At 30.8% G+C, this 72,089-nt stretch overlaps 3 protein-coding genes and 2 long non-coding RNA genes across 5 annotated transcripts; all 5 read left to right on the top strand.

The window, feature by feature from the left end:
• Window positions 1-14,910: 14,910 nt before the first annotated feature.
• LOC104877850 (uncharacterized) lies at window positions 14,911-15,689 on the top strand. Its single transcript, XR_784803.3, has 3 exons — window positions 14,911-15,109; window positions 15,295-15,417; window positions 15,557-15,689. It is a non-coding gene; the product is annotated as an uncharacterized LOC104877850 (long non-coding RNA).
• Window positions 15,690-19,331: 3,642 nt separating this feature from the next.
• LOC132254283 (uncharacterized) lies at window positions 19,332-22,417 on the top strand. Its single transcript, XM_059739582.1, has 3 exons — window positions 19,332-19,974; window positions 20,086-21,416; window positions 21,770-22,417. Exons 1-3 carry the CDS (start codon window positions 19,332-19,334, stop codon window positions 22,415-22,417), a joined length of 2,622 nt encoding a protein of 873 aa, XP_059595565.1.
• A 1,448-nt stretch (window positions 22,418-23,865) lies between these two features.
• On the top strand, window positions 23,866-24,878 carry LOC104878693 (uncharacterized). The gene is made up of 2 exons (XM_010649298.3): window positions 23,866-24,246; window positions 24,645-24,878. The coding sequence occupies exons 1-2, from the start codon at window positions 23,881-23,883 to the stop codon at window positions 24,876-24,878; spliced, it is 600 nt and encodes a 199-aa protein (XP_010647600.2). The 5' UTR covers window positions 23,866-23,880.
• A 1,022-nt stretch (window positions 24,879-25,900) lies between these two features.
• Window positions 25,901-26,820, top strand: LOC132252660 (uncharacterized). The gene is made up of 4 exons (XR_009466647.1): window positions 25,901-26,117; window positions 26,208-26,375; window positions 26,538-26,621; window positions 26,746-26,820. It is a non-coding gene; the product is annotated as an uncharacterized LOC132252660 (long non-coding RNA).
• A 12,352-nt stretch (window positions 26,821-39,172) lies between these two features.
• On the top strand, window positions 39,173-42,257 carry LOC132254319 (probable disease resistance protein At1g61300). Its single transcript, XM_059739664.1, has 2 exons — window positions 39,173-42,053; window positions 42,142-42,257. Exon 1 carries the CDS (start codon window positions 39,345-39,347, stop codon window positions 42,036-42,038), a length of 2,694 nt encoding a protein of 897 aa, XP_059595647.1. The 5' UTR covers window positions 39,173-39,344; the 3' UTR covers window positions 42,039-42,053; window positions 42,142-42,257.
• The last annotated feature ends 29,832 nt before the right edge of the window (window positions 42,258-72,089 follow it).

The following is a 72,089-nucleotide window of genomic DNA, read 5'->3' on the forward strand; positions in this document are numbered from 1 at the left end:
CTAAGAAAATAGTCTTTGAAAGTTTTGGGAATGAAAAAGAAAACTAGGTTTTCTCAATATTCACATAAAAAATTCAAAATTATTTGAGGCTGAGCATTTATAGGCCAAAGAATTTGGTAGATCATATCTAGACTTTCCCAAAATAAATCTCTTTGAAATTGGAAAAAACAAAGTCTCCAAAATTTTAGAGAATTTTGCCATAGACACTTGAGCACCCTCAGAGTGCTTGAGCGCTCTCTTTGGTGCTTGAGCACTTGTAGAGATTTTGAAAACCATTTTAAAAATCTTTTAGCTCAATTATAAAATCATTGGTCCATACCATGCCTTAATTATATCACATTTGCCTTTTTCGAACCTTTCTATACTTAATTATAAAATAGTGTGTGGGGAAAAATAACTCATAAATTGCACCTAGTCAGGGTAAAGAGAATGGATATGAATGTATGCAATTGATATCCAAAAAATTCAATAAAATATCTCCCCTCTTTTTGTAGCAAAAAAGATAAAGACAAATAAGATAAAGCCCTAAAAGAACGTCAAGGACAAACAATCAATATAAGCAATGATTTTGGATACAGTAGATAAAGAAATAAGCATACATCCAAACAAAATAAATAAACTAAATTAGGTCGGCTTTAACAAACAAAACAATAAGAAATAGATCCACGAACCTAGGAATCTAAAGCTCTGGATCAAATGATCAAAAGGGTGGAGCAGAGTTGGAACCACCATGAGAAATCATTCAAGCAGTAAGGGACGAGAGTTGCACCTCAAGACTCTAAAAGCGGGTATCCATATGCTTTGTGAGCTTGGGGTGGCGTGCGTCCATACGAGTCTCAAACTAGCAATGACAAGAATCCAACATATCCATCTGGATGTGAAGCTGATAAAGAGAACCAACCATTAGTTGGATCCCAAAACCATCAATGGGTGTAGGAGGGGTCGTGAGGCAAGATATAGATCGGGAGGAACTAACACCCCTATGGCAAACTGACAATGACAAGATAAACGTATTTTTCATTAAAAAAATATATTTCCTTTACAAAAATTGTATTAATTTCCTTTATCCCAAAAAAGCACTGGAAATTAATCCCGAAGAATCTACTTCTCACCTAACATAACAAAAGAATATCACCATTGATTATTTATCTAAAATTTATAAATTAGACAGTCTTCATAATTCCCTATGCTGATATGATTACCACTAATATTATTTTCAACTTCTTAACCAATAAAAATTGAATTAGTGAATTTCCAAATCTCTTATTAAAGTTGTGCTCCTTTCCAGAACCTATTCCTAAGAATTTACTTCTTTTATCTATTTAAAAATAAATTAAATCTTTTATAAAAAAAATGATATTATTATTTATTAATATTATTATTATTATTATTTTTACTTTTAAGTACTATTCAAGAGCATTACACAAATATAATTAAATTGTTATTATTATTTTATTTTCTATGTCAACTTATATTTCGTTTTCTTCCATGTGTCATTTTAATCCACCTATGAATATATTTAGGGTTGCTCTTGCACCATCGCTTCCACACATTGCATGATATCCAAAGCCCCCACACCATACATGATACAACCATCCATTATTATTGTTATTATTTTCAATTCCCTATAGCACCCTAACCTATTACTCCAAGCCATGTACTGTATAATACTCCACCACTCTAACTACTCTTCCTGCAAGATAGCCTTTGGGCTTTTTTTTTTATATTTTATTTCCCTCCAAATTGCCGTTCCACCCACAGACATATATATTCACACTTATAGAAATCACGCAACTTTTATTTATTATTATTTTTACATCCTATAATATGTACATTTTTCCCTCTTATTTAAGATCTATGGTTTATTTTTTATTTCTTTCATTTATTTTTAATTTCATTGTTGAGATTTATTCATTTGAATATTTAGAATTTCACTACTTCCATCAATAATTCAAACTACTTCCATCAATAATATTATACAAAAGTGAAACTGAGATAAACAAAAGTTATAGCACAAGGTTTTCTGAGCATACCTCACATCAATTCCAGTAATGATTCAATCACATAATTGATAATTCCCAAAGGATTTGATGTATACTTTATGATATTGTGACAATATATTTTCATAAATATGTTAAAATCCTTGAATGATTTAAAAATGCATGAAGTAACCAATTCCTTGAAGAGTTAAAATGTTTGAATCAAATAATTATTTGAATTTAAAATGCATGAAGCAACCAATTCCTTGAATGATTAAAATGTTTGAAGCAATTATTGAAAAATCTGATATCACATTCTAGATTAAATCATGATGATAATCTACTTAATCAAATTATGTCATTGTATAGATTAAATCAGAGGTTTTTTATTGTTGCAATCTCATTGAAACTTCTTAAGAGTTCATCAGAATGGTTAATTATCTAACAAAATAATTTAGAATGAATGATCTTGAAAAACCAAAATTTTGTGTTGACTTGTAGATTGAGTGTTTTTAATTGGCTTGTTAGTCTATCAATTGACATATATGGAGAAAATCTTGAAGTTTTTTCATATGGATAAATCTTACACATTTAACTCCTTCTGGTTGTTTGTTTACTTGAAGTAAACAAAGATCATCTAAAAGAAGAAATAAAGAACTACTTGGTCTAAAAATACCATATCTTAGTACAATTAATGGATTGATGTATCTTGCAAATTGTATGTGATCAAATGTAGAAATCTCTATCAAATTGTAAGTAAGATACACTTTTGCACTAACTCAAAAATAATGGAAAGAGATGAAACTTGTACTATGATATCTTTATTAAACAACTTATATGAGTTTATTTTATTTGAAAGAATCGGAATCTTAGTTGCTTTGATATACGGATGTTAGATTACATTTCATTGGAATTTAAAAAACTATATCAAATTTTAAAATTATTTGCATCACTTTAATTTTCTTAAAGAAATCTTTACTTTATAAACATGTTTAACTATATTTAATTTCAATATTTTTACTCATATATATGGTAAATTCCTTAATAATTTTGAACACTTTTTTTAATGACAAATGTATCATAATCATAAAACATTATTAGTTTCCCTTGTAAATACACAAATTAGACAAATAGTCTTAGAAGAGGAACAACTTGAAAAGTAACTCTTAAAGAGGTATATGTACCTAAAAAGTAAAGAGATCTCTATCAGTCATGTAAATATTGAGAGAAAGATACAATAAAATAATGTTGTCATAGACAATATATCTTCTTCGTAGATGAAAGGAATGGTGAAGATTTCAAATCATGAATTGTGGAAGTACATTGATATAGAAATAATTGGCAAAATATGGAAAGAAGCAATTAAGGGAAAAACTAAATTTGTCAATAAAAGTATTACTACCTAAAGTCTGATTCTTAAAAATATAAGCTTAATTGGATACAAATGGACTTGAAGTTTAATATCTAAAGATATAAAGTCTATTGGATATAAATGATGCTTGAAGTCATAAAAACCATTTGATGCCAATGAGTTATTATACAAAAGTGAAACTGAGATAAACAAAAGTTATAACATAAGGTTTTCTGAGCATACCTCACATCAATTCTAGTAATGATTTAATCATATAATTGGTAATTCCCAAAGGATTTGATATATACTTTATGATATCATGACAATATATTTTCATAAATATGTTAAAATCCTTAAAGGATTTAAAAATGGTTGAAGCAACCAATTCCTTGAAGAGTTCAAATCTTTGAAGCAAACAATCATTTGAATTGCATCAAGCAACCAATTCCCTGAAGGATTAAAATGTTTGAAGCAATGATTGAAAAATCTGATATCACATTCCAAATCAAGTCATGATGATCATCTATTTAATCAAATTATGTCACTGTATGGATTAAACAGGAGGTTTCTGATTATAATTGCAATCTCATTGGAACTCCTTAAGAGTTTATAAGAATAGTTATTTATCTAACAAAATAATTTAGCATGAATGATCTTGAAAAACCAAAATTTGTGTTGACCTATAGATTAAGTGTTTTTAAGTGGCTTGTTAGTCTATCAATTGACATATATGGATAAAGTCTTGAAGTTCTTTCTTATGGATAAATCATATGCATTTAACTCCCTTATGGTTATTTATTTACTTGAAGTAACCAAGATAAGTTTCATTTAAAAGAAGAAATAAAGAATTGCTTGGTCTAAAAATACCATATCTTAGTGCAATTACAACATACATCACATTACTATATATATATATATATATATATATATATATATATAGATAACTAAAGGATTAACAAATATTTAGAATTGACATGGATATAATTTGCCCTCATCACTTGAGAAATTTGATCTGTACAAGTTGATATAGCTATTGCAGTCTCATGATAAATTAATTTAATGGCTTGTGTTATTTATTGCCTCTTCTTCCCCTTGAAATAAAAGGTCTTCTACCTCAAAATCGCTTAACAATTGATTATTTTGTGTTGATAGAGGATTCCAATTATGAAGGATATAACATGCAATAACAATGAATGATTGTCTACTTAATTGGCTTATAACAAGTTATCATCCTTAAGATTGGAAACGGTCTTTAAAACACCAAAGCATCCTTCAATAATATTATGAAAGGATGAATGTCTATAATTAAAAAATTTTTTATACCTCATAGATTGATTACATCTACCCCGATATTCTTGTAAATGATATCATTCACCTCAATATGGTGGTAGAAATCCAAATGTACAAGGATAACTAGAATCAATTAAATAGTATTTTTCCTCACTAGGCTAAGGAAAATGGACTTTTGGTCTAGTTAATAATGCATCCAAAAGGTATGAACATCATTCATTGTTTCTTTCCAACTAGCATAAAAAAAAAAAAGTGAATATCATGTCAAAATCACATGTGCATATAACATTTTGTGTTATAATTGTTTTTTCACCCTTGAAACTACTATTTGTTAGTTGGAAAGCTAGAATTCATGCACTAATATAGGTGTCATCAATTGCACTAATATAGTCCTACAACAAAAAAAATATTTATAATTATTAAGGAAAGAAAACAATTAAAAGGGAAGTTTTTTATTGTTTCAATCTTATTGGAACTCCTTAACAATTCAAAAGAATGGTTATCTAACAAAAGAATTTTGAATGAAAGATCTTGGAAAACCAAAATTTTGTCCTGACTTGCAAATCAAGTATTTTAAGTGGCTTGTTAATCTACTAGTTGACATATACGGAGAAAGCCTTGAAGTGCTTTCATATGGATAAATCAGACCTGTCTAACTCCTCTATGGTCATTTATTCACTTTAAGTAAACAAATATAGGTTTCATCTCAAAGAAAAAAATGAAGAATTACTTGGTCCAAAAGTATCATATCTCAATGTGATTAATGGAGATATATCTTAAAAATCATGCATGATTAAATATAAAATGCTCTATCAAATTGCAAGCAAGATACAATTTTGCATTAACTTGAAGATAATGGAATGAGATCAAACATGTATTATGATATCTTTATAATTGAACAACTGACATGAGTTTATTTTCTTCGAAAGGATTAGAATATTAGTTTATTTGATATGTGGATGTTGACTATCTTTCAAATCCCCATCAAACTTGATCTCAAATGGGATAAGCCTTTACCTATGGTGATACAAAGATATCATGGAGATTAATTAAGCGAATAATGATAGTCATCTCTTCAAATCATTCAAATATACTCACAATTCATGAAGTAAGTCATAAATATATATATGGGTAAGATTAGTGATCCAACATATTTGAGAAGTCATGTGGACTATCCTCCATAAAAAATAATTTGACTAAGTTACATGAAGATATTTTTATTTGCATTATATGAATTAAAGAAGATTTAGTCATGAGATAATTTAGCAGATCTATTCACAAAAGTGTTTCAACTACATTGGAATTAAAATACAACATTGGAATATGGTGATTAAGAGATTTACAATTGAAGTAATGAAAAAAACATAATCTTGTCTACATGAGAGGGAGAATATTGATATTGATATAGCATACTCTTTTTTCCTTCATCCAGCTTTTGTCCCATAGGGGTTTACTAACAATGTTTTTAACAATGCAATTCTAATGATCAAATCATTTAAGGAATATCGCATTCTTTATCCTTTACAAGGGTTTTTCTCATTAGGGTTTTCCTAATAAAGTTTGAATATGACATATTCTTATGATTATTAAAGAAGTGTTATGAATAATGAAGTTTATTACAAAAGTTTGTTAGGATATGAAAACTTGTGCATTATCATTTGATTTCTAGTATAGATGATTATCTTAAATATTGTTATAAATCTCCTCTTAACTTTCAATTTCTTCTTCTTCTTTTTTTCAACACACCTAATATATTTTGACTATTTTTTAGTATTTTATTCAGAGGTAAATTGATTAATTGTAAAGAAAAAAGTGAGAGCGAATCATTTTGCTACCATCTTGAAATTTCTATTTAATAAATAGGAGATTATTCAATTGCTTGTAGTCTCAATTAATTTAAATTGATATTAATAATAAATTCAATGATAAAATAATTGAAGATTAATTTTATTTTATTTTAACTATTAGTTTTGTTATTATTTGATTTGTATTTAAATACTTAATGATTTTTTTTACATATTAATTTCAAATTGACGCCTAGTTTTATTGATATTACAACCAATTTTATAGATATTTCAACTTAATAAACGCATATAATAAACAAATGATAAAATTGAGATTAATTTGGAAGATGGACAAAATTTCAATTTTTATTTTCTTTAATACTAATTTCAGCATACATGTAACTATACAAAATTTTGCAAAACTGTTCTCAAATTTATCTTATTAAAAATATTCTTGAAGAGAAAATTCCAAAAAATACTCTTTAAAATCTTCACAAAACCAAATATATCCTTAAGTTATTTGAAGTATAAGTAGTAGCTTTTTTACTATTAAGAAAATTTTTCAATAAAGTTATGAGTATAATTTCTAGCCAGTTATTTTTTTTTTAATCATTAAGAAATTTACAAAAAAGTTTCGAACATAAAAGGCAATTTTCTGGATGCCTCGTATGCACACAATAAAACCTTTTTTTTTTCAACCAATGCATGGAATTCTACAAGAGACCAAATTGAAGTCCTTCGTTCACTTGTATGATAGTTGTATCATTCATCCTCTGGCCTTATCCTTTTGACTTATGGGAAGACTATTATTGATATTAAATCTTTTTTTTTTTTAGATGCATTGAGAGTGAAGGTGTGTTTTCACTTTTAAATTTTGGGTTATTTAATTAAAAAGGGCAAGATTATCTTTAAAGAAGAAATAACAATTTTGTGTTTCATTTAAAAAACGTTTTTTTTTTAGTTTTCATTTTATATTTTTTATTTTTGTGAAAATAGATTAATTTATTTATTTTTATTTTCTTAAAAATTCAGATGATTTAAAAAAAATGAAAATAATTTTTAGAAAATGAAATTTGTAAAATATGTTTGGATATAACTTTTGCTAATGTAAGTAATGATGAAAAGAAATATAATACACATGTGTTATGAGACAAATTTTGATGTTTCTTTTTTTTCTTTTTCTTTTTTTAACTCAATTTTCTAGAAAATAAAAATAAACAAAAACTATCCTAACATATTTTTTAACCTAATTTTTATTTTTAAATAAAAATACAAAACATTTTTTAATGTTAGAGTAACAACCAAATATGGTTTGTTTTATTTGTATCTATCTTATTATTGTAACTATCATCCTTTAATCATGTAAGTAGTTAGCTGATTTTATGTTATTTCAAACTCTGTAATTCAGCTATATAAAGCTACTCTTGTATTCATTATTAACACAGCAATATAATACAAACATTCATTCTCATATTATCTTTACATGGTATTAGAGCCCTCATTCTAATTTTTTGATCAATCATGACTTCTTCTCAAATGATCCCTTCAAATTCAATCTCTTTTTCTGCTCACCATACCTTCTCTGTCAAGCTTACTCCAAGAAATTATCTTGCTTGGAAAACTCAATTTAATCCTCTTCTTAATTACCAAAATCTGACTGGGTTTGTTAATGGTTCAACTGTTGCTCCATCGAAAACAATTAAAGATTCTTCTACTCCTCCTGTTGAGATTCCAAATCCAGAATATGAAACATGGTATAAAAAGGATCAGATGCTTCATTCCTGGATCTTTTCTTCTCTTTCAGAAGAGATATTTCCTTATGTTATTGGGTTATCTTCATCTTATGAAGTATGGCAAGCTCTCTCTCAAGCTTTTGGTCCAGTTCCTCAAAACCGACAGCTGCAATTGCTCATTGAACTCCAAGAATTGAAGAAAAACGATCTCTCTATCTTAGCATATTTGCAACGTGCTAAAGCTCTAGCTAATGAGCTAAATGCAACAGGTCGTCCTCTTGTCCCATCAAAATTTAATGCAATAATTTATCACAATATTGGCAGTGACTATCATGCCATTATCACTACCTTAAATATTCGTTCTGAACCAGTGTCATTTCATGAACTCTGATTCATTCCCAATTGGTGTACCAGCTGATTCATGTCCTCTCAGTGGTCCCGGTAATGGAATCACATTTGATTTCGTGCCCAGCTAGTGTATGCCTTGTTGATTGGTGCTCAATCAACTAGTGTACCTTGATTTCGGTCCTCAGACGGGAGTAATCAACAAAATTTATAACTTATTACACCATGTACTAGGATAGCCTCAACTAGCATAGCATAGTGGCTATAGGATCGTTCACGGGGATGGGTTTTCACTTTACAATTGATATTAGTTCAAAGCTGAATTGATACTTTTTCATTTCAAGGTTAGCTCTAAAAGAAAACATAAAGATGTTTGAAAAGGTTGGTTTTTAAGTGAAACCAAAAATAAAGTAATGGGAATTACTTACTAAGAAAAGCGTTTCTTGGAGTTTTAGGATCACTGGGGTCAGGCTCCTCATGCAAAAACAGAGCTCCGGTCACTTGAATCTTTTCCTCGCGTTGGGGATTTAACATATAGTTATTTCCCGAACCGGTGTGGTATAGATGTTTCCCCTTAATGGGTTCAAACACTAATTCCCTGTCACTGAATCATCTTGCAATGGTTCATACCTCTCACCTAGTATTGGCCATTCAAGGTGATCCTTAACCTTGGATTACCCGTCAAAAGCTGGCAAGAGATAACTAATGGATGTCTCCTTATAGTCCAAAAGCTTACCAAGTGTTGGCTATTCTAGAAAATCCTACCTTCAAGTCACCTCCCAAAGGCTCGCAAGAGGTAAACTAGTGCATCTCAATGGACGGAGATCACTTGCCTTACCAAGTGTTGGCCCAGGTGATTTCAAGGCGTTTTAAGTTAAGTAAAAAGATAGAAAACATTAACGAGTTACACTTTCTCTTCATTAAAAGCTGAAACAACAAAACTTCCAATTTTTGCATTTGGCAACTTACCCGGCTTTCTTCACTCCAAGAGACAAAAAGCCTAGCCACTCATCCTCTGAGGAAACATCCTCAGAGTTTGATTTTCTAGAAATAAAAATAACGAGAAAACAAAAATATGAAGGAAAAGCAGAGCAAGTGCTCTGTAGAATATATTTCTTACTATGATCCTCCTCTCGTCGGATTACATATATCGGATCTGTCATCTCTTCTTTACATTGGTTCAAAGATATATATATATATAGAGAAGATATTTTCTAAGAAATATCCCAATAATATCTTTGATTGATTACAAGGAGAAAATAGAAATTTACACAAAATATCTTGAGAAAAAATCTAACTTAGTCGATGGCAAATATCTGAGTTTACACAGGTGGATTTCGCAACATGGTTCGTAGCTGCGAAGATGGAGTTTCAACTTATGAAGTGGCACACGTGTGCTTGGAGGTGGTTTCACAACTGCGAAACACCTTGCGAAATTTCGCAAGTGGATTTCATTTCGCAGCTCATTTTGTAGCTGCGAAATTTTCGCACAACTTGATGCAATTGTCTTCAAACGACCATAACTTCTTCGTTTCAACTCCAATTGGTGTACCATTTAAAGCGTTGGACTCCTGACTTACCAAGCTTCGAAACAACCTATAGTATGCATGAAATGGACTCCAGGAAGTACTCGAAATATGTCCAACAGTTTCTGTCCTCTTGAATTCTTCATGTTAGATTCCTCTGTTTTTCCTCCTTGCATTCTTGATTGGGTTTGGTAAAGAACTACGAAGCTCCAAAGCTTGGATTCTTCATGCAAATGAGCTTCCATTTGCTTTTCCATGGATTATATAAAGCTCTCCCTCATCTTAGATTGCTTTGGTGATCAAAAAGCTATCAGAAACACCAAAACTTAACACAATTTGATTAGAAATGATTGCAAGGGTCCTTAACATGCCAATTGAGTTAAAAGGTAATAAATACTACTCAAAATTGTTTAAAAGAGTTAATTAAAAGCTATAAAATAGCACTTTTTGAGTAGTAATCAAACTCCTTGGTCAACTTATTGCTCATGAAATTTTACTTAAGAGCTCTACTGATCTTCCTCAAGCAAACATGGTGACTTGTTAGTCTAATTCTGCTCCATTTCTTCCCACTCCATCTCAAAATAATAATCACAAGAAATCTTCAAATTGGAATGGAAATCAACCCTGTGGTCCTTGCCAAATTTGTGGCTATAGAAACCATACTGCTGATCGTTATCGTTGTCGATATTCTTGTTACAACTCTCACAACCAAAATGCAACTCCTCATGCTAATTACTCTTCGACTGGTCATTCTCAAAATAATTGTGCAAGTTCTCAAGTTCCTATTGCCAACTACACTCATGGAGGTTCCACTATGCCGTGGTATCTTGACATAGCAGCGAACTATCACATCACCCCTAATTTAGCCAATCTCAGCATTGCTCATGACTATAACGGACATGACCAGCTCCATGTTAGTAATGGACAAGGTTTGCAAATAACTCATACTGGTATCACATCCCTTCCTTCATCTTTTGGTTCTCTCTCTTTAAAAAATGTTCTTTGAGTTCCTCAAATTGTCAAAAACTTACTTTCGGTTCAAAAATTTGCCACTGATAATTCCTGCTTCTTTGAATTTTAGCCCTCTTATTTTCTTGTCAAGGATCAAGTGTCCAAGAAAATCCTCCTCTAGGGCCCAAGTGAAGATGGAGTGTACACTTTTCGCCCTAATGTCAAGCAAGCATTTACAGCTGAAGCACCAACCATGGATGAATGGCATGCTGCTTTGGGACATCCTCAACGGCGTATCGTGTCTAGTTTAATCAAGTAATTTCATTTACCTTGTTCTAGTAATTCTAGTTCTCTTTGTTCTTCTTGCATTTTGGGCAAACATGCTAGACTATCTTTAGGATCAGTTCAACATAAAAGTATTGCTCCCTTTCAACTTATTTACTCTGATTTTTAGGGCCTTGCTCCTTTGTTGTCCAGTCTTGGCCATTGCTATGCTCTTATTTTCATTGATGATTATTCCCGTTACACATGGGTTTATTTGATTAAAAATAAAAAGTGATGTTTATTATGTCTTTCTTCAATTTGAGCAATTCATTCATCGTCAATTTAATCAGAAAATTTTGGCATTCCATTCGGATTGGGAGGGGAATACCGAAAACTAAACACCTATTTTAAACAAGTCGGCATTGTTCACAAACTTGCATGTCCTCATACTCATGAACAAAACGGTGTCGCATAACGGAAAATTCGCCATCTTGTTGATACTAGTCTTGCACTTCTTGCTCATGCTAATTTACCACTACGGTATTGGAATTATGCATTTGAAATGAGTTGTTCTTCTATTAATAATTTGCCCACTCCAGTTCTTAATAGTTCTTCCCCATACTTTGTTTTATTTCACAAACATCCTGATTATTCTACTCCAAAGCCTTTTGGGTGCACTATTTTTCCTCTATTACGTCCATATAATAACCATAAGTTTGCATTTAGAAGCACTCTTTGTGTCTATCTTGGTCCAAGTCCCTCTCACTCGGATAGTCGTTGTCTTAATTTATCAAATGATAGGGTCTATATTGCTAAGCATGTTGTTCTTAATCCTAGCCTCTTTTTGTATCGTTCTCATATTGCAGCATCTCAAGCTCCAAAGGACTCTTCAAATTTCCCGTGGCTTCACATTAAAAGTGTACCTCCATCATCCACGGGTTCTGTTGGAAATTCAGGTCAAACCTCTACTCCCTCTAATATTCCTTTATTTTCTACCACTGATCAATCTTCAAATAATTCCTTATTGTCAGCTCAGTCCCCACCTTTGACCACGCCACCCTCCTCTCACTCTCCTATCCCACAACAATCACCTTCATCAGATTCAACCACTGATCCTCCACTATCTCTTACTGTTGATCTCACCCATTATCCAGCTCAACTAAATGCTCCGTCTTCTACGTCAACCTCTCCTCCTCGAATTCACCCCATGCAGCTTCGTTCTTCCACCATGCAAAAACGACATGCTTGTCTTTCCACCAAAGCTAAAAATTACCTTATCACAGAACCAAAAACCTTCACTCAAGCCAAACCATATGCTTAATGGCGTGATGCGATGCAAAGTGAAATTAATGCCTTGCTTCAGAATCACACATGGGTTCTTGTTCCTCGACCTCCAGCTGCCAATATCATTGGTAGTAAATGGGTTTATTGAATTAAAAGGAAAGCTAATGGGGAGATAGATCGATTTAAGGCTCGGCTCGTTGTGAAGGGTTACTCACAGCAGCCTAATATTGACTACACTGAGACCTTTAGTCCTATGCTTAAAGCTACTACAATTCGGACTATTTTATCAATTGCTACTTCTTCACATTGGCCAATCCGCCAATTTGATATCTCATATGCGTTTTTACATGGTTTTATTGATTCAGATATTTATATGGAGCAACCCATTGGCTTTCAAGACTCTTCACATCCAGACTATGTGTGTAAGTTGTCTAAGTCGTTGTATGGTCTCAAACAGGCCCCTCGGGCCTAGTTTCACAAACTCACTTCCTTTCTGCAGGACATTGGTTTTCAAGCTTCAAAGGTTGATTCTTCTTTGTTTATTCTTCATCAAGGTGCTCTTAAATTCTATGTTCTAATTTATGTGGATGATATCCTCCTTACTTGCTCTTATTTTACAAAATTGGATTAGTTTTTAAGTAAGATCAAATCAACCTTTTCAGTTTGAGACCTTGGATCCCTTCATTTTTTCTTGGGTATTGAGACACAATTTTTGGCTGATGGTCTTCTCATCACCCAACGAAAGTACATTACTAATATGTTGGCCAATTCTAACATGTCTGAGTGCAAGCCTTGTCATACACCTATGTTGACCAGCTCTCCACTTTCCAAACTCTCTGGTGATCCTTTATCAAATGTAGAGAAATATCGCCAAGTGGTTGGATCCTTGCAGTACATTACTCTGATTAGACCTGATATCTCATTCTCAGTCAATAAATTATCTCAATTTATGCATCAGCCCACTCAAGAGCATTGAACAGCGGTTAAGAGGCTGTTGCGTTATCTTAAGGCTACTGTTGGTTTTAGATGTTCTTCTCCAAGCATTCCACTCTTGATTTGCAATGCTTCACTGATAGTGATTGGGGTGGTTGCCCCAATGATCGTCGATCAACAAATGGTTATGCAGTCTATCTAGGCAAAAATCTTATTTCATGGACTTTGAAGAAACAACCAACCATTGCCTAATCTTCCACTGAGAGTGAATATTGCGCTCTTGCTAACTCTACTGTTGAAATTATGTGGCTTCAATCGCTTCTCTCTAAACTTGGCTTCTCTTCCTCAAATCCAGCTACATTGTGGTGCGATAATGTGGGAGCTATTTATCTATGTTCGAATCCTGTCTTTCATGCCCGAACAAAACATATCGAACTTGACTATCATTTCATTCAAGAACAAGTCTAACAACGCAACATTCAGGTTCATTTTATTTCTTCAGATGACCAGATTACTGATATTCTTACCAAACCACTTGGTCAATGTCTATTTGTTAAGCACCAAGACAAGCTTTGGCTTTGTTCTTCTCTGCCTTCAGCTTGACAGGGGATGTTAGAGCAACAACCAGATATATAGTTTGTTTTATTTGTATCTATCTTATTGTTGTAACTATCATCCTTTAATCATGTAAGTAGTTAGCTGATTTTATGCTATTTCAAACTCTATAATTCAGCTATATAAAGTTGCCCTTGTATTCATTATTAACACAGCAATATAATACAAACATTCATTCTCATATTATCTTTACATTTAAATATTAAAAGGCAGTTTTCTAGACACCTAATATGAATAAACTTTTTTTTTTCAACCCATGCATGGAATTCTACACACGTAGAAGCCAAATTGAAGTCCTTTGTTCACATGTATCACTCATCTTCTATCCTTTTCTTTTGACTTATGTGAAGCCTATTAGTTTGTAGCTTATTTTCAAACCTATGTTTGGACTTCTATTCAAATAGGCGTGAATATTTATAATAGTAGGTGAGAATCTAAGACCATGTTTGGACTTTTGTACCAATAGGTGTGAATATTTACAAAAGTAGGTGAGAATGTAAAGGCTATGTTTGGATTCAAAAAATATTAAAAAGAATTATTTGTATTTAAGCATTTATGTACATGGAATAAGATGTGGAATCAATATCTTTTAGCTTTCGAGCCTAATAGGACACTACTACAAAAATTGTAAATAATGGCGTTTAAATCCTTGGCGCTTCTAAAAAGTGACAAGGAATGCAATGAACAGTAATTGTATAAAAGAATAATGGCGGTTTATAAACATGGTGTTTTATGTAAGCGTCATTATTGCACTTCATCATTCTTGGCAGTTTTAAGAAGTGTCATTGTCTCCTATTATTTATATATAGTCATATTTCCCCATTTCTCAAACATCCCGCTTTGTCTCAACAAATATCCCGCCTCATCTGAAAAAACCTAGAAAACTAAACCCATCATCCCTGATTTCTTGCCTTTAGCAAACTCGTCGGAGATGCCCTGATTTCTTGCCTTTAGCAAACTCGTCGGAGACGCCCAACTATCGAACGATCAACTACTGACTGGTGATAATGAGAGCACCTCATCGGAGACACCCAAAAACACTCCATTGTGTCAGGTAATTTCTAACAGTGGGTAAAAAAACAATAATAAAAAAAAATAGAATTGGAATCATGCGTTTTCAAAGCTTGAACGCAGTCAATCTATTAGAGTTTTCAAGATCTGGTATTTCAGTTGGAAAGGTTAAATTTTTTGGTTTCTTTGAGTGCATTTTGATTTGGGTTGTAGTTGGTTGGTATTCAGAGTGGTGTAGAGAACGTCAATGTCTGGAAATGGAGAAGAGGGGAAAGCCTTGGCTGGGAGCATTGGTGGTGGTGTCTTTGTTGTTTCAAAATCTTAGGGTTTCGTTGGTCTCTCAAGATTGAAGTAAGTGGTTTTTCATTTTGAGTGTTTGGTTGTAGGGAAAGTGGATAAATCAGTTACAAATATGCAGAAAATTTATTTCAAAATTGATTTTGGGGCTTTGAATTTTAATTTAGTTTGATGTTTATTTGGGTATGTACAGGTTTGGCTGCTTTGTTCCAATTTCAAAGAGAAAGAGAGTGGTGAGAGAAATGTTTGGGCTTTGGTGAATTGGGATAATGAGAGCTTCATCTCTGTTCGTGGTTTGAAGTGGAGTGCTCCAATTGGAAAGCAGCAATTTGTGAGTGATTCTTCCCTAAAAAAAAACAATTATGGAATAATTTTCTATTGTGCTTTGGAATGAAATGATTCTTGTTGCTTCTTCTTGGAGGAGCTTTGTAGCATCCCCTGTTGATAGCTTCTTCCCAAGAACGAAATGAATGTGTTTGAGGATGATTTTGAAACATGGAGTCTTAAGGGCAGTCCTAGCAGGACTCGAGAGTACATGTTGGATGGCCACAACCCTTTGGAGCCCAGAATAAGTTCCGAATGGAACTATGGGCCTGAGCACTGAGACATCAGTTTTGCATAGAGTGTTTTCTCAGCAAGGAAATTTCTTTCTATTGGAAGCCTAGATTAGCTAATCATGCAATTAATGGAACCTACACATGGAATTGGGCTAAAAAAAATGATTCACTAAAAAGTTCTAGCTTGTTACCCTCTGATTTTTATTTTTTTTTAATGGGCAATAAAAGCTTAAACTGTAATTCCAACTGTTAGGATATTCAATACCTTATTTAGAGATTTCATTTGGTCAAAGCATTTAAAACTTGCAAAAATTTTCTTATATATCTTTCTCTTGATGGCAAAATTTGGGCTATTTTTTTTGGTGAATATATCAATGTTTTATTCCATTTTTGAGACTTTTTACTTTATTTGATCTGGAATCCTTAATGAAGTCAAAAGAGTGACAATTGTGGATCACTTAGTGTGTGCACGTCTATATATGATAAATTCTATATGGCAATATATAGAAAGCATTTCAAAGAATTAAAAATAAACCTTAAATATTTTTGGTTTTATAGGAATATTCTATATAGGATAAATTCTATATGGCAATATTTTGGTTTTATTTCCATTTAATAGAAAATGGAATTGACGCCCTAATATTTTTTAATTAAATATTCCTATGTTATCTTTATACTATTTTTAAATATTTTTTTATGAATTAATTAAATATTTAGTAAATTTAATATTACTATATATATATATATATATTAATTAAATATATATTTCATTAATTACAATATTTTTTAATTACTATATTTAATTAATTAAATATTACCATATATACATTAATTCAATATTTTGATACAATGTAGTACGTTAAAAAATTGAATTAAAATTTAGATGTTCATTAAATTTAGTTTTATTTTACACTTTTCTTCTTCTACTTTCTATATTTTCTATAAAATCTATTTTGATTTTGGAAAAAAGGATGGGAAAAATATAATTTTAGTAAATATATTAATTCTCTAATCCAAATAAATAAAATCAATTTAATAAATAAATATAATTATAACACAAATACTATTGATTCTACCTAAAATATATTGAAGGTAGTTTGGAAGCATTTATCATAATGTTGGAAGTCTTTGGTAATAATCGAAAATGTTTTTCTCATAAACATTTAACATTTGGTAAATTTTAATTGTGATTTTGAAAATTTGTATTACCAAATGATAATTTTTGAACTAACTCATGAAATATGCATTTTTCACAAATTATTTTTTGGTAGCCTATTATATATATATGTATGTATTATAAGTTATTAAAATAATTTACTTGATTGATTATAAATATATTAAAATAATTTACCAAACCATTTGAAAATAGAAAATAGTACAAATAAAATTGATAACACAAAATTTAATTATAACCTAAAAACAATTTTAGGATATTTGGCTCTAAGGGGTATTTGGGATAAATTTCCTATTACCATGATTACTTAGTATAGATACTTAAAAGGTTAAAATTATAATTTCAAAAATTTTTTATTAAATTTTTAAAATTATGAACACTATGTTCCATGTTCATTACTATGTGCTCCTATATTATGATATATGGTTTAAAATTAATTCTCGATTTCTCCATTACAATGCACTATTTATTTATTTTACATAGGCATCTAGAATTTCTTTACATTTTATTTAGATGTATATTATATTAGTTTTATAATAAAGAGATTAAAATTTTAATCAAACAAAAAATATTTTTATTTTCATAATTTTTATTTTAAATGAAAAAGATATATGTTAAACCATATATTATCCCTATAATGCTTGTGAATTCTTCTCAAAAACACAAATCTAAAAAAAAAAAACCAAATGCAAAAGCACAACATAGAGACAAGTTTAAATTATATAGTTCACAAAATACCATTATAGGCTAAAATTTAGACAAAAATAAAATTAATTATTAAATATTGATTGTCTTATTATTTGTTTTGTAGGATAATTACTTGATGTGTATTTAAAATTGTCAATTTAGATTATTTTGATTAAATTTGGTGTGGACCTTTTTGTAGAAGATGTTGCTCTCTAAGTTGTGAAAAGGCTTTTAGGCCTCCATGTTAAATGTTACATATTTAAGATAAACATGATAGAATGAGAGTTATGTTGTTTTGTTGTAATATTCCAATTAGTAATCATGTTTTAATTTTACTCAACTATGCTTGCATGCAACCTTAGAGTTCCCGTTCAAGTATCATTGTGAGACAAAAGTTTATGTTATTACATAGTAAAGACATTTTAGTTGTCAAAAGGTGAAAATGGTTTTATCTATGCTAGTTTCACGTTGACAACTTTTAAATTGTCTACCATGTGATAAAGATCTTTTCTCTACAAATGATGCTTGAATTGTCCGATTGGACAGTGTAGGAAAACATAATATCTATGAAGTTAATTGCTTGTTCTTAATTTATTTTAAATAAATTTTGGTACTATTTCCTCTTGTTCTCTGGGTACATACTTGGACAAGGTGACATATTATGTTTTGTCCATTTTGTGTACTTGGAGAACCATAGGGAAATGCTGCCAAAATTTTTTTAAAATTAAATTGAGCATATTGGCAGTTGACACATAGAGATTATGTATTCCTATATGGGATAGGAACCACTCCCTAATTTACAATGTTGGAGATGTTAGATGGCATAAAACATGCAACATAGCTTGAATTGTATATGTTAATAATATTAATATGCACTTGTTTAATTGAGGTTATGCATCACCTTTAATGCAAGTACTCAAGGTCAATAACATTTATAGCTTCGTAATCACTACTACATATAACACATACAATGACTTTTTTTTTCCTTGGCTTTTTTAAAAATTGTCAATAATTAGCGTGTTATTCCAATAGTGTAAATATATGTACAAAAGTCATAATGATTAGAAAATTAATGCTCACCCTTTTTCTCTTAAATCTAGCCTCTTAAACAAATGTTGTATTAAATTGATTATTGATTATTCTTTGAACTAAAGAAAGCGAGGTTGCTAAACGAATGACACAGAAAATGTTGATATTTTCTTCAATTTGAAGTTTGATCACTATTGGAAGTTTGTTATTAAAAAATGGACCGTTCATGGATCTCAAAGGATAGAAGATCGAAGGAGTATGAGAATGGGGTAGAACATTTTATCACATTTGCAATACAAAATTCTGTAAATAAAAACTCCATTAAATGTCCATGTTTACAGTGTGGTAATATGATATTCCATACTCCTCAAAAGATTAGAGAGCATATGTTTTTCCATGGAATTGATCAAAGTTACTATACATGGTATTGGCATGGAGAGGTAGCTCCAAGTGGACCACCAACTACAAGAGTAGAACATTATGATAAAGTTCAATTTGATGATGTGGGTAGTACAATAGAAATGGTTCAAGCTGCACAGGAGGATTGTAAAAATGACCCAGAATCATTTCAAAGATTATTGAAAGATGCAGAAAAACCGTTATATCCTGGTTGTAGAAACTTTACAAAATTGTCTGCATTGATTAAATTGTACAACCTAAAAGCACGCTTTGGGTGGTCTGATAAAAGCTTTTCAGAGCTTTTAGAAATGCTTGGAAATATGTTGCCTGTGAATAATGAGTTGCCTTTGTCTATGTATGAAGCAAAAAAGACATTGAATACATTGGGAATGGAATATGAGAAAATACATGCATGTCCTAATGATTGTATCCTTTATAGGAATGAGTTGAAAGATGCATCGTCATGTCCTACTTGTGGAACTTCAAGGTGGAAGACAGATAAAACAGGAACTAAAAAGAGGAAGGGGGTTCCAGCGAAAGTAATGTGGTATTTCCCTCCAGTTCCAAGATTTAGAAGAATGTTTCAATCAGTAAAAATTGCAAAAGAGCTCGTATGGCATGCCGAAGAAAGAGATTTCGATGGTAAAATGCGTCATCCATCAGACTCACCATCATGGAAGCTAGTTGACCATAGATGGCCCGAGTTTTCCTCAGAACCTAGAAACTTGAGACTTGCCATTTCAGCAGATGGCATAAATCCTCACAGTTCATTAAGTAGCAAACATAGTTGTTGGCCTGTTCTCATGATAATTTATAACCTTCCTCCATGGTTGTGCATGAAGAGAAAATTTATGATGTTATCTTTGTTAATTTCAGGTCCACGACAACCTGGTAATGACATTGACATCTATTTAGCACCGTTGATAGAAGATCTTAAAACATTGTGGGAGGTCGGAGTCCAGGCTTATGATGCACATCAACGAGAGTTCTTTACATTAAGAGCTGTTCTATTATGGACAATCAGTGACTTCCCTGCGTATGGAAACTTGTCTGGGTGCACAGTTAAAGGATATTTTGGTTGTCCAATATGCAGGGAAGAAACATATTCTCGTAGATTGAAACATGGAAAAAAGAACTCATATACAGGACATAGACGATTTCTTCCTTGCAACCATCCATTTAGGAAACAAAAGAAAGCATTTGATGGTGAACAAGAGTTTAGGCCACCTCCACAAATATTAACTGGAGAGGAAATTCTCAAAAAAGTCAAAGTCATTTGTAATTCATGGGGGAAAAAAAAGTTTAATCGTGGTAAATCCAAAGTTAGCAATCCAAATTGTTGGAAGAAGAAGTCCATATTCTTTGATCTTGAGTATTGGAAATATCTTCATGTTCGTCATAATTTGGATGTAATGCATATTGAGAAAAATGTTTGTGAAAGCATCATTGGTACCTTACTCAACATTCCAGGTAAGACAAAGGATGGACTGAACTGTCGTTTAGATCTTGTAGACATGGGCTTAAGGAGCGAATTGGCACCAAAGTTTGAATCAAAGAGAACCTATCTCCCTCCTGCATGTTATTCACTTTCGAAAATGGAAAAGAAGGTATTTTGCCAAACTCTTTCACAATTGAAGGTTCCTTATGGATACTGCTCTAACCTTCGAAACCTTGTGTCAATGGAAGACTTGAAGCTTTATGGCTTGAAATCCCATGACTACCATACATTAATGCAGCAATTATTGCCTATTTCATTACGATCTATTTTGCCAAAGCATGTGAGGAATGCCATTTGTAGATTGAGTTCTTTTTTCAATACTCTCTGTAGTAAAGTGGTTGATGTTCCTACATTAGATGAGTTACAAAATGAGGTTGTGGTGACATTGTGCTTGTTTGAAAAGTATTTCCCACCTTCATTCTTTGATATCATGGTGCATCTTACTGTGCATCTTGTAAGAGAGGTGAGACTTTGTGGACCAGTTTACCTTAGGTGGATGTACCCATTTGAAAGGTTCATGAAAGTGTTAAAAGGCTATGTACGAAATCGTAATCGACCCGAAGGTTGCATCGCTGAATGCTATATTGCAGAAGAAGGCATTGAGTTTTGTACAGAGTACTTATCAAATGTTGAGGCAATTGGAATTCCTAGTACTTCAAACATTGACCAAAAAGTTGGGGCATCTATATTTGGAGGTCATACCATGAAGGTTGATTCCAATTTATGGTTACAAGCACATCATTATGTGTTGGAGAATACAACAATCATCCAACCTTATGTCGAGTAAGTGGGACACACTTTTGTTTCTTTATTTATCATGCTTATAATAAATATAGGATACTAACTATAAAATTATTATACATGACTTCATAGAGATCACATGAAATGGTTGAAAATGAAATATCCACGTCAAGCTAAAAGACAAAAGTGGCTACAAGATGAGCATATGCGTACTTTTACTTATTGGTTGAGACAAAAGGTAATAGAGTGGTAGTAAAACTAACTGTATTCTTTACACTCTTGGTTAATTATGTTGGTAATAACTATAACTTATTTATACAGGTTGAAGTTGCCATTGGTAATGAAGAACCTGTATCTGAAACCCTTAAATGGATAGCTCATAGTCCTAGCCACTATGTTTTTAAGTATCATGGCTATGTCATTAATGGGTGTCACTACCATACCAAGGAGCGTGATGATTTACGAGCTACCCAAAATAGTGGAGTCAAAATTGTAGCTACAACAATGCAAATTGCTAGTGCCAAGGATAAAAATCCAGTATTTGGTGAGCTTTGTTTCTATGGGGTTATTACTGAGATTTGGGATCTTGATTATACCATGTTCAGGATTCCAATCTTCAAGTGTGATTGGGTTGATAATAAGAATGGAATCAAAGTTGATGATCTTGGGTTTACCTTAGTTGACTTCAGCAAAATGGCTCATAAATCAGATCCTTTCATTTTAGCCTCCCAGGCTAAGCAAGTTTTCTATGTAAAAGATGAACTTGATCCAAGATGGTCAGTTGTTTTATCAACTCCTCAACAAGACTTCTTGGAAAGGGATGAGGGTGATGATCTCATGGATAACTCTATTGAACACCATCCAGTCATATCTTCTTTGCCACAAGTTGAATCATTTGATGCTATGGATGACTCTGATGCAATATGTATGCGAGGCGATTGTGAGGGGATTTGGGTTGAGAACAAATAGTATATGTAACTGAAGTGTAGCCCTGTTATAATGATGTTTTCAAATTTATACTTTATTTCAAAATGCATTTTAGTTTTTATTATAACATGTATTTGTCTAACTAAGTAGTTGTTGTTTGTATTTTATGCGGTGACCTGATATGCTACTACAGTTTTCTATAAGGTAAACCTTATGCTTATTGGTTCATTTGTCTGTACTATTAGATGATTGTTATGGTTTTAGTTTTAGTTAACGTCAGATTGGCTTTAGAAAAACATTGACAGATCTATTTTCAATATTATGTTCGAAATAGATCAATTCATTAGGTAATGCCTTATGCAATTGAAATTTTTATACTTAAAATTTTGTTTAGATATTTCATACAAAATTTGTATGGATTTATGGATATTTTATAAACTTACTTTTAAACTTTATAATTTTTTTTATTACAGGTATGGATCTAGAGCAAAAAGAAAAACCACCTACAAAAAGGAGGTGTAGAGGGATAACTAGAAAGTCAATGATTATCAAGAATCGGAGCAAAGGGGTAAAGTTGGTGATAAAGTACAATCCTGATGGCATTTATGTTGGACAAGCTTCTGTGCATCTTACCAGTTTTTTAGGCGTATTGGCACGTACTATGGTGCCGATTAGATATAATAGTTGGAGAGATGTACCTATACAAGTGAAGAATAACCTATGGGACACCATTGAGGTAAAATAGTTTTTTCGGTATATAATCTTTTTCCAATTCAATTTATGAAACATTTTTAATTACTAATAACTATATTAATGATTTATAGGCTTCTTTTACACTGGATAGTAAAAGTAGGAGGAATTGTATGCTAACGATGGGCAAATGCTTTCGATCATTCAAGAACATGTTGACTGTCAAGTATGTTATTCCTTTCAAAGACCAACCAGAGGTCCTGAAGAAACCACCAATTGAATATATTTTTATTGAAGATGAAGATTGGACTATATTTGTGAAGGAAAGATTGTCTAAAAGATTTCAGGTCAACTTAAACTCATCTTCATGCCTTATACTCATATTCACATTTACTAAATATAAAATAAAATTTGTAGGATTTTAGAGAAGTTCAAAAAGAAAGAAGGAAGAAGCATATTTACAATCATCATCTTAGTAGGAAGGGATATGCTGGTCTTGAGGATGAAATGGTAGGTTAATGATAGTTTCTTATTTTCTTTTATTTTATGCATAAATTGATTAAAGACTCATTACAGTACATTCTAATATCTTAATAGATGGCAACAAGTGGCTATACAGAAATCATTGATAGAAGCATATTATGGAAGAAAGCAATGGAGAAGAAAGATGGCACTTATGATGAAGTTGTCATACCAGTGGTGGAGAAGATTGTAAGTATACATTTTCTAACATATATTTCATTTATTTTAAGACTTTATTTATAGTAACCAATATGACATTGAAGTTAATAACATCATTGTGGTTTTAGGACAAGATGTTGAAAGAGTCACGAGAAAGTGGTCGAATTTTTAGTGGCAATAATGACATACTTACAGAAGCACTAGGCACTCCCGAATACAGTGGTCGAGTACGGGCTAAAGGCAAGCATTATACACCACACCAATATTTCCATTCTATGGCGAATAGTGCTATGCGGGAATTTGTGAAAGAATCTCAAGAGCGACAATCTAAGTTTGAGGCAAATATTTTAGCCCAACTTTCTCAGATGATGCCTAGCACACCTCAATCTGATGTTAGCAGCTCTAATGTTAAGCAAAATCAAATTGTCCTGCCTCAAGCTATTGAGCAACCTAAGTGTCAAGTTGATGACCATCTCCCAATAGTGCAAAAAGCAAACAAGGTATGTTGTGATTAATATTATGTTCTATAATTCCTATGTGATAACACATAAAGTTAGAAATTTCATTTCATTCATCTAGTTGAAACTATTCAAATACCAACTCATTAAGAGACATTTTCATCCTTCAAGAATGAAAGTTATGGGGTTTAAATATAGTTTTTACTTGTCTAGGTTTGTCCCACCTACATGATGAATGAGCTAACTATGGAAAAAACTTTTCATATGGTACAAGCACTAGTTTTTTAATTTAGGGTTTATAGGGTTTAAAACCTTTATGTAAATAAGCATCATATTTGACCTTGATGAATCAATTTTCCTCAACTAACTCTTACATTCCTAGTAAAATTCTAAATTTTCAATGGTTGCATATAAGTAAACAATCTTGTTTAATTTTATAGGTTAGGAAATGCCAATTGGCCATAGGGACAAAGGAAAATGTAGTTGCAGCTGGCACAATTATACTTGAATGTGGTGTTAACTTCTTAGTTGTTGTGGATGCTTCTTATGAGCCAAATGCACCACTTCCTGTGCCTATTCCTAACCAAATTAAAACTATTGGAGAGGCTCTTGGGTATCAAGTTTTGTGGCCTGCCCAAATGGTCAGTCTTACTACTCATCCCATCCAGGTATAGTTTTTTTTTTTTTTTTTTTTTCTATTTTCATTAACAATTTCTTGGTAGTAATTATAACTTATTTTTTCAAGGACAATAATTATATATGCAATCATACACTTTGTTTTATAGGATTCAAAGAAATTTAAGAAACAAAGGAATAAAGAAACACGATTAAGTTCTAAGGATGAGAACCCCGTAGACATTAAGAACTTTGCTACATTGGTTGGACTACTGCTCAAGGAAGGGAAAGTACATGCAGTAAACATCACAAAGGATGTTTTTGGAGAGTCTTGTAAGAGCTTTCTCATGAATGATGATATGGATATGATAATTTCATCAACAGAGGTGTCATCTAACTGTCTTATGTTCTATATATGGTGAGGGAACATTTATTTTGTTTTTTTTTTTCATATATTTTAGTTGCTTCATTATAGTTTAACTTTTAATTATAATCATATTAGGAGAGTTGAAATGTTAGTTGCATTAAAATATTAACTTCTTGTTAATGGTATGTGAAATTAAATTAGGCATTTGCATAAAAAGATGGTTGATGCGAAGATGGCAGGACGATTTGCTTTTGTAAATCCAGCTTTGGTTTCCAAAGCTGGAATGGGGGAAGCAAGCAAGGAAAGTAGGTCAAGGGTTATTGCTAATCGATTGATGAATGCAAATCATGCTGACTTTATTTTCATTCCATACAACCCAGGGTAAGTTATAGAACTTAAGTAAGCTATGTTGGTAAACTTATCAATCATAATTAATATATAACTAAATTTATGTAAAATTTTGTAGCTATCATTGGGTTTTGGTGGCACTGGAAACAAGGACTATGATTGCATATTACCTTGACTCATTAGAAGACCAACCTTCTGATGATCTCAAGGAGATTGTTAATATGTAAGTTTTTCTCTCAATACAAGAGCATGAAGCATAATTGGTAACAAATATTATTTTCTTCATGTAGGGCCCTTAGAATTCATCCACCACAAAAGCATAAGTCATCAAAGAGGGAGCCTACATGGGTTGTAGTAGGGGTGAGTAATTCATATAAATTAGGTAATGCAATTTTTAATACCATTTCTTAATGTTTAATTAAGTACAAGATATCCTACAACTAACTATAAAATTGGTGTATTCTACAATGATTTATTTTTATGCATAAAGTGCCCAATACAACCAGGTAGTGTTGAATGTGGATACTATGTGATGAGATATATGAGAGATATTATTGCTGATCAAGGATGTCTTACATCAAAGGTATGCACCAGTTTATTAATTTCCAATATATCAATTTTTACCTTTTTTTTCAATGTAATTGATTAAATTGTTTACATTACTCCTTAATAGTTTCACGGAAAAAAATCGTATAGCAAAGATGAGTTGAACGAAGTACGATCAGAATGGGTAATGCTGGTCACTCAGTTGATACTCTCTTCTGTTTGAAGGCTTTGAAGACACTTTTTTGTATGGAAATAGATCATACTTTTGCCCAATCCAACTATCACTTTTGTTGAGGTTAATATTTTATTTTTTTTCTCTTTTGAACCAAACTATGATTATAAGTAAATTGTTTGATGGAATCACAACCAAGTTGATAATATTTTCTTTCTATTGTCATGATATTTCTCCAATTTCCCATAACTGAACTAAGTTGTTAACTGCATGCATGACTCACAGGCATCCAAAGGGAAACTTTTTGAAGCTGAAAGTTGGAAGTTTTTCCAAGTTTCTAATAGTTCATGAGCTACTGCCACAAAAAAGGTTTTTTTCATAGGGATATCAAGTTTATTATTTCTTGCCTCCTATTAAAGATCTTCTACAAGGGGATATACACTTGGAATTTTGTTGTTCTCATGTGATCATTTGTTTTCATTCTCAACTACAGAATGTTCTTGTTGGTTCAAAAGGGAACATGAAGATTTCTAATTTTGGCCATGGTGTTATACCACAACATTGTAAGTTACATCATCACCCTCATAAAACATAAAGATTTCTTCATAAAATAAATTTTTTGTTTCATTGCTTAACTTATTTATTTTTCAATGAATTTAAAACTACAAGATGATGGATTACTATATATTTATATACAACCAATGGAAGTTCAAATTACATTGCTTAATTAACTTCTAATTAAGTTTTTTCAAGTGTCGAAAATGTGGTTTGTAGTTTAATTTTCATTTCATTCAAATTAACTGTTCTATTTTTATCTCTTCAACCAATTTGTAGACTAGGTAAGTGATTGAGCATAGCTCTAGAAGCTGCCAATGAAGTATCTCTATGAACATAATCCCCTCATGAGTTGCAGAAATTTTAAGACCAACATCATACTCTTAGAGGTATGGTCTCTACTACTCAAAAATTACCATTATATTTTGTTCATTCAGAAAATTTATATTGGTGATGAAGTTTTTATTATTTTACATCATTGGCTTGATAACCATGCTTTTTAAATTTAGTATACATGAGAAATAGCAATTAAGAATTCCGGTTTCTCACTTTATGTGTTTGTATTATGGACATTTTTAAGCTAAAGTTCCTTAAGCTTTACTTTTGTGTAATGTATTGCATGATAGGCTGATGTTTGAATCTCTATTTAGCTTCATAGATAACCTGAATTTATTGTTAAATTTTTATGCAATCATATCTGTGCCATATAGTTGTCACTTTGGATCGCTCACATAATTCTAGATATTTTCCCAAATATGTTTTATTTTAAAAAATAATCATAATCTTTTTAAATATGAAATATGAGCTTTCATTAAAAAATATTCATCATTAGAAGATGTTTATCTACCATTAAGTTGTAGATATTCTTCTCTACATTTTTTTATGCATGCCAATTTATTTATTGTTAAGTTCTAGAATTCATATAGTTGTTGCTACCCTTGATAGTGATAAATAAGATGAATTGAATATTTTAATGGACTATTGATGTTGATATTCTCTTGTCCCAAACTTGGTTTGTTTTTCTATTTTTTTTTTGGGGCTATACTAAAGATTTAATGGATTATTGATGTTGATGTTCTCTTATCCCGTATTTGATTAATCTCTTGTTTTGTGTTTTAACTATTGATAGTAATTTTGTTGTAATTATTCTTAGGGTCACATATGTCAATTGGTATACACATTTGTTTTCCTATTATATTTTCATTGACATTTCTTTCTCTCTATTTCTAGAAGTCTTCACTTATATATCTTTTCTGAAATTGTAATTGATTTTAGTTTTTTGTGCATGTAGGTCATTTTTTTGGGAAATTAACCTTGTGGTTGGATAAGCTAGCATGAAGGAGTATGTTGAAGGCCAAAGCACAATTGGGTTGCATGTAAAGAAAAAATGGACTATGTCAAGGGACTAAACATTAAAGTTATGACATTTTTTGTGGTTATTTTAATATATTTTAGCTTTTTTGTGTTTCTTGTTTATGAAATACAACTTCTTTATTTGTGATTAAATACTGCAATTTGGAAATGTATTACCAGGTGAAAAATTAGGTGCAACAACTAATTTCATTGGTACATAATTTTTTTTCTTATGTGTATGCATTATTTCAATAACAGGTGAAAAATTAGGTGTAACAATTATTAAACTAAAACTAAATTTAAAATTAAGCAATTATCTTCCTTGACGCTTTTACTAAGTGTCAAGGAATGAGAGTAACTACTAGTAACATTTATACAACCCAATAATGACACTAATAAATGTGTCAATATAGTGTGAACAACTAACAATGATACTTTTTAAGTGTCAAGGTTCTCTTCAATGACGCTTTTTAGAAATGTCCTTATAGTTCGATATTTGAAACTGCTAAACAATGACACTTATATAAAGTGTCAAGGTTTCTTCTACTCAACAATGGCGCTTATAAAGTGTCAATGTAGTTTGATATAACTAATGATGACACTTTTTTTAAGCGTCAAGGTTCTCTTCAATGACGCTTTCTAGAAGCGTCATTGTAGACAAATACTTATTATGACAGGCTAGTAGATGACGCTTTGGGGAAGCGCCATTGAATGTGTTTCTCGACACTTAAAAAGCGTCATGGTTAATGTTTTTTCTTATAGTGGGAGGAGCAAGCGTCTTGAATTATTAGCAAATTCTTTTTATCTTTTAATTTTTCAAACCTTTTTCTTGCGCCACTTGTGAGCATATCAAGTATACTCTAAAAATAAAGATTATGATCAATTCCTAGAAAATACTTAGGAAAGAAAAAATGTTAAAAAAAATAATTTTCTCATATTTTGTTTCACTATGAAAACTATGCAAAAAAATAAAATATAAGTAAAATTAATTATAAATTTATATATTTTTAAATTATTTAAACTTTACATAGAAGATGAAAAATAAGTTAAATAAATTTGAAGAAACACATAAAAAATAATTCATTAATTTTAAATCTATTTTTTATTTTATTTGAATTGTTTTCTTTCTACTTTTCCTTTTTGTTTTTTTTTTCTCCGGTTTTTTTCCTTAAAATTTCTATGAATTAAGCACAGCCTATACAAGTTGAGGAATGATGTAAAAAGGAGAGATTATAATAAAGTATTTTTTTTACAAGTTTGTGTAATAATACATTTACACAAATATTTTTTTTTAAAGAAAACAATTTATTATTTTATTTTTTAGTTTTTAAAAAAAATAGAAAATCTGAAAATTTAAAAAGTAAAATTAAAAAAAAAAATCAATCTTGCTTTCACCTTCTAAATTTTGTTTTATTTCCTCATGATTAAGTAAGATAAACTTGTTTTTCTTTTTATTTTTATCATTGCAGTTTTTAAGATTCAAACAAGATGGAGTCAATAATGACCCCCTTAATTTATGGTGCATATCCATTTAATCCTATTTAGAAGAGTTAATGGGCTATTGTAATTTCAAAATTCAAGTGTTGTGATCCCAAAATAAGAAAAGATTTTACAAGTTATTGGCAATTTCAAACTTTCAATTAGAGTTGCAATAAAACTTCTCTCCTTATCAAAAATCTCTTCAACATTTTAGTGCATTCACATATCTCCGTCCACTTGAATTCTATTGTCTACCTAATAATAAATGTTTAGATTTTAATGTGTTCATGTATTCTTTTCAACTTGACCGTTATTGTCTACCTAATAATAGAGGCCATTTTCTAAAAGTTTTCTCGCTTCTTTTATTACAATTAGTTGTCTAGATATTTTAGCTTCCGGGTCAGGTACATTCTACTTAAAAATACTCATATTACCTATGAGAAGGTATTAAATACATCTATTCTACCACATTAGTATGTTAATATGGTATAACTATCCATTCATATTTATCAAATCAAAACCTAAATAAGGAAGGAAAGAAAGTTATTTAGATTCGAAGATAATTAATAAAAGCTTTAAATTATTAGAAAAATGAATTATAAAAATTATTTTTTAATAAAATAACTTAATCATCATTTTATTTATTTTGAATTAATTAATTCTCAATAAGATCTAAAATATCAATAAATTATTATACCACATTAGTAAGTATTATAATATCACATCAACGAACTTAGAACAACAAAGATACTCAATATATTCTATTAATAATCATATGCATTGTGAAGTAATTTTCAATTTCACCATGTTATCAATTTTTTTTCTGTGTACATAATTCTTATATTCTATCAAAAACTCTTGAGTGGACAATAAATTATAATTACCATTGACTGATTCACTTCAATATAGTCAATAAAAAATTTAGTTTTTTAAAAAAGAAAACTCACGGTGATATACCATTGACTGATTCACTTCAATAATTTTTTTTCAAAAAAAAAAAGGAATGAAAACCGCAGAGAACTTAGCTTTGCCAAGGGGCCCATGTGTGCCCCATCACCCTCGACTTGGTGCCCATCACCTTTCCCAATATCTGCAAATAAAAGGCATTCCTTTTCTCCTTCGAATTTGTCATTCCTCTTTCTTACCTTCTCCTTGGAGTTTTTCATACATTAAAGTATTTTTCATTTTCTATTAATAGAAAACATGGTATTTTCAAAAAATATATTTTAATTGTTTTAAATGTTGTTTTTACTTGTTTTCTAAGGGTTGTTTTAAAAATAATTATACCAATATTTAAAATGATTAAAAATAAAATACTACACATAACAATTATTTTTAAAACAAGTTAAAAGTATTAAAAATAGATTAAAAATATTTTATGTTTCAAACAAACAGACTTCTATTTTATTAAATATTAGAAAATAGTTTTTAAAATTATTCTCAAAAATTGGTTTAAAAAATAATTACCAAAAAAGTCTAAGTTTTTATCAATAATAAAAAATGAAAACAAAAATAAAGATAAGTGCATTAGAAAAATAATGATAAAATAGTAAAAAATCATATTAAAAAACAAATTATTAATATTTTTATTCAGAAAACGTTTCTAATAAATTATTTCTATTTAATCTTGACTTAAAAAAAAAAAAAAAAAAAAGAGGTAGTCTTACCTTATGAAACTATTGAATTTTATTATATTTCATGAAAATTAACTAACTTTAATTAATAAAAATATTTTCTCCTACCCTATGGACAAGGACAAAAAATGAGGCCAGGTCACTAGAAAATATGATGAGAAATGTTGAATATCTCGAGGATTTTTTCATCCGTATTTTCTGAATTTTCTGTTTATCCTCGTATCAGCACGCTCCACGCCCAGCACTGCCCTTCACGCGGCTTCCAACCCACGGTCCACGCTCCATTGTGGCCATGCTCCACACGTTTTGACCAGGACGTCAACTGGTCTTTTTTTGAAAATTAGAGGATGTGGGGGGCCGGCTGTTGGGTTTGATCCCAGGCACATGCATTTGAGTTTGGAACGACGGACATGGGCAGTGGCACTTGGGCAATGCAATCTAAAAGGGAAAAATGTACTTTTATACACACATTTAAAAAAAAGAAAAAGAAACTAAAAGTCTTTAAAAATAATTTCAATTTAGTGTACATCCAAGTCAAAGTAATATTTGTGATTATAAAAAAATAACCTTTGATGAAAAGTAGGTAAAATCTTAATTATTATTAAATAATATATATTATATTTGGATTTTTGGGATTCTTATTTAAAATATTTGATTAAAAGAAATGAAATAATTTCTAAATTGTGAATTTAACTATTCTTATGTTTTTTCTTTAAAAATAAAAACCTATTTTTGACCTAAATTCCTTCTACCATTTCAAGTATTTACATATAAATTTTTAAAAAATGTTATTTTTATAAAAATTATTTGAGTAGATTTTTATCCAAATAAGACCAAAAAAGGGTGAGATGTTAAATTTGAAAAATTGGGATTTTAAAAACCCTTTTAATCAAATAACTCATCTTATTTTATTATTATTATTATTTTTCAAATGTGTATCAAAACACACTTTTCATAATATAAAAATTATCATGATATTATATATATATTGATTAAAAATAAGAGAAATATAAAGTTTAAATATTTTTAAATAAAAAATCATATTTTTATTTATTTTATTTTATTTTATTAAATTATCCAAATTACATAGATCAATATAAATAAGTTTTTAAGTTTTGTATATTATAATTGAACATCACAAATTATGTCCTTGTAGACCCCCTCCCGGGCTAGAGCAGTTTTGCATTTTTTTTTTAGGGTTTTACTTTTCTATGATCATTACTCTGACGACCCCGGGATGAAGGGCATGAGGTGACAAGATAGGACAGGGAGGATGGCTGAAAGGAAAAGAAAGAAAAGGGTGATAGGGGGAAGCTGTCGGAGAGGGGGAAAGGTTTTTGAGCAGAGCAAAGAAAAAGGAAGAAAGGAGAGGGAAGCAAAAAAAAAAGAAAAAAAAAAAGGAAGAAGGGGGACGGGAAAGCTGTGCTCAGGAAGAGACATCCAGGTAGGGTCTTTGCAAGCTTCATGTTTTCCTCGTTTTCACGTGATTCTACTACATTTTCCTACATATTCCTGGGTGAGATTTTATTGATCGGTTTAGGCATCAAAGATTACTGGTTGGAGTTGTTGAATATGTTTGTGTGCATATATGCTCCATTTGCTTTTACTGTGGTTTCTTGAACCTATTTGTGTTGCATGAAAATGGAGTTTCCGTTTATAATATACTCCAAGGGCCTTCCAGGCTGAAATGGAATAATAGGCAATCCGCGTTTAAGACGCTTCCATGCAAATGAATCACCCATAAACAAGACCAATATCCTTCATACCCACCGTCATCCATTACACCCATTCCCATATTCATACCTCCAAGTGTCATTCCACCACAAATCCTCATCCTACAGGCCACTATATCCTAATCTTCAATACCTGTGAAACCCATACCTTACCAACTGTTAAAGTATATTATGTTATGGGCTTTAGGCCCAGTTAGGTTACTTGTATAGTACACTTTACTTGTATCGCACACATATTACTTGTACTGCACACATATGCCTCCTATATAAAGGTACTGATGTATATTCTTTAATCAAGAAATAGAATACAATTATTCTATATTTCTAACATGGTATCAGAGCCACTACTCTGACCTTTTCTTAGTAGTCTTGTCTTCATTAGTGTGACTTCCTTTCTTTCACTAAACGCTTCCGCCATCACAACTGTCGTCGCAGCCTCTTGCCTTTGAACCTCCGACGTCATCCAATCGTCGTCCTTGGGTTCCAGACCTACAGCAGTCGTCGTTAAGGAGTTTCACACTACACAAACCACTGCTATTTGCATCACCGCTGCGAATATTGCTCCGATTTCATTTTTGAAGGTACCACTAAGATAGTCCAGCGCTGATCTACACATTCGTGGAACCCTCGCCGCCATCGGAGACCGCACGCGCCCCCACGTGCCGCTCAAAGATCCTGCGACGCTGATCACGCGCCTCCACGCGCCGGGGCCTGGTCTACTGACGTCATCATCTCTGCCACGTCAGCCCTAGATACGTCAGCATCCACTGATCTGCTGACGTCATCTCCACGTCATCTTCATCCGTTGACCGTTGACCATTGACCATCTGTTGACCTTTGACTTTCCCAGTTGACTTTTATGACCTATTTTCTCAAGCTGGACTCACTGACAGCAAGACTGTTGACACTCCAGTTGAACTTAATGCGCATCTGACACCCTCGGGGGGGGGGGGGGGGGGGGGGGGGAAACCATTGTCTAATCCTTCTCTTTACAGACGATTGGTTGGCAGCTTAGTTTATCTCACAGTTACTCGTCCAGACATCTCTTATGCTGTTCATCAGGTGAGCCAGTATTTGTCTGCTCCACGATCAACTCACTATGCTGCTGTTCTGCGCATTCTTCAACACCTGAAGGGTACCCTTTTTCATGGCCTTTTCTACTCAGCTCAGTCTCCTCTTGTACTCTGTGCATTCTCTGATGCTGATTGGGCAGGAGATCCTACTGATCGCAAGTCCACTACAAGTTATTGCTTCCTCCTTGGTTCTTCTTTGATTTCTTGGAGAAGTAAGAAACAAACTTTTGTGGCTCGCTCCAGTACTGAAGCAGAATATCGTGCCCTTGCTGATACCACATCTGAGCTCCTTTGGCTAAGATGGCTTCTTAAGGATTTGGGTGTGTCCACCTCCTCTGCTACTCCTCTTTATTGTGACAACCAGAGTGCCATTCATATTGCTCACAATGATGTCTTTCATGAACGGACTAAACACATCGAGATTGATTGTCATTTTATCCCTTATTATCTTGTCCATGGTGCTCTTAAGCTTTTCTCCGTCTCCTCCAAAGATCAACTTGCAGATATCTTCACCAAGTCACTTCCTAAGAGACGCACTCGTGATTTAGTTGACAACCTCAAGTTGGTCTCACATCCACCTTGAATTTGAGGGGGGCTGTTAAAGTATATTATGTTATGGGCTTTAGGCCCAGTTAGGTTACTTGTATAGTACACTTTACTTGTACCGCACACATATTACTTGTACTGCACACATATGCCTCCTATATAAAGGCACTGATGTATATTCTTTAATCAAGAAATAGAATACAATTATTCTATATTTCTAACACCCACCATTTTCAGCTCATCCTTCACCAGCTTTTTGAATTAGTTCACCCACTACTGGAGCAGCCGAATCCGGAGCGTTAGCGGAGGCACCACTTTCGACCTTGATAGCCGGTAGGTGACTCCCGACATGCGCGATCTGGGGTCCCCGAAGAATACAAGCTCCGACAAACCTTGCATGGAGGCGATCACCGTCGACAACCATGACTCCGTTTGACACAGCCAACCATGGGGAAGGTTACGACGACGGACTTCCTTTCGTTTCCATGATTGCGATGAACAGGGTGGTGTCGCGTCACCGGAGGACGGAGGCGAGTTCGGGTTTGAATGCGAATCCAGGTTCCGTTTGTGATGATGAAGCTGGCGCGGTGGTGATGTCGGAAAATGCAGATGCCAACTTCGAATGGAGAGTGGAGTCGGAGTGTGATCTGATAATGGAGATGCAGCCCAAAGCCCTTTTGCTGTTGGACTTGGGCTTGAGGGTTGCTGATGGACTTGACTTGACTAGGTTTAGGCTTTATTAGGGTTGCTGATGGACTTGGGCTTAACTAGGTTAATATTACTATTATTTGGACTTGGACTTGACTAGGTTTGGGCTTTATTATTATTATTATTATTATTAATTATTATTATTACTATTATTATTATTATTATTATTATTAATTATTATTATTATTATTATTATTATTATTATTAACTATTATTGTTATTATCATTAACTATTACTATTACTATTATTATTATTATTATTATTAACTATTATCATTATTACTATTATTATTATTATTATTATTATTATTACTATTACTATTATTATTATTAACTATTATTATTATTAACTATTATTATTATTATTAACTATTATTATTATTATCATTAACTATTATTATTATTATTATTATTATTATTATTATTATTATTATTATTATTATTATTATCATTATTATTATTATTATTAACTCAACTTTCTGAATCTTATTATTATTATTATTATTATTATTAATTCAACTTTCCAAATCTTATTATTATTATTATCATTATTATTATTAATTCAACTTTCCAAATCTTATTATTATTATTATTATTATTAATTCAACTTTCAAAATCTTATTATTATTATTATTATTATGATTTATTATTATTCATTTATTATTATTATTATTATTATTATGATTATTATTATTATTATTATTATTACTATTAACTCAACTTTCAAAATCTACAATTTAATTTCCTAAAGTTCATTTATTATAATTATAATTATTATTATTATTATTACTATTAACTCAACTTTCAAAATCTATAATTTAATTTCTTAAAGTTCATTTATTATTATTATTATTATTATTATTATTAACTCAACTCTCAAAATCTATAGTTTAATTTCCTAAAGTTCATTTATTATTATTATTATTATTATTATTATTAACTCAACTCTCAAAATCTACAGTTTAATTTCCTAAAGTTCATTTATTATTATTATTATTATTAACTCAACTCTCGAAATCTACAGTTTAATTTCTTAAAGTTCATTTATTATCATTATTATTATTATTAATTCAACTTTCAAAATCTATATTCTCGTAGTTCAATTTCTTAAAGTTCATTTCTTATTATTACTATTATTACAAATTCAACTTTCAAAATCCATATTCTCGTAGATCAATTTCCTAAAGTTCATTTCTCATCTTCTTTGACAAATTTCAATTTAATTACCGGAGCTCTAATATTTTAAATTTAATTCCAAATACTCCAACTTTCAAATAAACTCCAAGAATCCAGTTTTCACTCGAATAGTTTTAATCCCATTTCGGTTTCTAAATAATCTTCTGATCTTCTTGATTTTACATAAGCAATAATGAATTCTTCATAATTCTAAAACACGGGTTTTGTGAGACTAGCTCATGAACAAAAAAATTGGGCTTTGGTGGGGGCCCTATGTTTGATCCCTTTTGATTGTCAATTGTCGTGCTTTATGTATTTTGCTTGAGCTTCGTTTGCACTCCGATATGCATGAGCTATATTTTGTATTTATTAATTGCGCACTAATCCCGTTTCTTGATAGCGCCTTGCGGATCGTGGCCCAAGTACGCATTCATTTATATTCTGATAATTTTCTATGCATGTTCTGATTCCTATATATGCATGATTGATTTGATATCCATGGATTTTCTTATTGATTGCCACGTCAGCTTCATTCTATTAGTAGAGACCCATTTTTAGGGACTCAGAGGGGTGCTACGGTTCGTACCGTACCTTCCTGATAAGTAACCCGACCCCCGAACCCAATCCGGTTTTCACATACCACATTTTCCAAAAATCAGGAGTCACACTTAAGGTTTTCTTTCTTATTTTGTTTACCCTTTAAAAATAAAACAAAAATAAGTGGCGACTCCAAGTCAATCTTTAAAAATCAATTTTCAAATAAAAATCGAGCTCGTCATTCGAGTGGGAAACGCATTGAGCCGAAATGCGGGATCCACAGTCCTTCATATATTTATTATAAAAAGATTTTAATATGAGTATTATTTCTTCTTTTATAATTTTTAAACTTTTTTTTTAATATTTATATGAGTTTTAATCAATTTTCTTTTTATTTAATTGATATATCATCATATATTCATAAAATCCAATCATTTATATTTCCTTAAAAACTAATATTTTTATCCTTGCATGTGAACTCTTATCCAATATATGCTCAATTTTTGAAAAATTTGAAAGAAAATGCAACAAAAAATAAAAGAAAAGAAAAGATGAAAGAAAAATGGAAAATAGATTTAAAATTAATAAATGATTTTTATATATTTTTTAGACTCACTTCACTCTTTTTTCTTTTTTATATAAAATTTAAATAATTTTAATTTTTAATTTTTTTTAATTATATGTACTTGATCATGACAAACCCAATAATTAAAATTGTCATTAATTGAACAAATGAGATTAAAGACTTGACACTCAACTTCATTGGAAAAATTCAAAATTAATGAAAAGAATAAATTAAAAAAAATACAAGAAAAATGGTATTCGCACACTTGTATAAAAGGATGAGTTCTGGTTGTTGAATGGCAGATGGAGGGAAAAAAAAGAACTTTTTATAAACAATGTTATAATTTTTTGCTCTGGAAATAGGAAATTATTTTAAATCATAGGGCCAAACAGTCTATGCATTTTTATTATTTTATAAAAATAAGGGTGTTTGAAAAGTTTTTCTAAACAACTTTTCAAAAAATAAAAAACCAAGAACTTTTTTGGGTAAATTTTTTTCAAGGATAATTTTTTAATTTTGATTTTATAAAAAAATTATAAATTTAATTTATATAATATTAGTTATTAGTTAAATTTCATTCAAGTCTTAACCATAACTCCAAGAGAGAAAAAAATTGGTTTTAAAAAAATAAAAAGAAAAAAGAAAAACCTTCCAAAATTTTCAAATATTCCAAAATTCAAGTGTTGTGATCCCAAAATAAGGAAAGATTTTACAAGTTATTGACAATTTCAAACTTTCAATTGGACTTGCAATAAAACTTTTCTCTTTATCAAAAAATGTCTTCAATATTTTAGTGCATTCACATATCCTTTTCAACTTGAATACTACTGTCTACCTAATAATAAAGACTTAGATTTTAATGTATTCATGTATTCTTTTCAACTTGATCGTCAATGTCTACTTAATAATAGAAACCATTTTCTAAAAGTTTTCTAGCTTCTTTTATTACAATTAGCCCTCTAGATATTTTAGCTTCAGGGTCAAGTATATACTACTTAATAATACTTGTATTACCTATGAGAAGGTATTAAATACATCCATGCTATCACATTAGTATGTTAATATAATATAATTATCCATTCATATTTATCAAATCAAAACCTAAATAAGGAAAGAAAGTTATTTGGATTTGAAGATAATTAATAAAAAGCTTTAAATTATTAGAAAATGAAATATAAAAATTGTTTTTTAATAAAATAACTTAATTATCATTTTATTTATTTTCAATTAATTAATTCTCAATAAAATCCAAAATATTGATAAATTATTATACCACTTTAGTAAGCATTATAATACCACATCAACGAGCTCAGAACAACAAAGATACTCAATATATCCTATTAATAATCAAATGCATTCTCAAGTAATTTTTAATTTCACCGTTTTATCATTTTTTTTTTCAGGTTTTAGGTGATTATAGATGTGTACATAATTCTTATATTTTAATTTTAAAATTTCAAAACACGGTGATATACCATTGACTGATTCACTTTAATATTTTTTTTTTCAAAAAAATGAAAAAAAAAAAAGAAAAAAGGAAAGAAAACCGCAGAGAACTTAGCTTTGCCAAGGGGCCCATGTGTGCCCCATCACCCTCGACGTGGTGCCCATTACCTTTTTCCTTTGTTTCTCCTCATCACTTTCCCAATATCTGCAAATAAAAGACATTCCTTTTCTTCTTCGAATTTGTCATTCCTCTTTCTTACCTTCTCCTTGGAGTTTTTCATACATCAATGGGAAACGTGTTCTCAGTCTCAATCTCTACCAACGACATCGCTGGTTGTTGTGATTGCACTGCTGCTCGAGCAAATTACATATGCAAGCTTGCAGAAAATCGGGTTACTTTGAGAACAGAGCTTCAAAAATTAAGGGAGCTGAAGAACGATGTGAATAGGAAGGTGGATGTGGCTGAGAGACAACAAATGAAGCGTCTGGATCAAGTACAAGGCTGGATTTCCAGGGTGGAAGCCATGGAAACTGAAGTCGATCAACTGATTGGAGATGGAGCGGAGACCATTGAGGAGAAACGATTACGTGGTTGTTGCCATCCCAAGCATTGCATCTCCAGCTACACGTTGGGAAAAAAGGTTGTCAGGAAGCTACAAGATATGGCTACTCTAATGAGCGAAGGACGTAATTTTGAGGTGGTGGCTGATATTGTACCTCCAGCTCCTGTGGAGGAAATACCCGACCGAGCCACTGTGGGCTTGGAATCAACATTTGACGAAGTTTGGAGGAGTCTCGAAGAAGAACATGTAGGGATGATCGGCTTATATGGGTTGGGGGGCGTTGGGAAGACCACCCTCTTGACACAAATCAACAATCATTTCCTTAAAACATCCCACAATTTTGATGTCGTAATTTGGGTAGTGGTTTCAAAAACTCCAAATCTAGGGCGAGTTCAAAACGAGATTTGGGAGAAGGTGGGATTCTGTGATGATAGATGGAAAAGCAAAAGCCGCCATGAGAAAGCCAAAGACATCTGGAGAGCCTTGAGCAAAAAGAGGTTTGTGATGTTGTTGGATGACATGTGGGAGCAAATGGATCTGTTAGAAGTGGGAATTCCACCTCCTGACCAACAAAATAAGTCCAAGCTGATATTCACCACTCGATCTCTGGACTTGTGCGGGCAAATGGGAGCTCACAAGAAGATCCAAGTGAAATCTTTGGCATGGAAGGATTCGTGGGATCTGTTTCAAAAATATGTGGGAAAGAACGCCCTTAATTCTGATCCAGAAATATCTGAGCTCGCTGAAATGGTTGCAAAAGAGTGTTGCGGTTTGCCACTGGCGATAATTACCATAGGGCGAGCCATGGCTTCTAAAGTGACACCCCAAGATTGGAAGCATGCAATTAGAGTACTACAAACATGTGCTTCAAATTTTCCAGGTATGGGGCACCGAGTGTACCCACTTTTGAAATACAGCTATGATAGTTTGCCCTCCAAAATAGTTCAATCTTGCTTCTTATATTGTTCTTTATTCCCAGAAGATTTTTTTATTGTTAAGGAACTTTTGATATATCAATGGATTTGTGAGGGATTTTTAGATGAATTTGATGACACGGATGGAGCCAGAAATCAGGGATTCAATATTATCAGTACTCTCGTTCATGCATGTCTACTTGAGGAACCTTCAAATACTAGATTTGTAAAATTTCATGATGTTGTACGTGATATGGCCTTGTGGATAACCAGTGAAATGGGGGAGATGAAGGGCAAGTTTTTGGTACAAACAAGTGCCGGTTTGACCCAAGCACCCGACTTTGCCAAATGGACGACGACAGAAAGGATTTCACTGATGGACAACCGAATTGAGAAGTTAACAGGATCACCCACATGTCCCAATCTCTCAACACTTCGTCTAGATTTGAATAGTGATTTGCAGATGATAGGCAATGGTTTTTTCCAATTTATGCCCAATCTAAGAGTGTTGAGCTTATCAAACACCAAAATAGTTGAGTTACCATCAGATATTTCTAATTTGGTTTCATTGCAATATCTTGATTTATCTCATACAGAGATAAAGAAGTTGCCAATTGAGATGAAGAATCTCGTACAATTGAAGATTTTGATATTGTGTTCATCTAAAGTCTCTTCAATTCCACGAGGACTAATATCAAGTCTTTTAATGTTGCAAGCCGTTGGCATGTACAATTGTGGACTTTATGATCAAGTAGCTGAAGGAGGCGTTGAATCATATGGTATGGAGTCCTTGGTAGAGGAATTGGAGAGTTTGAAATACTTGACGGATTTAACTGTCACCATAGCAAGTGCCTCTGTGTTTAAGAGATTTTTAAGTTCCAGAAAGTTACCGAGTTGCACTCTAGCAATCTGCCTCAAGATGTTCAAAGGTTCAAGCTCACTCAACCTATCATCTCTCGAAAATATGAAGCATCTCGCTGGGCTTATGATGAAAGATTTGGATAGTTTGAGAGAGATTAAGTTTGATTGGGCAGGGAAAGGAAAGGAAACAGTGGGGTATAGCAGTCTCAACCCGAAGGTCGAATGCTTCCATGGCCTTGGCGAAGTGGCCATCAATAGATGCAAGATGTTGAAGAATTTGGCATGGCTTATTTTTGCCCCAAACCTCCTATATCTTACAATAGGACAATGTGATGAAATGGAAGAAGTGATAGGTCAAGGTGCAGAGGATGGAGGAAATCTGAGCCCATTCACAAAACTCATACGACTGGAGTTAAATGGTTTACCCCAACTGAAGAATGTGTACCGGAATCCCTTGCCCTTTCTTTACCTTGACAGAATTGAAGTAATTGGGTGTCCAAAGCTGAAGAGGCTGCCACTCAACTCCAACAGTGCCAATCAAGGTAGAGTTGTGATGGTAGGAGAGCAAGAGTGGTGGAATGAGTTAGAATGGGAGGATGAAGCTACTCTAACTACTTTCCTTCCCAGTTTCAAAGCAATATAAGAACAAGGGGCTTAGGTATGATTCCAATTAAAATCAACCAAATATAATTGGAATGTGTATTTTTCTTTAATTCATTCTATAATTAGATGCCTATCATTGGCAGGATTTGAAGGAATGGCAAATGTTTGGTGTTTGTTGTGGATTTAAATTCCATTTTTTCAGGACTTTTTTTTTTTGGCTGATTAATATTTATGGAATTGATTGAGATTATAGTTTCAAGTTTTTGGCATGCTTAATCTTGGTACAAGGGTAATCTCTAGTTTTGCATTATACTTCTCTCGAGAAATTTATTTTTATTTTTTTGACATGTTTACTTGAAGTTCCAAATCCAATTACGATGAGAAAATAAAATATGATCCTATGCTTTGGTATCAATTAAATCTATGCTTTGCAAAATTATCAAGTTGATTACAAAAAAAATGTTACACTCAATTTGAGTCTCAGTTATGCTTTTGGTTTTTTGGCTTTCCATTTCACTCCATTTTTGCTATCTCAAGTTTGAAAATAGTGGGGAAAAAGCAAAAAATAAATGTATAATTTAGCGTCAAAGTGTCTAGTTTTTGTTTTCAAAATTGAAACTTCTACATAAAAATGCAAAAACTCTAATATAAAACTTATGCAATGAGCCCTATGGCCGTTAAACCGACGTTGGACTAGTGACGTGGAGCTGGGTGAACTCCACTACCTCTTTTTCTTTTTGGCAAAACAGCCCACATTTGGCCTACCTAGTGTCTACTCGTATGATTGAGTCTTCTTGACAAAATAGGCCAAGAAATTATGCAATGAGCCCTATGGCCCAACCCAATAGCCAATTAACTTGCCGGGGATGGGAAAAGGTTTATAAATCTATTTATGCTTCCTCTCACTTCCAATGTGGGATCAACGTGAAGAAATTTAAAAAACTCAGAAGAGCTTGAACCATAGACCTCAAGGTTCCATAGCTTATTTAAAAAAATAATATAAATATATTTAAAAATAAATATTATATATATATATAATTACATAATACAATTTTTTTTTTCATTTTCAATATGTTTAATATTTAAATACAATTTTTACCATTTTCTTTTAATATTTAAATATTACATATATTTTGTTTAATAAATAAAAAATGTTAATAAATTTATATAAAAATGAATAAATAATATTACAAATATTATTAATTTTTAATTATATGTATTTAAAATTATTTTTAATTTTAATAAAATAAGATTTAAAAAGCTAATAATTTTTAAAAAATATTTGAAAAAACCAAGATATTAAAAAGCTTTAATTTCTCAAATTTAAAATTTTTAAATATACAACCTAAACCTTTGGATACACTTTCTAGTTTTTGTTTTCAAAATAGAAACTTCTCCATAAAAATGCGAAAACTCTCATATAAAACTTACCTTATCCCTTTAAAAATTATTTAAAAAACTTTTTAAATTTGAGGTAATAAAGAAATTTTAATATCTTAATTTTTTAAATCAATTTTAAAAGACCATTACAATTTTAATGCAAGTCTTTTAGAGTCTTTATATTTTATATAAAAGATAATACTATTTTTTATTTTTAAAAATAGAAAACACAAAATAGATTCAAAAGGACACAAAGTATGTACTTTTTGTACAAGATTCTCTAATTTTTATATAGAAATTATGCTACTTTCTATTTCTGAAAAAAAATAAAATCGAGAAGAGTATTCAAACAAAACCTTAATAATGCAAAATATTACAAAAACCAAGGAAAAATAAATCCATAAGAAAAGTTTATTATTCAATTAGGAACACTAACATGTTTAAGGAATTTATTTAATTAATAACATTAACCAATGTTTTAAATTCGGACCTGGGTCAACTCCACCACCTCTTTTTCTTTTTGGCAAAACGGCCCACATTTCCCTTGGCCTAGTGTCTACTCCCATGATGGAGTCTTCTTAGCTAAATAGCCTAAGAAATTATGCAATGAGCCCTATGGCCCAGCCTAACAGCCAATCAATTTATAAGAGATGGAAAGAGTTTTATAAATCTATTCATGCTTCCTCTCACTCCCGATGTGGGATCAATGTGAAGAAATTTAAGGAAAACCTCAACTTTTTTTGTTGCAAGAAGGAAAGCTTGAACCATAGACCTCAAGATTCCTAATACAATATTATCCACTTTGCTACAACCATCCTTTCGCTGAAATTTAATAAGAAAAAACTATATAGGTTATTTTTAAAAATAATTATAAATATAAATACAAATATATATATATAGAAAATTACATAATACAATTTTTTTTTCAATATGTTTAATATTTAAATATGATTTTTACCATTTTCTTTTCATATTTAAATAGTATATATTTTGTTTAATAAATTAAAAATGTTAATACATCTATATAAAAATGAATAAATAATATTACAAATATTATTAATTTTTAATTATATGTATTTAAAAATATTTTTAATTTAAATAAAATATAAATTATATATTTATGACATCATCAGTTCGATTACTGATCCGACTAGTGAACCATGTATCGATAACTTTTCCAGATCAATATCCAGTCCGATACTAAAAACATTGACATTAACATGTTTCAAGGAAAAAAAAAAGAAAAAAAACTTAAAAGAGAAATTCTCTACTGAAGTTTGATGATAAGATCATTTTGTTCATATTTTATCATCATTGACAAGTATAAATATCCTTTGAAAAATTATGTTGATATCTTTGACAAGTATAAATGTCCTTAGAAAAATTATGTTGGTATTAGCTTGTACATCGAGGATGTTTCAATATTGTCAATTAAAGAAACCACAAGGTCAGGCTTTTTGCTATTACTATCCAAATAGCATATAAGTTTAAGTCATAAAAAAAATAAAAGGCTAAAAAAGAAAGGAAAAAAAAAAAAACAACAACAACCAATCACAATGGGTAGCAATATCAATAAATAAAGGGCTTTGAGAACTAGTCGCTATACTTCTTTCCAGGCAACCATGAAATATATGTTTTTTTTTCTTTAAGCAACAAAATAATGGAAGTTGTCAACATAACATAGGTTTGATTAGTAGTTAACTTTCCTTTAAATTTTTCATTCTTCCTATCATCCTAGGAATCTCTCACATACTAATAGAAAATGCATGCTCAAACCCAATCTCAACTAACGACATAATTGGACACTATCGTTACTACACTATTGTCCAAGAAAATTATATAAGCTTGAAGAAAACCAATAAGATTTGAGAAGTACTGTTGCATGTGCTTGCTAAGTCATACATGTGGAAGTCAAGTTATATGCAAAAAGACTAAGTCTTGCTTGTCCTATTTGAATGGTTCTTTTGTTTTGAAGATGTTATTTTTGTTATTAAAGGTGAGAATGTGTAAGTCATTGCCTTTATTTCTTTGCTAGATTGTTCCTTATTTGTAAGGAACTTAATATTAGAATTATGGATATTTAAGTGTTTATCTCAATGGAATAAGACGTGAACTTTATATCTTATCAATTTTTTAGTTGTATTCTCAAGTGTTAACAAGTTTCTTTATATCTTTTAATTTTCTTATCTTTTTCTTAACCCACTTATGTGCTCATATCAAGTATACTAAAAAAATTAAGCAAGTAGAGGAATGATTTAAAAAGGAAGATGGATCTAGTTAGATCTTAGAGGGTCTAGGGTTTAGGCTTTTGTTAGTAACATTTCTACCAGAATCTTTTATAAAACACAATTAATGTTTAAATATAAAATAAAAGAATTTTTTTTATAGTATCTTTTGTCATGTGTTATTACACATTATGATAATACAATTAATGTTCGAATACGAATAAAAAGAATTAAAATTGGTTAAAATTTTGTGCTTAATATTGGGCCTCCATTATGAATTGGTTTTCCTAATTTACCTAAGCCTTGTTGTCTAGGATAAGGTTGAAAAAATACAAAATAAAATATTTGGATCAAGACGAACATTCAAACATCCTTGTAGACATTTAAATGTTGGGACTTTCAAATTAGTTTCCTTCTTTTTTTGTAACTCAAAAATCTCAATTTTGAAATGTTTTAAAATTAAGAAACTCTTTATAATTGTTTGTTAAGGTTTTTCTAATATAAAATAGTTTGTTCTATTGAAATTTTGTGAATTCCCAAAAACTTTAGAGAATATAATCATTCTTAAAGTTTGTAACTCCATCTTTTGAACCTTTTAAGATATTTCTTGAAAGAACCTCTTGTCTATAATAAAGGTTAAAGACTCATACAACAAAACTTCAATAAGGGCCTCAAGAGATCTACTAAAGAGCATAGGGAATATTGCATCAAGAATTTGGACAAGGAATGTCAATACTATTGGTATAAGACCCTACAGAATAGGTAATCAAGTAAATATATATATATATATATATATATATATATATATATATATATATATATTGTTTTCTCATATTTAGTAGATTATTTAACGGTTGAGAGACCACACCCGCAATTTTTTACATTTAGGCCACAGGTTGGTTTTTCCATATTATATCGTGTGTTTATTATGTGATTGGGAATCTATGGGATTCATTAAATTTTACTTAATATCACCCACGGTTTTTAACATTTAGCTTGCTAGTTGGTTTTTCCGTATTATATCTTGTGTATTTCTATGGGATTCATCAAATTTTACTCAATATTGATATTATTGATAGAGAAAACTAAATTTGGGGTTGATTACTTCAACTACCTATTAATCCCTTCAAGGTAATTTTATATATTAAGACAACAATTCTTTCATTATTATTCATATGAAAGGAAGAATCATGTAAAATATATTTGTCTCAAAAAATAAATAGTAGCTATGAGTCAAAATAGAATAATTCCCTCATTTTATATAATACATAAATTAATAGCTACATTCATGTTTGAACAAAAGTTCTAAGGTATGAACATTAAATATTTAAAATGAAAAATGATAGGAAATGATGGTTTTTTCCTAAACTTAGTTGCTATGCCCCAATCTATGTTCATGGACAACTTTACAAAGAGGAAACTCCAATTCATTTTGGGTTAGTTACCATAAAGGTAATAAATATTACACCCAATTATTAAAAAAAAATACTAATTTCATAACCATGGGCCTTATATACATACATACATATATATATATATATATATATATATATATATATATATATATGACACCTTAAAAAAGTGTAATTTTTCTTGATAAAACTCTAAAAATTATAATATATTTATTTTTTAGGCCATCTAATCATTTGAAAGAATGACCAATAATAAAACTAAAAATTTCTAGCTTTGTTCTAATTATAATTGATGGAATTTATGAAAATAAAAAATAAAAAAAACAAGGCAAAACTAAGAAGACAATAGTGTTGGATTAAAAGAAAAAAAAACCTTAGGACAAATTACAAAAATCACCCACATACTTTCACTTATATATCAATTTAGTCTTTTAAACTTTATATATATAATATCAATCATAAATTATATCCAAATGTCAAATTGGGCCTTTTGCTAACAAGCAAATAAATATTGGTACGACTTTTTATATCATATATTTGAATATTTTCAGTTTATCTATGCACTTTTCATTTTTTTTTAACAAATTTAAAATCTTAATCAAAAGGCCTAATGTCAACGTATAATTTATGATTGATATTACTAAAAGAATAAAAATTAGAGACTAAATTGAGATAGAGGAAAAAATTAAAAAAATGATTTTTGTAATTTTCTCTTAAAATATGGATGAAGCATCTAAAACTTAGGATCCTATTTGTAATACAACTTCCTTTAATTATAAGTGATGCATATAATGGCTTCAATGTGCTTGCTAAGCCATACACATGGAAGCCAAGTTATGCGCAAGAAGACCCCATCTTGTTTGTTTTGTTTCAATGTTCCTTATTTTGTTTTGAAGTATTTATTTTTATTGTTAAAGGTGAGAATGTGTAAGTGATTCGTTTTATTTATTTGGTAGGTTGTTTCTTATTTGTAAGGGAAATTAGTTATATAATTATCTATATTTAAGTCTTTATTTTGATGGAATAAGATGTGAAATTGATATCTTATCAATTTATGAGTTGTATAATTAGGAGGAGTTGACCCCTCAAAGTGTTAGTGAATTTCTTTTTATTTTTTAATTTTTGTACCTTTTTCTTGAGCCACTTATGAGTGTATCATGTAAACTCCAAAAATTAAGTAAGTTGAGGAATGATTTAAAAAGAAAGATGGATATAGTTTGATGTTACAAGGTCTAAGGTTTAGGCTTTTGTCAATAACGCTTCTACCAGGAAGCTTTTATGATAACCTAATTAATATTTAAATATGAAATTCAAAATGGTTTTTGATAATATTTTTTATCATGTATTGTTACACATTAAAACACACACACACACACACACAAACACACACACACACACACACATATATATATATATATATATATATATATATATATATATATATATATATATATATATATATATATATATATATATATAAAACTTTAAGCTTTATTTGGATATACTTTTGTTTGGTTTTTTAGTAAGAAATTTTTATATATAAAGGTATAGACTTATCTTATGGCCTTAATAATTACTTTTTTTTTTAAAAACAAATAAATAAATTTGAGGTAGTAAATTTTTTTTAATATTAAGATATTTTTTAATCAATTTTTAACAACTATTTTATTTTCAATGTAAGGTTTTAAGAATTCTTGTATATTATATATATAGAAGTTAACAAGAAGTATATCCAACCTGAGTTGCTTTCAAGCATTAGGAAATGTTCTTAATACTCTCAAGGTTACTTTTAAATATCCTCTTATTATAAAAGCCTTTAAACATATGAAACATGCAAGCCATTAAATCAAGAAGTATACTGTCCAATTAAAAGAATTAAAATTTGCTAAAATGTTTGGGCTTAATGTTGGGCCTCCATTAGAAATTGGTTTTCCTAAATTTCCTAAGCCTCATTGTCTAGGACAAGGTATGGAAAACGCAAAATAAAAATTTGGATCAAGACTAACATTGAAACGTCCTAGTGGGCATTTAAATGGTAGGACTTTTAAATTAGTGTTCTATACCGTTTCCAAGGAAATAAAGACTAATTTACCCTTATTTCTAAAAGGAAAGAATTTTTTTTTTAATATGGTAGCTAAATAAATAAGAGATGTGGTAACTAAATAAATAAATAAATAAATAAATAAATATATAATAATTAAATAAATTAATAACTTTTAAGATCCGAAACAAAAGAAAATTGCATGATTTAGCATATTAAGTAGTTCAATTATGAGTACCTTCATTTGATTATCATTGTACGGAGCATTTGGTGCTGTATTCCTTATGATCTCTCATAAGGAGGTGACAACTGAAACTTTCACACCCCCATTTCCATGCTTTAAAATTTGATCTATGATCAAATGCTTCGATGAGAGGTAAAAGTGCCATTATTGTTGAGATACATGGCTGTTGTTCCACTTTTGACAAAAAAAACTCAGCCCTCTAAAAGACATAATGGACAAATGTTAAATCAGGAAACAATCACAAAACCTATTACTTGAAAAAGCCATCACTATACAAATCTAAAGCCTAGAAGCTATCGAAGATAATGCAAACAAAGTCTTATATAGAAAGAACCATAGCTTTTGGATTCTGCCCAAACAATAAATTTCTCTTTAATTCAAAATTTTGAATTTTGGAATAGTCATTGTGTAACATCCCAAAATTTACTTTAAGGGCAAAATAGTAAATTACAAAGTAATCAATCAATTAATTAAACTCATTAAGGGTGAAAGAGTCCTTTTACAATTAATAGTCTTAGGTATAAATTAGATCTTCCTATTACCTTTTTTATTCAGAAGACCCTATCAACCAAAATTAGAGAATTGGAGATCATAGGGCTCAAGGGTTAGAGGTTCAGAGTTTGAAGTTCAAATTTTTCCAGGTAAGATTCTAACCCTAAATTAATATATTATATTCGTTAGTTAGTTCTGAACACGCTAAATATTCTTTGAAAATTTTTAATTTAGATTAGGTTTAGTTTATTTTTTTAAATACGTTTTTACATCAAAATATTGGAAATTTAAGATTATGGGTTGATTCATGGTTGGAAATTGGGAAATCTTGAGCTTTTAGATGAAAAAAAAAAAATCTTTGGAAGATTTCGATTTAGGCTAGGGTTAATCTATTTAAAAATTTTAGGTCAAAATATTGAAATTATGAATATAGGTTGTTCTATTGATGAAAATAGGGAAATTCAAAATTTCTTAGATGAATAGATCTAAGCATTGAAATTTCAAAAAAAAAAAAAAATGATTAAATAAATATATTATTATATGTGACTCAAGGGATTGGAAAATATTAAGAAATATAAAATATAAAAAAATAAAAATAAATAAAGAACGCATGTGCACCGAAGGAAGGTTTTTTTTTTTTTTTTTAAAAAAAAAAGGAAAAAGAATGCGTGTGTGTGGAAGATGAAGAATGATGAAAATAATAATATTAATAATAATAAAGAGGCATGCACGTGGAGTGTGTGAGTGGTTGGATGTGGATGATTAAGAATTGTGAAAATAATAATATTAATAATAAAGGAGGATGTGTACACATGGTGTTTGGTGGTTAATATATATATTATTATATTAAGTATAGGTTATGTTTAGTGAAATAAAACTTGAAAGCCAGAGAACATAATTTATAAATAAAAGGAAGTAAAATTTTTGGTATTATAATTATACTAATGATGGGTGTAAGTTATCAAATAGCATATACTTTAATTAGTGAAATAAATTTCAATTTAATTAAATTATGTTGTGTCCTAAGAAATAAATTGAAAATAAATTTAAGTTTTATATGAATTAGAAATTTATTAATTTTTCTAAAATAGGAATATATTAAATTATCTTTCATAATTAAAAACATTAATTTGAATGCCTAAAATTTTAGGATTGTCAAACCTATAATTTTAGATAAATAGTAATGATTATTTCTCTTATACTTTGTTAGGTGAAGAGTAGATTTTTTTCACGTCAAAGTTTTTTAGGACTTCTTTTGAGGTAAGGGAAATTAATACAAATTTTGCAAAGGAAAATAATTATATATATATATATATATATATGTTGTTTGAAATGTGTAATTGTTAATTTTGCTTTTAAACATGGATCAAATATATTTTTGTATGGAAAAAAATGTGTTATAACATTTATTTTGTTTATATTGAAATACTTGGGGATTTTCTGTTTTTGTAAGTTGGAATAAATAAAATAAAGAATTTGACTCTAGTTTGTTTGACTCTTATTAACGGGATATAATAGTTGACTTTTTAGCCCTTGTCAATGGGATACAATAGTTGACCTTTACATTTTTATGGTGGGAAATGTAATTGATTTGGACCCCAACCTTTAGGAGTGTGGTTAGAGGTTATTAGTACTAGTAGTGTTTGGTTTCGTCCTCCTTAAAAGGAATATTTGAGGCTAACCACCTATTTGTAAAGTCCCACTTAAATGGGCACTATTTACTATTTGATAACCAGAGTGAAAACAATTGAAATGTATTTGATTTGGAATGAATATGAAATGATTTTTATATATATTAAAATGTTTGTTGAACTGTTTAAATGCATTAGCATGTATTAATTCAAAAGTTTTATAAATAGAGTGTATGTTATATCTCCTATTTGTAAGTATAATTGAAAATATTTGATCCATGAAACTGTATTAATATTCCTTATTGGGCTTTGAGCTCATTCCACACCCCTCCCCCCCCCCCCCCCCCCCTTTGTTGATAACTTTTCAAGTACCCTCAGTGAGAAGTGACAGTTAGGAGGAGATATTGGTTTGTTAGGACTTTTGTTAAAACTTTCTTTATTTTGAGCATTGTTTAGATGTTAAAAATTTATTTTCCATTAGAATTATTTGAGTTGGGAGTTATTCAGACAACAACACTTGGTTTGATGTGTTAGTTTCAAAAATTATTATATGGAGATTTTAGAATTTTTGTTCTACTACTTTGAACAGGAATTTGGTAATTGGTAATTTTCTAGTTACAATACGAATGTTTGAGTTGTTTCCACTTTGAGCCTTTGGGCTTTATGTGTGAAATGACCGTCATGCCCTTGGAGTGGGTTTTGGGGCATGACAGAGTGGTATTAAGCACTAGGTTATGATCTTGTTAGGAACTTGTGTTAGTTTAATTTGGGGATAGATGAGTGACACATTAGTTTAAGTTTTAACTTCATCTTTTATAAACTCTTTCTTCCTTATAAATCCAAATTGTCTACTTGGTTTCTTAGTGACTAATTTACCTATACCTTATGCTTTATAGGAGATCATGCCACCAAGAAGAACAACATCTTCCCAAAATAGCCAGGCTAATGATGGTGTACCTCCTTCACTTGAGGGTTTGCCTCCCATGAATGTAGAAGGGCTTTATAAGTATCTCAGAACTTTCGCTGGTTTGGTTGAGTGTCAAGCTAGAGCTGCTGAGACTAATGGTCAGGGACAATCCTCATATTCTAGGAGTAGCTCCTTTGATGACTTTAAGAAACTAGGTCCTTCTTATTTTTCTAGCACTTCAAATCCAATAAAAGTAGAGGCTTGGATTCTTAAGATGGAGAAATTCTTTGATGTCATAGATTGCTCTGAGGAGCAAAAGGCCTCTTATGCAGCATTTATGTTAGAGAAAGAAGCAGATCCTTGGTGGCGTATGACTAAGAGGCTTTTAGAGGATTAGGGACCTATAACTTGGAGTCAGTTAGGGAGGCCTTCTACAAAAAGTACTTTCCTGACAGTGTTAGATGACAAAAGGTGGGAGAGTTTGTTCGTTTGGAACAGGGGGAGATGACTGTGGCCCAGTATGAGAACAAATTTACAAAATTGTAACGTTTTTCCCCACAGTTGATTGCTACGGAGGAGGAAAAAACATTAAAGTTTCAGGATGGATTAAAGCCCTACCTAAAGAACAAGGTATCTATTCTAAAACTTGGTATCTATTTAGAGATTGTGGACAAAGCCCTTATTGCAGAAAAAAATAATAAAGAGCTTCATCAATATAGGGAACAATAAAGGAAGAGGAATATGAGTGATGGTGTCATGCCCCAAAACCCACTCCAAGGGCATGGCGGTCATTTCACACCTCAAGCCCAAAGGCTCAAAGTGGAAACGACGCAACATTCATATTGTAAATGGAAATTTACCAATTACCAAATTCATGTTCAGAGTCGTAGGACAAAATTCTAAAATCTCCAAGTATTGACTTTAAAAAAAGCTAACACATCAACCAGAGTGTTATTGTCCAAATAACTCCAAATTCAAATAATTTAAATGAGGAATTAAATTTTAACATCTAAACAATGTCCAAAATAAAGTTTGAACCAAAATCCTAACAACGAAAAATTCCCCAGCCTAGCCATCACTCTTCGCCCGAATTGAGAGTACCTGAAAAATTATCAACAAAGGGGCATGAACTTAAAGATCAATAAGGAACATCAATACAGTTTCATGGATCAAACATTTTCAATCATATTTGCAAATAGGAGACATAACATATACTTATTTTCAAAAAACTTTTGAGTTCAAAATACTAATACATTCAAACTTTTCAACAACCTTTCTCATATCCATTTCAAAACAATTTCTCATCAAAATCAAATCGAATGCATTCAAAATATCTTTACTCTAGTTATCAAATAAAAAATGGCGCCCAATTAGGTGGGACTTCACAAATGAGTGGCTAGTTTCAAATTTGTTCTAGTTATGGTGAAAAAAACCAAATGTCAACATATAACCCGTTGACTAGGGCCATATAATATCAACTATTATAACCCATTGACTAAGGCCATAGAAACCAAAGTCAAACACTTTATTTTATTAATTCAAATTTGCAAAACAAAATATCATATCTTCAAAAATTTTCATTTTTCGTAAACAAAGAAAATTCTCAAATATACTTTCCATACAAAACACATATTTGATCCATGCGAAAAAATAAAAATAATATTTTTACATATTTCAAAATACAATATAAAAATGAAATCATTTTCTTTTATAAAAATTTTCATTCATTTCCCTTACCTTGAAAAAGTGCTAAGAAACTTGAAGTATTTAGCTTGATAAATTTACTCCTCACCTAACATAATATCATACACAATTATCTAAAGGTAAAAATTTGATAATCCTAAAAATATTTTATTTAGTATTAGGGATCCTAATTAATTTTTCATGCTAATATTATTACTACCCAATATTATTTTCAACTTCTTTAACAATAATAATATAATTTAATGAATTTCCAAATTTTTTATAAACTCATATTTCTTTCAAATCTTATTCAACCATTTATTTCTTTTGTTTACATAAACTAAATTAAAACTTGTATTAAAAACAATTACTATTATTATATTTTTTTGATACCCCATAACATCCAAATAGCCCTACTGTAAGTCACTCACAAGCATGCAAATAATCACACAATTCCTACTATTATTATTATTATTATTATTATTATCATTATCATTATTAATATCATTATTATCATTATTCTTATTAATCCCAACTATTATTATTATTATTATTATTATTATTACTACTACTACTACTAATATTATTATTATTATTATTATTATTATCATTATTCTTATTAATCCCAATGTCCCCTCTTACTAAACAAAATACCCCATGTACTTTTAACAAGTCCAACAACCCCACCAATTCTACTCATTATTATTATTTTAATTTATTCCACTACCACTCTTTGCCTCTCACGATTACATATTAAATTTTTTTCTTTCTTTCTTTAGTGCCTCAAATCCAAAATCTGGAAACATGTAGTTCTTTTTCTTATTATTTTCCAATCCCTTAAGCCACATATAATTTTAGATTTATTTACTCATTTAAGTTTTAAAATTTCATTGTTTAGATCTATTCATCTAAAAAAAATTCGAATTTCCCTATTTTCATCAACGAAAGAACCTGTAGTCATAATTTCAATCTTTTGATCTTAAAATAGATTAACTAAACTAATTCTAATCTAAATTAAAATTTTCTAAAGAATATCTAATGTGTTCAAAACTAACTAACGAATATAATATATTAACTAGGGTTAGAATCTTACCTAGAAAAATATGAACTTCAAACTCTAGACTCCGAACCTTAAGTCCTATGTTCTCCAATTCTTTGATTTTTGGTTAATAGAGTTTTCTTAATAGAGAAGATAAGAGGAAAATCTAATTTATACTTAGGATTTTTAATTGTAAAATGACTATTTTACCTTTAATGAGTTTAATTAATTAATTTTTAATTTACTATTTTGCCCCTAAAGTTTATTTTGGGGTGTTACATCCTCCCCTCCTTAACAAAAGTTTAGTCCTTTAAACTTGACGTCCATAAATCTTCAAATAATGAGGATGTTTTTCTCCTATCTCCTTTTCTAATTCCTAAGTGACCTCTTGAATACTAAGATTGCATCATTAAACCTTTATCAACTTGGCAATAATAGATTGGATTTTTTTTTTCTACCTTACACCACATAAGCATATAACCCTTAACAACCCTTTCTAAGCTAGGAACTAACCCATAAAGCTAAGGTCATACACAATGGTCTAATCACATGTTTTCCCTCAAAACTAAACTCAAGCTTACCGGAAATGTGAAAGTCACACTTTTCCTAAAACAATCAACATAGACATATCAGGAAGCTAACAAATCTATCACCAAAATCTTGAAGGTTAGGGAGAACAAAGTCAATTGACATATTTCTATAACGAATCATCACAAGTCAACCTCCAAACATTATAACTTAAATTAAATGAAACCAAAACTTAAACTAATGCATCACTCATCTATCCCCAATCTAAACCGATTCAAGTTCCCAACAAGATCATAACTTAGTGCTCTGATACCACTCTATCGCGCCCTAAAACCCACTCCAAGGACATGACGGTCATTTCACACCTCAAGCCCAAAGGCTTAAAGTGGAAATGACACAAACATTCATATTGTAACTGGAAATTTACCAATTACCAAATTCATGTTAAGAGTAGTAGGACAAAATTCTAAAATCCCCAAGTATCGACTTTAAAAAAAACTAACACATCAACCAGAGTGTTATTGTCCAAATAACTCCAAATTCAAATAATTTAAATGGAGAATTAAATTTTAACATCTAAACAATGTCCAAAATAAAGTTTGAACCAAAATCCTAACAAAGAAAAATTCCCCAACCTGGCCATCACTCCTCACCCAAACTGAGAGTACTTGAAATGTTATCAACAAAGAAGCATGAACTTAAAGCTCAATAAGGAACATCAACAATACAGTTTCATGGATCAAACATTTTCAATAATGCTTGCAAATAGGAGATATGACATATATTTATTTTCATAAAAACTTTTGAGTTCAAAACACTAATATATTCAAACTTTTCAACAACCTTTCTCATATCCATTTCAAAACAATTTCTCATTAAAACCAAATCGAATGCATTCAAAATATCTTTACTCTGGTTATCAAATAACAAATGGTGCCCAATTAGGTGGGACTTCACAAATGAGTGGCTAGTTTTAAATTTGTTCTAGTTATTGTGAACAAAACCAAATGTCAACAATTATAACCCGTTAACTAGGGTCATAAAGTCAACTATTATAACCCGTTGACTAGGGCCATATAATATCAACTATTATAACTCATTGATTAGGTCCAAGTATGTCAACAATTATAGCCCGTTGACTAGGGCCATAGAAACCAGAGTCAAACACTTTATTTTATTAATTCAAACTTGCAAAACAAAATATCATATCTTCAAAATTTTTCATTTTTCATGAACAAAGAAAATTCTCAAATATACTTTCCATACAAAACACATATTTGATCCATGCGAAAAAATAAAAATAATATTTTTACATATTTCAAAATACAATATAAAAATGAAATTATTTTATTTTTATAAAAATTTTCATTAATTTCCCTTACTTTGAAGAAGCGCTAAAAAACTTGAAGTATTTAGCTTGATGAATTTACTCCTCACCTAACATAATATCATACACAATTATCTAAAGGTAAAAATTTGACAATCCTAAAAATATTTTATTTAGCATTAGGGATCCTAATTAATTTTTCATGCTAATATTATTACTACCCAATATTATTTTCAACTACTTAAACAATAATAATATAATTTAATGAATTCCCAAATTTTTTATAAACTCATATTTCTTCCAAATCTTATTCAACCATTTATTTCTTTTGTATACTTAAACTAAATTAAAAGTTTTATTAAAAAAAATTACTATTATTATTACTATATTTTTTCGATACCCCATAACATCCAAACAACCCTACTGTAAGTCACTCACAAGCATCCAAATCACACAATTCTTACTATTATTATTATTATTATTATTATTATTATTATTATTATTATCATTATTATCATTATTCTTATTAATCCCAACTATTATTATTATTATTAGTATTATTATTATTATCATTTTTCTTATTAATCCCAATTTCCCTTCTTAATTAACAAAATACCCCATGTACTTTTAACAACTCCAACAATCCCACCAATTCTACTCATTATTATTATTTTAATTTATTCCACTACCACTCTTTGTCTCTCACGATTACATATTAAATTTTTTTTCTTTTTTTAGTGCCTCAAATCCAAAATCTAGAAACAAGCCATTCTTTTTCTTATTATTTTCAAATCCCTTAAGCCACATATAATCGTAGATTTATTTACTCATTTAATTTTTAAAATTTCATTGTTTAGATCTATTCATCTAAAAAAAAAATTCGAATTTCCCTATTTTCATCAATGAAACAACCTATATTCATAATTTCAATCTTTTGATCTTAAAATAAATTAACTAAACTAACCCTAATCTAAATTAAAATTTTCTAGAGAATATATAATGTGTTCTAAACTAACGAACGAATATAATATATTAACTAGGGTTAGAATCTTACCTGGAAAAATATGAACTTCAAACTCTAGACCTCCAAACCTCTAGCCCTACGTTCTCCAATTCTCTGATTTTTGGTTAATAGAGTTTTTTGAATAGAGAAGATAAGAGGAAAATTTAATTTATACCTAGGATTTTTAATTGTAAAAGGACTCTTTTAACTTTAATGAGTTTAATTAATTAATTAATTTTTAATTTAGTATTTTGCCCCTAAAGTTTATTTTGGGGTGTTACAGATAGTGCTCATGGTAACTAAGCACAGAAAATGTATGCCTCTATTAGAAATTAGAATAAAGGGAAGATGACACAAAATTCAGATGTGATCTGTTCTAGTTGTGGTAAGAAGCACGGGGGTAGGCCATGCTATAGGGAGATTGGAGCTTGCTTTGGTTGTGGGAAGCAAGGGCACATGGTTAAGGATTGTCCAGAGAATAAAAAGTTTATCATTGGGAAGCCTAAGGAAGAGAATAAAAAGGATAAACAGGAGCCTAGGGCCCAAGGGAGGGTGTTTACCATGACTCATCGAGATGCTCAGGCTACTTATGATGTTGTGACAAGTATTATCCGAATCCACAATTTATTTGCTAGAGCCCTAATTGATCCAGGCTCAACACACTCTTTTGTTTCAATATCTTTTGTTGGTTTGTTGGGTATGTCTGTTGCTTGCATGGACTTTGATTTGATTATTGCTACTCTTATGGGAGTTTATGTTGTGACCAGTAAAATGTGGAGATTGCCTTGTGATGATTGGTTATAGGGAAATGCCAGTTGACTTAGTACTCCTTAACCTTCAAGATTTTGATGTAATTTTGAGAATGGATTGGTTAGCTTCCTATCATGCTTCTGTTGATTGTTTTAGGAAAAATGTGATATTTAGCATCCCTAGTCAACCTGAGTTCAATTTTGAGGAGAAGCATACAGATAGACCATTGTGTATGATCTCAGCCTTACGAGCTAGTTCTTTGCTTAGGAAGGGTTGCCAAGGCTTTTTGGCTTATGTGGTGAGTAATGAAAGTGATTTAAAGTTGGAGGACATACCCGTTGTAAGGGATTTTCCTAATGTTTTTCCAGACGAGTTGTCTGGCTTGCCACTAGAAATGGAAGTGGAATTTACCATTGATTTGGTACTAGGAACAACTCCTATCTCTAAGACTCCATACAGAATGGCACCTGTGGAGCTTAAATAGTTGAAGGCTCAACTTCAAGAGTTGTTAGATAAGGGTTTTATTAGACCTAGAGTTTCATCTTAGGGAGCTCCTATTTTATTTGTGAAAAAGAAGGATGGATCAATGAGACTTTGTATTAATTATAGAGAGTTGAATAAAGTGAATGTGATGAATAAGTATCCTCTTCCTCGAATTGATGATTTTTTTTATCAGCTTCAGGGTGCTTGTGTATTCTCTAAGATTGATCTTCAGTTTGGATATCACCAGTTGAGGGCCAGAGGTGAGGGTGTACCCAAAACTGCTTTTTGAACTAGGTATGGGCATTATGAGTTTTTGGTTATGCCTTTTGGTTTGACTAATGCACCTGCTGCTTTTATGGATTTAATGAATAGGGCATTTAAACCCTATCTAGATCAATTTGTGGTGGTTTTTATAGATGATATTTTGGTGTACTCAAGGAGTGGAGAAGAGCTTGAGCGTCATTTGAGTATTGTATTGCAGACTCTAAGAGATAAGCAGTTGTATGCTAAATTGAAGAAGTGTGAGTTTTGGTTAGATAAAGTCTCTTTTCTTGGGCATATGGTAACTAAGGATGGCATCTTAGTTGACCTTAGAAATGTAGATGTTGTAGCAAATTGGAGGAGACCTAGTATTGTGACTGAAATCCAAAGTTTCTTGGGACTTGCTAGTTACCATAGACGGTTTATTGAGGGGTTCTCTAATATTGCCCTACCTTTGACTAAGTTGACACAAGAAGGGGTTAAGTTTGAGTGGCTGATGATTGTACACATAACTTTCAGGAGTTAAAAGAATAGATAAGTTGCAACTCCTATTTTGACTATCCCTTCAAGTTCAGGAGGATTTGTAGTGTATAGTGATGTCTCTCATAAGGGTTTGGGTTGTGTCTTGATGCAACATGGAAAAGTTGTGGCTTATGCCTATAGACAATTGAAGTCTTATGAGCGAAATTACCCCACTCATGATCTGGAGTTAGCTGCAATGATTTTTGCACTTAAGATTTGGAGGCATTTTTTTATTTTTTATTTTTTGTGAAAGTTGTGAAATATTCACTGATCATAAGAGCTTGAAGTATTTGTTTTCCCAAAATGAATTGAACATGAGACAGAGAAGATAGATAGAACTACTTAAGGACTATGATTGTATTATTCAGTATCATCCAAGGAAGGCGAATGTTGTAGCTAATGCCTTAAGTAGGAAATCAGTTGGTTCCCTAACAGCTATTAAAGGTTGTCAGAGGCAATTAATAGAGGATTTGAGGAGTTTACATGTCCATATTAGAGTTCTGGACTCAGGAGCACTTGTGGCGAATTTCAGAGTGCAACTAGACTTAGTTGGGATAATTAAAGCCCTGCAAAAGAACGATTTGAATTTAGTGCAACCTATGTAGGAGGTTAAAAAAGGTAGTAAGCCTGACTTTGTTTTATCAGATGATGAGATTTTGAGATTTAGGACTAGACTTTGTGTCCCAAATGATGGAGACTTAAAGAGGGAGTTTTGGAGGAAGCTCATTGTTCTAAGCTTGCGATCCACCCATGAGGGACAAAGATGTACAAAGATTTGAGACAAAATTATTGGTGGTTAGGTATGAAGCAAGATATCGCACAATTTGTGGCCTAGTGTTTGGTGTGTCAACAGTGAAAGCTGAGCATCAACGACTAGTAGGGTCATTGCAACCACTTTTTATTCCTGAGTGGAAGTGGGAACATATTACTATGGATTTTGTGACAGGGTTACCAAGGACCTTAGGGGGCAATAATACTATTTGGGTGATTGTTGATCGATTGACAAAGTCTGCTCATTTTTTGCCAATGAAATTCTACTTCTCTATGGATCGTCTAGCTTCTTTATATGTCAAGGAGATTGTGAGAATGCATGGTGTACCTGTTTTCATAGTATCTTATAGAGATCCTCGTTTTACATCTAGATTTTGGCATAGTCTATAGAAAGCTTTGGGTACTAAGTTGAGTTTCAGTACTACTTTCCATCCTCAAACTGATGGTTAATCAGAAAGAGTAAATGAAGTTTTGGAAGATTTGTTGAGAGCTTGTACTTTAGACTTAAAAGGTAATTGGGATGATTACTTACCTTTAGTAAAGTTTGCCTATAATAATAGTTTTCAAGCTAGCATTGGGATGGCATCTTTTGAGGGGCTATATGGTAGGAAATGTCGTTCTCCTATTTGTTGGGATGATGTTGGAGAAAGGAAACTTTTGGGGCCTGAACTTGTGCAGTTGATAGTTGAAAAAGTTGCCTTAATTAAAGAGAGATTAAAAACAACTCAAAGTAGACAGAAAAGTAATGCTGACAATCGCAGGCTGGATTTGGAGTTTGAGGTAGGTGATTATGTTTTCTTAAAAGTATCGCCTATAAAATCGATGATGAGATTTGGGAGAAAGGGAAAGCTCAGTCCTCGATGTATGGGTCCATTCGAAATATTAGAAAGAGTAGGCACTTTGGCATTTAAAGTGGTCTTGCCCCCAAGCCTGTCTAAGATTCATAATGTATTCCACGTTTCAACTTTGAGGAAATATGTTTTTAACCCCTCTCATATTGTGGAGTTGGAGCCTATTCAAATTTATGAAGACTTGACTAATGAAGAAGTACCAATTCAGATTGTGGATGTGATGGACAAGGTACTACGTCATGTTGTTGTCAAGTTAGTAAAAATCCAATGGAGCAATCGCAGTATTCGAGAAGCCACTTGGGAATTAGAAGAGAAGATGAGAGAAAAGCACCCACATCTTTTTCAAGACCTAGGTATGTCAAGTTTAGAGGACTAAACTTTTTTTATAGAGGGGAGGATGTAACACCCCAAAATTTACTCTAGGGTCAAAATAGTAAATTATAAAGTAATTAATTAAACTCATTAAGGGTGAAAGAGTCCTTTTACAATTAATAGTCCTAGGTATAAATTAGATCTTCCTATTGCCTTATTTATTCACCTATCAACCAAAATTAGAGAATTGGAGATCCTAGGGCTCAAGGGTTAGAGGTTTAGAGTTTGAAGTTCAAATTTTTCCAGGTAAGTTCAAATTGGGAAATCTTAAGTTTTTATTTAATAATAAAAAAAAAAGTTCATTGGAAGATTTCGATTTAGGCTAGGGTTAATCTATTTAAAATTTTTAGGTCAAAATATTGAAATTATAAATATAGGTTGTTCTATTGATGAAAATAGGGAAATTCAAAATTTCTTTGATGAATAGATCTAAGCATTGAAATTTCAAAAATAAAAATAAAAATGAATGAGTAAATAAATATATTATTATATGTGGCTTAAAGGATTGGAAAATATTAGGAAAAATAAAATAAATAATAAATAATAAATAAAGAATGCGTGTGCACTAGAGGAAGGTTTTTTTTTTTAAAGGACGAAGAATGCGTGCATATGAAAGATGAAGAATGATGAAAATAATAATATTAATAATAATAAAGAGGCATGCACGTGGAGTGTGTGAGTGGGGTGGATGTGGAAGATGAAGAATGGTGAAAATAATAATATTAATAATAAAGGAAGATGTGTACGGATGGTGTTTGGTGGTTGATATATATATATATATATATATATATTAACAATGATGGAGGGTTGTTGTGTATAGGTTATGTTTTGTGAAAAAAAAAACTTGAAAGTGAGAGAATAGAATTTATAAATAAAAGGAAGTAAAGTTTTTGGTATTATAATTATACTGATGATGGGTGTAAGTTAATAAATAGCATATAATTTAATTAGTGAAATAAATTGCAATTTAATTAAATTATGTTGTGTCCCAAGAAATAAATTGAAAATAAAATTTAAGTTTTAAATGAATTAGAAATTTATTAATTTTTCTAAAATAGGAATAGATTAAATTATCTTTCATAATTAAAAACATTAATTTGAATACCTAAATGATTCGACTCATGGTAGCTTAGCTTTAAAGGCGTATCAACAAAATTTATACCTTAAATACTATTACTAAAGTAGCCAAGCTACTATAGCATAGTGGTTCTAGGATCGTTCACTGGGAAGGGTTTTCGCAAACACAAGTGATATTCAAATTAGGAAAATATGTGATTTTCTTATGGATGTTAGCTTTAAAAGAAGATGTAAATGTTTTAGAAAGATTTAAACTAATCTAAGCTAACATTAAAGACTAAAATGAAAGGGTGTAAAAACAAGTTTCTCAAAGATAGGATAGCTATGCTCTGGCTCTTATGCAAATTGGAAATCTTAGGATAGGCTCCTCGCGTTGGGGTTGCAACTATGGTGATGCTTGCTTCCCGAACCGGTATGGATTTAGCAAATCAAGTTTTAATCCTTTAAAATGACAAAACAGATGGTAGTGAATTTCATCAATGGTTATTCACCTTAGACTTCCTTTGAATGGCTCGTAAGAGATAACTAATGGTCTAAAGCCAAAAGCTTACCAAATATTGGCAACTCAAAGTCATTCTAGGTGATAAAATCACCTTTCAATGGCCATTGAAATTGGTTCTAACGGATTAATACAAAACTTGGAATTGAAAACCTCACCTTCCAATAGCTCGTAGGAGATAACTAATGGATAAAAATCCAAAAGCTTATCAAGTATTGGCCGTTGGAAGTTGTCCAAAGGAAATAAAAAACCAAACTCTGCCTTAATGAACCTTTAATGAAAAACGTCTACCTTACCTTCCAGGTGCGAGAAATTTCCATGGGATTGCATCCAAGCCATCACATAACATCCATACTTTGAGAAACTAAAAGTTTTAGCCAATCATCCTCTGAGGAAAAGCCCTCAGAGGCTGTTTGGCTTCCAAGAAAATAAAATAGCAAAGAGAAAAGAGAAACGAGAGAGCTCTGTATATTTCTCTATGTAAAACGTAACACGCATGTTCTATATATTCCAAGAGGTGATTTCCACCCCTTATATAGTCTTTACAAAAGCAAAAGCTTGTGATTGGTTAGTTACAAGGATAAGAAAGGAAATTACATCACAAAATACAAAGGAAAATATCTAAAGTGGAGTCGGCAAAAACAGAGGAAAATTCGCACCACGCATGGGTTATGCGAATTTCGCATAACACCTTGTGTCGTGCGAAATTTTCGCACAACCTGGAGCAGTTGGCTTCCGAAGGCCATATCTTCCTCATTTCAGCTCCAAATCGTACATGGTTTGAAGCGTTGGATTCTTGACTTCCAGAGCTTTGAAATGGTATATAGCATGTAGAAAATGGACTTCGGGAAGTGCTCCAAAAGTGCGAAAGAAGACTGCAGATGCTGTCCTCTTTGCTTCTCTTTGCTTCTCTTTGCTTCTCTCCTTTACTTGGCTTGTCTTAATGATCCAAAAGGCTGTCAAAACACTAAAACTAGCCACAAATATGATTAGAAGTCATTGCTAGGTCCTTAACATGCCAATTGGAATAGAGATGGAGAATTACTACACAAAAGTGCTTAAAAGATATTGAATTAAAGGTGTAAAATAGCACTTTTTGGGTAGTAATCACTAAAATTTTAGGATTGTCAAACCTATAATTTTAGATAAATAGTAATGGTTATTTCTCTTATACTTTGTTAGGCGAATAGTAGATTTTTCCAGGATTATTTTTCTCCAAAGTTTTTGAAGACTTCTTTTGAAGTAAGGGAAATTAATATAGATTTTGCAAAGGAAAATAATTATATATATATATGTTGTTTGAAATGTGTAATTGTTAATTTTGCTTTTAAGCATGGATCAAATATATTTTTGTATGGAAAAAAAATGTGTTATAACATTTATTTTGTTTATATCAAAATACTTAGGGATTTTCTGCTTTTATAAGTTGGAATAAATAAAATAAAGAATTTGACTCTGGTTTTTTTGGCCCTTGTCAACGGGATATAATAGTTGACTTTTTGGCCCTTGTGAATGGGATATAATAGTTGACATTTATATTTTCATGGTGGGAAATGTAATTGATTTGGACCCCAACCTCTAGGGGTTTAGTTAGAGGTTACTAGTACTAGTAGTGTTTGGTTCCGTCCACCTTAAAAGGAACATTTGAGGCTAGCCACCTATTTGTAAAGTCCCACTTAAATGGGCCATATTTGCTATTTGATAGCCAGAGTGAAAAAAATTGAAATGTATTTGATTTGGAATGGATATGAAATGATTTTTATACATATGAAAATGTTTGTTGAACTGTTTAAATGCATTATCATGTTTTAATTCAAAAGTTTTATAAATAGAGTATATGTTATATCTCCTATTTGTAAGTATAGTTGAAAATATTTGATTCATGAAACTGTATTAATATTCCTTATTGGGCTTTGAACTCATTCCCCTCCTTTGTTGCTTAGTTCGGGTGAGGAGTGACAATTAGGAGGAGAAATTGGCTTGTTAGGATTTTTGTCAAAACTTTCTTTATTTTAAGCATTGTTTAGATGTTAAAAATTTATTTTCCATTAGAATTATTTGAGTTTGGTGTTATTTGGACAACAACACTTGGTTTGCTATGTTAGTTTCAAAAATTGTTATATGGAGATTTTAGAATTTTTGTTCTACTACTTTGAACAGGAATCTAGTAATTGGTAATTTTCCAGTTACAATACGAATGTTTGAATCATTTCCACTTTGAGCCTTTGGGCTTGAGGTGTGAAATGACCGTCATACCCTTGGAGTGGGTTTTGGGGTGTAACACGTTGCACTTGCCAATGGGTTTCTACATGGCTTTACTCTACCATTACTATTATAAATAGACTGTGGGCTGGCCTTCTATGGTTTTCTAAATTTACATGCATACCCCACTATCACAATTAAGAATTGTTATTGATATACAATCGAAGAAGGCATTATTCTTTCCTCCTATAAAAGCTTTCAAAACTCGTAACACTTCTCTGGTATTTTATCATGAAATTAACCAAAAGAAATTGATGAGATTGAGGGAGTTAAACCTAACCCTTATGAAAATATGCAAAATATCCTAAAGTTCTATATTATGTGGTGGATTATCATCTAGCCACCCCTTATATCTTAGCCAACATTGTTCAAGATCGCCACAATATTTTCGACAAATATTTTCTATTAAATTCTTTGAGGAAATTGACTGATGTTGATTGAATTATGAAGGTACAAGATTAGCATAAGGGTTCATCAGATGACTCATGATATATCAACAAAAATTTAAATAATGCAACCAAATCTAAAAAATTATACCTACATTAACCTATAGCAAATAGTTAGTTATTTCGATTATAAACAACTAAACAATGTTGATCCTTAGCAACAACACTTATTTCTTGACTGTTAATCTCTATTATAATATTACTAAATCCTAAAATATATAGCAATTTTGACCAAGAAAAATCAAAGATAGGATGACTATGGTAGTGAAAGTTAATGCTCGTCTTTAATTAAAATATGAATATTTAACTATTATTAGTTTAGCTTAAGTAAAATGCTATTATTAATTTGAATTAGAGTTGGAGATGGTGTTTGAATTAGAGTAATAGTTTAAGTTCATCCCCTTAATGTTATTTGTATATAAATATTCATCAATTATCAATGATAACATCACGCCTTATGAAGGCGTAATCATTCTTTTGGGAAATCAAGTTTAATAAAAAGTTTTACTTTGATATGCCATTTTTGAGTAATCATTCTTGTTATAGTATTTACAAACAATTGAGAAGATTCTCCTTCTTCTAATTGATCATTTTCTATATTTTCTATAGTTTGAAGTTTTGCATGTTCCAACATTTGAAGTCTTGTTTCTATATCTTGATTTTGGTTTTGCTTCTTATTAATATGAAGTTTTATTTGACTTATTTCATTTTGAAGATCTTGAATTCCTATAGGTTTAGGCGCAGAAAATTGAGCTAAAACAGTTTTTAGGTTGTATTGATTTGTATTTTCTATGATTTTTTCATTATTTTGTTTTTGAATTTCTAATTTTTTTTAAAAGTATTCTCTTTAAAGATTTTGATCGGGAAGTTTGTCAATTAACTCCATTAAGAATTTTTGTTCACTAGTTATTACATTTACTTGTTTGATATGATAAAGACAATTTTCTACATAATCACAAGATGACTGTGAGGAAGACTTGTTTGACTCGCTAGAAGAGCTATCTTCTATTAGAAGAAGTTGATCGTCAATAGATGATTCTACCGAGGTTTGACTAGATGAATCTGATAGTGACTTTGTTTTGATAAGATTAATCATTTGTTGTTTGAGGCATTTTCCTACATCTAGGTCGGCAATTATTTCTTTGATTTTGCAATTTGGTGTTGTATGTCCCTTCTTGCCACATTTGAAACATTCAACATCTTCTTTATCTACTTTCTTTGAAGTGTTTTGATATTTTTTATTTGAATATTTCTTATGCTTTGGTTTCTTATAAAAGGATTCTTCTTTGAATTTTGAGTATTTTTTACTTAATCTCTTCTTCTTGAGGAAAATATTTTGCAAAAATATGTGTAAACAAGAATTGAAAAAAAATCAAAAATCAAATTGAGACAGATCTATGTTCTTCTATTCCCAATGCTTTTTGGTGTACAAAGCAACATAAGGTCTCCTTGCCCTATGTTGATGGATTCAATGAAAATCAAATTCCTACTAAGATAAGACCAATTCAAATGAATGCTCAATTACTTGAGTATTGTAAACAAGAAATAAAAGATTTGCTTGATAAAATTCTTATTAGAAAGAGTCACTCTCCTTGGAGTTGTGCCATTTTCTATGTTAAAAAACCTTCGAAAATTGAACGAAGTGCCTCTAGATTTGTTATTAATTACAAACCTTTGAATAAGGTTCTCAAATGGATAAGGTATCCAATACCTTTCAATAGAGACCTTATTGGAGGCCTTCATAATGCTTCAATTTTCTTAAAATTTGATATGAATTTGGATTTTGACAAATTCAACTTCTCTTTCTTCTCTATACTTCTTCCTTTTTAATAATAATAATAACAACAACAATCACAATAATTCAATTTATTTATTTGGTACTATTATTAATAATTAAAGATGCATTTAAAAGTTATCAATTTTTGAATATTTATTAAAAATATTGATGGTCTAAATTTATTTTCATATTTCTTTTCTTGTATTCCTACCTCCTCAAACATTGTTTCAACAATTGAAAAAAAAAAGTTACAAGATCATAATATTGTGATATTGTCGATAAATATATAAATTATTTTTATGTGTTTTTAATTATTTTATTCACCTCTATTTTTTCGCTTTTTGGAAAATCATTCCTACTTTTTCTAAGAAAATTTTGAAAACACCAAATTGTTGTTTCCAAAATTTTTCATTTTTTAAACTCATTTCTAGAAAATGAAAATACAAAATAAAATCTTTTTTGATAACTAGTTTTATAAACAATTTTCTATTTTCAAAAACAAAAAAAATGGAAAACCAATTTGACAATTAGAAAATAGAATGGCTTTCTTTCTTAAAAATTAGAAAAGATGATATTTGTTGTGGAAAACAAAAAATTATTTCAAAAGTAGTTGCCAAATAATTTCATAGTATTTAAACATATCCTCAATTTGTTTTCTTTTTGTTCAGATCGAAAAGTAAAAATATTGAAAATGAAAAAAGAAATAAATTACATAAAAGACCTTGTGATATCCATATATATATATATATATATATATATATATATATATATATATATATATATATATATATATGTTCCTTATTTTACATGGGAAAAAACAAGATTTTTATAAATTTCATTTTTCAAGAACAATTTTTACTTTTTCGTGATGAATAGATTTTCAAAAAAAAAAAAAAATAGAAACTAAAAATCTTTTTAGGAAATTAAAAAAAAAACTTAAAAAAAATATTTTCCAAATTAAACGCAACCATAAATTCAAAGAAGAATTTGTGGTTGTTATTTTTAGGAGTGAAATATGGGTGCAGCTCAACCCAACCTAATATGTGTTAAATAAATAAATAAATACCTTATAAACATGAAATTAAGTCCTAGTGATTTCAAATATATATATTGTCCCTTTTTTGTTCTTTTTTTTCCATTTTTCCTTTCCAATTTGTTTCCTTCAAACTTTGATATAAATAAATAAATAAATAGTTAATGATTTCAAAAACTGGTAAATGGGTAGACAGGAATGTGTTAAATACCTTATAAACATGAAATTAAGGAAATAGCAAATGTCAATCAGGAAATTTTTGCCATTCTCCTTACATATGTTGATCCTTATGGAAATATCATCCCCGCATACCACAATTCACAACTTAAAAATTGTTAAGACATCCATTCTACTCTTCCATGTATATCGTGCTCGACCCATTCAAAAATTATTATTATTATGAATAAGATAGAGACCATAACAACAATTTCGGCAAATAATGAAAACAAAGCAAAAGTTATATCAAACATTTTAGGAAAAATTGAAATATTAATTGTCAGTTACCCCCACAAGATGAGAGAATAAGATATAAACCCTACAGCTTCAAAACCTATTACCTATGAAGGAATATCAATGGATATAACCCAAATGTAAAACTTTGTAGTACTAGTAGAATGGTGAGCATCCTTCTCATCAATATGAAGGTACATAGTAGAATGACATTACTGCTACTAAATTTTAAATGTTTCGAGGACTACAAGAATTCTTACGAGTGGGAATACATTAATGGCTTATGCATGCAGGATCGTTTCTCCTTCTTCATTTTATGCATGGTAACATTATCCAGCTTCAGCAGTACTACAAATGCAAGCTCGCCTTTATATGATGTGATGAATTATGGAGCCGTTGGTGATGGAAAAACCGATGATTCTCAGGTAACTACTGCTTTCTCTGTAATGGTATTGAGAATTTAGTTAGAAGAGGATGGTAATTGATTCCTTTAATTAGAAATATCATCATATTTTTATATGTCCATTGGTACTACACAGAAAATTTGGATACTAATGGATACTGCACTTTAGGCTCTTTTTATTTGTATTATGTGAGACCCTTCACCAGAAAGGATAGAACGGATAGAAAAGATATCATTTATGTGCCTTGTATGTCCAGGCATTTCTGAAGGCATGGAATGAAGCCTGCAACGTTCAACAACAGCGTGCTACCCTTAATGTACCAGCGAGGACATTCTTATTGAATCCTATCGAATTTTCGGGTCCATGTGTGCCCACTTCTATCGAATTTCAGGTGATTAATTTGTTGAAAATATGGAGGACTAAGCAATGTTTTATTCAAATTAATATAGCATTCGACAGAATTCAAAACCTGAATTGGAAGGTAATCGATGGAGATTGGCCTTTTCATTTTTCATTGATTTCTCCACAGGTAGCAGGAAAAATTATAGCAAGCACCAATAAATCCCTATTTGACAACAATCATTGGATCCTCTTCTCATATGTGAAGGGGCTTACTTTGACCGGAAGTGGAACTATAGATGGCCAAGGGGCAGGTTCATGGCAAGACCGAACGGGAGTAGCTGTAAGTAGAAAACGTTTTCATTATTTTTCAATCGCTTTTGCTCGGATAGAAAATGTCATATTGAAATCAAAATCCTATACATGGCTTAACAATGCGACAAATAGTAAGATTTCACATGTCTTGGGACAGGCACTCAAGTTTTATACTTGCCCGGACCTAGTACTTCAAGGATTGACACATATCAATCCTCAAAAGGCCCATATCATTGTGACAAAATGTGATGGAGCAAACATCAATAGCATCACTATAACTGCACCTGAAGATGCCCCTAACACGGATGGTATCGACATTGCTAGCTCAAACCATGTTCAAGTCCAGAACTCCAAAATTGGAACAGGTACTTTTTTTAGATTTGTTTTAGCCCTCCAACTACATACCTTTTCTTGTATGCTATGAACTTAATCGCTTTCATTTATATCTTTCATCTTCCCCTTCCAACTCCACCCTAGCCCACTTTAAGGTTTTTTTTGTCTTTTTTTGTTCTCTTTCATTTTATCCATATTTGCTTGTTTGACATCATCATTAGTATTACAACAATCACCATCATTATAATTTGTATAATGTAGGTGATGACTGCATTGCTATTAGTGCAAGATGTTCCTTTTATCAATATAACCGGCGTCACATGTGGACCTGGCCATGGTATTAGGTAAGTGGAATACATGTATTCAAATTTTAGAATAATGAAGTGAAAAATAAGAACTAAAATTCACATTTTCGCAGCATTGGATCACTGGGAGATCCTGGATCAGGTGACTTCGACACGGTATCAGATGTACATGTGCGAAGTTGTAATTTTACAGGAACCAACACTACTGGAATTAGGATCAAGACATGGCAGGTGGTTATTACTTATTACAGCATAGTTCTTAGTTGGCAACTCAGAACTGAAAGCACAAATTTTTTATAATTTTGTGTCCTACAGGGAGGGCAGGGAGAAGTAAAGAAAATAACATATGAAGACATTATGTTTGACAATGTCCGCAACCCAATTGTCATTGATCAATTTTATTGTCCTCACAACGTCTGCAAAAACAATGTAAGGCGTGGATCCCTTCCCAATTTTTTATATTTTATTCCATCGAGTCTGAGACATGTTTTGCTGATGACTTCTTTTCTCATTGTCTTAAAATGTTGAAGACCGGTACCAGTGCAGTGGCAATAAGCGATGTATCATACACCGGAATAATTGGGACGGCAAGTGGAGACGAGGTGATGTCTTTGAATTGTGGTACCGAAAGTTCATGCAACAATATTGTGCTTGATGATGTCCACTTAAAGACCTCAGATCCAACGAAGACGGCTTTTGTTCGTTGTGTCAATTTTAATGGAAGAGCATCGAATGTAGAGCCTTCCCTTGACCAATGCCTGAACTCCTGAGCAACCATTGATTTAGAACTCCATAGACGTAAAGAGTTATTTTATTTTAGAGCCCAGTTTGCACATGATATTTATTGCATGTCTCATGTGGTGAATCTTATGTTGTAAGTCAATTAATAAGGGTTTTGAGGATTGTAACTCAATTTCTCTTATTTATAT

The sequence above is a fragment of the Vitis vinifera genome, chromosome 9, assembly GCF_030704535.1.
Source record: "Vitis vinifera cultivar Pinot Noir 40024 chromosome 9, ASM3070453v1".
NCBI lineage: Eukaryota > Viridiplantae > Streptophyta > Magnoliopsida > Vitales > Vitaceae > Vitis > Vitis vinifera.

Bases quoted from the DNA above. Each gene is read 5' to 3' on its own strand.
- LOC132254283 (XM_059739582.1), top strand. From the start codon at position 19,332: ATGGTTCAAGCTGCACAGGAGGATTGTAAAAATGACCCAGAATCATTT. The intron at 19,975-20,085 runs GTTCATTAAGTA...TGTTAATTTCAG, and splicing joins AGATGGCATAAATCCTCACA to GTCCACGACAACCTGGTAAT. The intron at 21,417-21,769 runs GTTGATTCCAAT...TTATTTATACAG, and splicing joins TTGGAGGTCATACCATGAAG to GTTGAAGTTGCCATTGGTAA.
- LOC104878693 (XM_010649298.3), top strand. From the start codon at position 23,881: ATGTTGAAAGAGTCACGAGAAAGTGGTCGAATTTTTAGTGGCAATAAT. The intron at 24,247-24,644 runs GTATGTTGTGAT...TTAATTTTATAG, and splicing joins TAGTGCAAAAAGCAAACAAG to GTTAGGAAATGCCAATTGGC.
- LOC132254319 (XM_059739664.1), top strand. From the start codon at position 39,345: ATGGGAAACGTGTTCTCAGTCTCAATCTCTACCAACGACATCGCTGGT.